The sequence below is a fragment of the Phoca vitulina genome, unplaced genomic scaffold (genome assembly GCF_004348235.1).
Source record: "Phoca vitulina isolate PV1807 unplaced genomic scaffold, GSC_HSeal_1.0 scaffold93, whole genome shotgun sequence".
In the NCBI taxonomy this organism is placed as follows: Eukaryota; Metazoa; Chordata; class Mammalia; order Carnivora; family Phocidae; genus Phoca; species Phoca vitulina.
Genome location: NW_022589796.1, coordinates 1,286,051 through 1,358,139, shown reverse-complemented (window position 1 = coordinate 1,358,139; position 72,089 = coordinate 1,286,051). Strand labels below are relative to the sequence as shown.

Below are 72,089 nucleotides of genomic sequence, written 5' to 3'. Positions count from 1 at the left end.
TCCTCACTACTACAACTTATATTTTAAACATCATTATGTTAATACCATATTCTCATCTTATTTTCCCACAAAGTGGCAAGGAATAGTGGCCCTCAAAAGAAAAGCTCCAGGGGTGCCTGGCTGGCTCAGAGGAGCAGCATGCAACTCTTGATTTTGGGGTCGTGGGTTCGAGCCCCACATTGGGTGTAGAGAATACTAAAAAATAAACTTTAAAAAAAGAATAGAAAAGAAAAGCTCCAGGGCAGGTTGGGTCATGTAGTGAAAATACACTGGAGGAAACCAGTAGGTCCCAGTCTCATCCTGCTCATTCCACCAGCTTCTGATATGGGCAGGTGGCTTAATCAGACCAACTCACCTAAGAATATGAATTATCAATCTAGACAACATACAAATAAAACAGCCATTTAAAGACAATGGAGAGTGAATAAATGTAGGCAGAAACTCGAAGGGATTAAATTCATGAAATAAGGGAACTATACTAGATATAACCCATATTTATTCAGCTTTTCCCTGAGAGCTTCCTTCAGGCTGTGAGGCATGAATGGACACAGCTCAATCAAGAAGTAGCCATGTTATTAGCCTAAGAAGTCAGAGATGGAATTAGGAGCTACTAGAGTGCTTGGAAATTGAGGAGGCAAATTCCAGGAAAAAGGGGAACCTGTGATAGAGATAAGCACTCAAATCTGAGCATAAACTACCTTTAAGTACTTGGTTGACCTGGAATGAAGCATGTACAAGACATGACTCAGGGGATGCCTGAGGAAAAAGAGCAGCTGGACACTGCAAAGAGCAGAGATTTTAGCAGTTGTCTACTGCAGAGAAGACAAAGGGAATTAAAGACCAGAAAATTTAGAGGAGTTTGATCAACACTTAGAACATTTCACTGAAAACCCAGAAAGGCCACACTTTCAAAGTGAAGTTCAAATCCCAGGTCTAAAGGATTTGCCTTGGAACTCAGAGAAAAACTAAAATAGACCTACACTAATAAAACCTAAAACCAAACTTCTACAAGTTCAAAATGACTGGCGAGCAATTTACCTGCCTGTTAAAACAAAACCTGACATTCTTTAAAGGTGGATCATAGAATTCAGGATCTTTACAGTGATCTATCCACCATATCTGGTATATAATAAAAACTAGACATGAGAAGAAACAGGAAAATGTGACCCATAATTAAGAGAAATATCAGCCAATACAAACAGTTCCCACAGATGACTCAAATGTTGAAATTAGCAAAGACTTAAAAATTACTCTGATAAATATGTCTTAAAATTTATTGGAAAATATAACTATAATGCATAAGAAGATGGGGACTTTTAGGAGAAATATGGGAAGTATAAGAAAGGATCAAATGGAAATTCTAGAACCAAAAATTATAACATCTAAAATTAAAAATGTGGGGTGCCTGGGTGGCTCAGTCAGTTAAATGTCTGCCTTCAGCTCAGGTCAGGATTCCAGGGTCCTGGGATCCAGCCTCGAGTTGGGCTCCCTGCTCAGGGGGAGCCTGCTTCTCCCTCTCCCTCTGGCCTTCCCCACTGCCCCTGCTCCCCCAACTCATGCTCTTCTCTCTCATGAATAAATAAAATCTGAGAGAAAGAAGGAAAGAAAGAAAGAAAGAAAGAAAGAAAGAAAGAAAGAAGAAAGAAAAAGAAAGAAAGAAAGAAAGAAGAAAGAAAGAAAGAAAGAAAGAAAGAAGAAGAAGAAAGAAAGAAAGAAAGAAAGAAAGAAAGAAAGAAAGAAAGAAAGAAAGAAAGAAAGAAAGAAAGAAAGAAAGAAAGAAAAGGGTGGGGTTATGAGTGATTATTTTTCTCTTCTCAAATTTCTAAATTTTATATTGATAGCCTATTACTCCTTAATATTTCAGTATATATTTCTGAAAAACAATGACACTCTCTCATACTTAATAATAACACAACCCTCAAAACCAGGAACTTAATACTGATATACCACTGCCATGTAATCCAGATATTTCTCTCAAATTTTGCTGAGTGTCCTAATAATGTCATTTATAGATCTATGATTAAGTCCAGATCATGCATTGCATTTTTATTTCTTTTGTACTCTTCAATCTTGAACAGATCATTCCTTAATTTTCACGACCTCTATGTTTTTTATACTTTGTATTCCGAACTAATTTTAGACTAACAAAATGTTCAGAGTACATGAATTTCTATATGCTTTTCATTCAGACTCTCCAAATCTTAACCATTTTAACACATTTTTCTTCTTTCTTTTTTCGAAAGCATTTCAGAAAAAAATGCAGCCGTGATGCCTCCTTACTTCTAAAACTTCAGTGTGAATTTTCTATTAACAAGGACTTTTTCTTATATTACCACAGCACAATTATCAAACTCAGAAAATTAATGTTAATATACTCTTATCTAACCTACAGACATTTTTTCCACTAATGTTCTTTTTATTAAAAGAAAAAAATAATGTCTGCTCCAGGATCCAATCTAGGATCACAGGTTGCACTTTGTTGTCACATCTGTTTAGTGTCCTTTAATCTGGGACAGTTCTACAGTCTTGTATATCTTTCACGATCTCAGAATTTTTGAACAATACAGGACAATTATCTTGTAGACTTTCTTCAAAAAATGGGCAATATCAGCAAAGAAATGAAAACAGTAAAAAGAACAAATTGGAAGACTTAGAACACTATAACTGATATAAGAAAATGATTGGATGAGCTCATAAAAATAATGGAGGTGCAGAGGGAAATGTCAATAAACTTGAAGATAGATCAATCAAAATGATCAAATGTGAAGAACAGAGAGAAAAATACTGCAGAAAAGAACAGAAAAAGTAGTAATAGAGCTTCAGGAACCTGTCTGACATCATGAAAATGTGTGGAGCCCTAGAGAAAAGGGAGATCAGGACAGAAAAAAATTTGAAGAAATAATGGCCAAATGCTTCCCTTATTTGGTGAAAGACATAAGTTTACAGATTCAAGAAACTCGACAAACTCTAAACAGGATAAATCCAAAGAAAGCAGTGGGTAGACACACCATAATCTGCTAGAAATAAAAGATACAGAGAAAAGCCCTGAAAAGAGCTAGAGGAAAAAGATAGATTACATTGAGAGAAACAATGATCCAAATTACTACAGTTTCTCATCAAAACCATGGAAGTCATAAGACAGTGGAATAACTTCTTTTCTGAAGAATAGCATCAAATTTTTAAACATTTATACTCCTTAACTCAAGATTACACTTCTAGGAATTTGGTATAAATAAATGATCAAAAAGCACCTAAAATGCTCATTTTAGTTTTGCTTTAAACAGCAAAAACTATAAATATTTATCAGCTGAGAAGAGATTAAATGTATTATTGTACATCTGTATAAATTTCTTTTTTTAAAAAAATATTTATTTGAGAGAGATAGAGAGGAGAGACAGAGCATGGCAGCAGGTGGAGGGGCAGAGGGAGAGAGAGAATCTCAAGCAGACTCCCCACTGAGCATGGAGCCTGATGCAGGGCTTGATCTCAAGACCCTGAGACCATGACTTGAGCAGAAATCAAGAATTGGATGCTTAACCGACTGAGCCACCCAGGTGCCCCTATATTAATTTCTATTCAGCCATTTAGAGGCTATTCATATACTTATTGCCATGAGACGATATCCACAGTCTTATCAAATTTGGAAAGCAAGCTATTTAAAAGGTATGCATGGCATATTTTCTGAACTTATGCACACAAATTCTCACCAAAGCAAGGAAGACAATATCACAGCTTTGTCTAAGGAAGAAAGACCAAATGTTTAAAATACCATTAGTTTCAAATATTATTATTATTTTCAACATTATTTTATCTTAGTGTTAAAATTCCCAAATCATGACCAAGAAGCTATGTCTTCTTGATTGAAGTGAGCTCCTCTTAAAAAGAGGAACTTCAATTTAATTTTAAGAGGAACGTTTAATATTACCATGGTAAACTGTTTAAAATGGTCCCCAATGAACTGTGCCTCTCTGAGTCTATACCCCTGTGCCATGTCACTTTGCTACTCTTCCTGTGGAAAGGTGGGGTTGTATTTCTCCTGAATCTAACTGGCCTTGTGACTTGCTTCGACCAATAGAATGTAGTGGAAGTGGTATTCTGGGATTATTGAGCCCATATCTTAAGTAGCCTGCTAGCTTCTGCTTCTGCTTTTGGAATGCAGCAACTATGTAAAGGCTATTCAACTAAGAAGAGAAGTCACATGAGGAGCAAGCCCCAGAAGGATGGGAGACTGTGGGAAGAGAGAGGACACACAGAGGAGAATGGAGACACCACAGCTAACAGCCAGCACCAAGGCCCAGACTTGGGAGTGAAGCTTTTTGGGATCCTCCAAGTCTAGCAATGTTGTCCCAGTTAATACCACATGAAATAAGGATGAGCCATTTCCACCGCTGCCTGAGGTCCTAGTCCACAGGGTCGGCAGTAAATGGTGGTTGTTGTAAGCTATTTAGCATTTGCCGTAGTTTGTCATGCATAGGTAACTGAAACATTACCATTCAGTTAAAAATCTTGACACTGACTTAAATACTGCTTATAGCTAGAGAATAAGAAAATGTCCAGAACATAACATGGTGACCATTTTGAGTGAGCATGCAAGAGCAAAACAGTCCCTATTAAAAAGATCAAATTTGGGTATTCAAGCAAAACTTGATGAATTTGCTTTCCAAGAAGGCATCACAGTTTTTTAAGCTTTATGATTCTGGCATTTAGAATTGTTATGTAACATTAAATTCATTTCACCAAGGTATATTTGAAAATTCACAGTAACAGAGTAAACAATTTAAAGCAATGTTCTGCTAAAATGACTATCAAAATTCATGGCAGTGAAAATTTTGAATTCATTGTAGAGACATCTGCTATGCAAACAAATTGCCAAAGTGATCTCAGTGACTCTCAGTACACACATCCTTATTTAAATAAGTTATACTACCTTTGACAACTATTGAATCTTTCTCATTCCAAGTCCTAAGCAAGCAATGTAGGTCCAGGTCATTCCACATAGTTGACATTTGAGAAATAGATACTATTCAAAAGCTATAAAAAAACCCCACAATTTACAAAACAAAAAGTGTGCATTTGAAATCATGGTCATCCATTCTATTCCAGTATCAATAACTGACACTCATTTCAGAAATCAACCTAATGTAGTATTATAAGGATTCCTCTTGAATATGTTAAAATCATTCCAGAAATGAAGTTGCTACTAAAGAAATCACTCTTTTTCTAAGATAAGTTCTTTCAAAATTTAAGACAGTAAATAGTAACAGCACCTGTAAGAATAATGTCATGTATTCTTTCAAAAATCTCCTCACAGGCATTATTTTATTAGATACCCATAACAGGTATGTATCAATTTTATAGATTAAGAAACAGGGCCCTGTATAGATGAGAAAGGTGCTTTTTGTCACTGTCATAAGAGTATCTTTTAAATCATAAACCTAGGTTCCCTAAGAGTTAAATGTCTAATGCCTGATTCATGTATTATTGTCAGGGGAGATCACGACATTTGGTGCAGTCAGCACTGTAAGGCAGATAGGGAAATGGGGACACAACCCTGCTCCATGTCTATTTAAAGCATAAATTTCATGGGAATCTCTCAGCCAGCTAGCAAACTTCTGTCATGTTTCCTGACAACCAAAAAAGTAAAACAACAGCTCCTTTTAAAGGGAAACTATCACTTCCTGTGATACTATATATATATATATATATATATATATATATATATATATTTATAATAAGAGTAGATATTGAACAAAATGGCACCCAGAGAGAATCTGAAATATCCTATAATATTCTGTACCTTGGAAAATGCCTGCAAGTTAAAATGTTCCATTACATAAAAAGGCCACCAACAAGCTTAAAATGTAATAATTCAGTGTGGGGTATATTTTATTGTCAGTTATCAGAATGAAATATACCAAGAAGTCAATTAACTAAGAATTTATCCTTTAGACAATAATAGACTGTTACCCTTGGCAGGTACCAAGGAATTTAGACTTCTAAAGAGAGTTATAATTAAATTGTGAAAATGATTTTTATCAGAAAGAAATCTAGGATTTTAACAAGTTAACTCTAGAAATTATTATAAACAGCATATAAATACTAACGCTAAAAAGAGCAAGTATGGTGGTGCTCAGGGAACAATGAAACAAAGTAAATCCTGAATTGCAGCATGAAAATGTTGACAAATGGATGGGTAGGATTTATGAAGTCATTTTTAGTAAACAAGATAAGGAGGAAAGAAGCGCAAGAAAGGTTTGGAAGTTAGGGGGAAAGTAGAAATTCATTTATTTGGAGGTAAAACTTGGAAAATTCCCAGATGCTCTCATTAGTGATTGAGGTATTTTCCCTTCTCTTCTTTGAAGAGGATTTGGAGACTATTTATTATAACTTGTGGTGGAAGATAAAAGTGCAAATTAAGTGTTCAGTGAGTTGGGTGTGCGAAATAATCAACATCTCCTCCCCACTCATTCATCGCCAAATCTGCACACCCTGCTGTATTCTTGATCTTTGTGAATGGTAAAACCATCCATCTAGTTTATGAACCAGAATCTCTTTCCATGCCCTTCTCATTGAATCTATCACCAAATCCTATAAAGCAACTTCCCAGTTCTTGAAACTGCTCACTCCTACCTCCTTAGTCCATGCTTTGGATTCCTAACTGGTCTCAGGCTCATGAGGCCATTCCCTTCCCCCTCCCTTGTATCCCCACCCCCCCCATTCCCAGCGTTGCCAGCATGATCTTTTTAAAACAAAATGTTGATTATGGTATTCTACTTAAAATCCCTGTGACACCTCACAGCTTTCAAAAATTATAAACGCATAGATCCTGCCTGATTTTCTAGCTTCATCTTTATAACCCCACATTGACACATTTTGTTCCAGGCAAACTGAACTATACATACTGTACTTCATGCCATGTCGTTTCCCTCGGCCCACAATTTATCCATGTAACTGTCACTTGACTTTTAAAGTTTGACACATACACGTGATCATCTCCTCCAGAAAACCTTCTTTAATCCCTCACTCTGATGTGTGTTTCTCTTCCTGGCTCTCTTCCAATAGCCTTAGGTCTAGAATATGATCATGGCCTGCAGCGGATTAAGGAAGAGTCAGCCAGGCAATTGTCCAGGGCACCAACCTTCAGGAAGACTTACCTTCATTAGGAACATTGCAGAGAGAAAATTGTGTTTATCAATTCTGTATGTGGTTAAAAGAACTACTTTGAAATGCTTCTAGGAATCGGAAGCCTGAGAAGACTCAAGAATATGCCTGAATAGCAATAAATGGTTCCTAAACTACCTTTCAAAGAGGGTGCATTTGGTTAGTTCCCATGTTTTTGTTTTGCTGGTTAGGGATTGCAGGCTTGGAGTCAGAGCTGAACTGTTTGGAACAATATAGGAGAGGGTATCCTCAGCCAATAGAGGTCCCTCTGCATCTTTCCCTGCACTGTGTTTGCAGCGTGGGGGTCTGTGCAAAACTGGTCTCTCTCCAAAAGAAAAATGGATTGGATACTTAACGAACATCAGTCTGGGGGCACCTGGGTGGCTCAGATAGTTAAGCATCTGCCTTCGGCTCAGGTCATGATCCCAGGGTCCTGGGATGGAGCCCCGCATTGGGCTCCTGGCTCAGCAGGGAGCTTGCTTCTCCCTCTCCCTCTGCCTCTCCCCCTGCTCATGCTCTCTCTCTATCTCTATGTCTTAAATTAATAAATAAAATCTCAAAAAAAAAAAAGAACATTAGTCTGAAGGGAAAACAAAGATCTAATTGGCTTTCTCAGGAAACGCCATGTTTCTGTCTGGTCCTGATCATAATATTTAGGACATGATCTTGTAATAAGTCAAATGACTTACTGAAGTTCTCCATAAGTTTCCCAAGTGCTGAGAGTATGACTTTTTTTGTTTTGTAACAAGCCCAAAAAAGGAACATGTTCACCCAAATGTGTGATCTGGAAATATAATGAACTGACACCCAAAGATCAAAATTTAGCAGTGTGCTCAGATGGCAGTATTGTCCAGAGAAGAATGACCTTGAGTCAAACAGATAAGAATACTGTGCTCACTAAACGACCTTCTTTATCATGGGATAAGCACAGAAAATTGTGAGTGAAATATACCTTAAAACTGTCCTTTCTTTGATTTGGCCTCATGTTTACCAAGTATACTACTGACTGCTCATGGAGAAGTCCAAATCTATGGTCCCTAGAAAAATATATCTACCATTATAAATCAATAAATTTGCATTCTAGTTTATATATTACTCTCCTAAAAGTGGAGTAGAAGATATCTTTAAATGATCAATGGTAATCATGTAATGTGGTACATTATGTGTACCAGGTGTAATGTGGACAAATCGTAATTTCTGGACCTCTCATTCTGGTGACCAGATCAACCTATCTGAGGTTTTGGGAAAATCAAATCAAATAATATATGTGTAAGCATTTTCAAAATTATACAGTTCCTACATGTATTTTTTCCTCTTTGACAAGAATGACCTGCATATTTCAAAGGATATTTTAGCTTTGATTACTTTTGTTCTAAAATGTTATTTCATTTTGGTACTACTTTTGACCAGTAGAAATTTTATGCTCTTGACCGGATTTATTTTTTTTTTTTAAGATTTTATTTATTTATTTGAGAGAGAGAGAATGAGAGAGAACACATGAGAGGGGATAGGGTCAGAGGGCAAAGCAGACTCCCTGCCGAGCAGGGAGCCCGATGCGGGACTCGATCCAGGGACTCCAGGATCATGACCTGAGCCGAAGGCAGTCGCTTAACCAACTGAGCCACCCAGGCGCCCTATATGGCAATTATTTATATAGCAATTTAATTCCAAAGAGGACTTAGTTATTTACTAATCCCAATGATCATTGTTCTCCAAAAAGTGGGGCAAATTATAAGTATTATCCATCTACAACTCATAGAGAAACTGAGGCAAAAGGAGATCAATTGTCCAGAAAAGACCAAATTTGAGGAAGATGTAATATCTTTTGATAAACATTTCCTAATCACTACGTTGTGTTTACTACAAAAGAAATTCAAAGATGAATTCCCCTCTCCCAAAGAGTTCATAGATCAGTACTGACACCCCCATAACCTATGGAGATCAGAAAACTTCCTCTTGCCAGCTAATCTCACCCCCCCACACCCCCCCCCACTTATGAGTCCAAGGCCAGCTTATTTAGCCCTCTCTTCCCTCAGTTCGTAATTCTATGAACCCTATTTTTAAATATTATGCAGTTTAACAATGTTTATAGTCAGTATTTTAACAGAGACTGGCAGTAACTAAATTAGGTAAAAGAAATGTGAATCCAATTTTGAGACAGATGAAGGAAAAACAGATGTACTTGACAATTTTTTTTGGAACCCAAATCAAAATCAAACCTTACATTAACTTCAGGTCCTATCAGACGAGTCTCTATTTTATTTGACATAAGAGCAGACAGATATCTTAGGTAACAGATGAATATTCACATCTAAAAGAACTAAAATAAAAACTTTAAATCTTACGCAAGAAAAATTGTTTTCAAAATTCTATTTATTCAATAAGAACATGAGATGATGAGTGCTGTACACAAAATATTCTGAAACATAGAAGTCCTCGAATTTTGAGGAAAATGACATAAGATCACATGAATTACCAATCTGGGGTATATGCTATCAAGAATACCCAAAACAGTATTTTTTACATGGCTTCAAAGAAAACCTATTGTTGCACATATAATTAAATTTTAGTGTTACCACGAATACAAAAAGCCTAGTTTACTCTGAAATAAAATTAAACATGTCTTAATATTTGTGCCATAAAGAGTGCCAAGAACATACCTTTTTGTCAAAAAAAATTAACTTCTAACTGTTCAAAATGGCTCCTGGAGGATTTTCTCTTTTTTTCAGCATGTCTCATGAACTCTAGAATATCGATCTCAAAGTTTCCATTTTGAAAAACTGTAGTAACAAAGCATTTGTTTAAAAAGTCTCGCAAGGATACCATCAAACTTATTATGAGATGATATTAAATTGACTAATTTCAGGATCATTCATCAAAAATGAGAATTTACTTAAAACAATTCATTGAGGATTTAAGTAATTTCAGTTATAAACTCTCCTAATATTCATGAATGAAATTCAACCTGCCATTAGCAAGTCTGTGTTTCATAGGCCACTAAACTCTCAATAAAGTCTATGATGATAACCTAATTAGTGTCACATCTGCACATGTAACTTCAGTGCAGTGACTCCAGACAATTGTTATCACCACTTAGATGAAGAAAGTCGGTAAGAACTCAGAAAGAGATAAAAGGGTTTGAAAACAAAAATAGCTAAATTGACTAATGCACCCTTCTATAGGAAGCAAACTCAACTTTTTGATGTAGAGCTCTCGTGAAAATATTGCCAATTGATCAGCGTATTGCTAGACATTATGCTGACTTGGTTTCTTGTCTCTGACGGGTCTCTTTTACTTGACACTGGCAACTTTCTTGGCTCTACTTTTTTGAATCAGAGGAGCTTACGCTAACTTTGATTTTAAAAGAGCCGATTTATTTTTAAAGTCTGAAGAGATAAAACTAATGATTCTAATGGTTGGAGTGCACACACAGGGCCCACACAAATACCTGTTTCATATGCAGATTTTATTCAAGTTCCTGGATTGTGACAAAAACTGTACTATTTATGTTTTTATGGGTTTGAGGTTCACATGAACATAGCCTTTTAAAGAAAATTAACATTAAGTAGTTTGAATTATGTAAGGTTTATAAGTTATTTAATGGATTGAAACAGTATTTGCCATAAGTGATCAGTTTTCAGAGTGAATTATTACAATCCAACAAAAAACTCATACAAAACAATTTATTGCCTTCTACCATCTATTTTGATGGAAACCTATTTTATGATTTCCATTAATATGTAATTTTAAAATCTCATTTTTTTCCTCAAAAATCTTCAACTTGCTGTATTTATGACATTATAAAACAATTTCTCAAAGATAGTTAAAGCTAGAAATTATGACAGCCTGAAATTTAATAACAATTTTTCATTTCATAGACAAAGCACAAGTTTTTATTTTAATAATGCCAAGATATGAAACCTATTTTTACATATTATTGGAAAGAAGCACAAATGTTTCAAAGTCCATATTCACTAGTTTTCAACACAAATTTTACAAAACAGTACACCTACTGCATACAAGAACAGATAAACATGAGACAATCTAGACGTCTACTAACTGGTAAAAGGATAGACTGTGGTATTCATACAACGGAATATTATATATATAGTAATAAAAAAATTAATGAACTGTGGCTCCACTCATCTGCTTGGATGGATTTTAAAGTTCTTGAGCAAAATATAAAGTCATGGAAAAATATACAGTGTGACTCCACTTACCTAAGATTCAAAAAGAGGCAAAACTAAGCAATGAAAAATTATAAAAACAAACGAGAATGATGAAAATTTAGGATAGTGGTTGCCTCAGGGAGAGAAGTGCACATTATCAAAGAGGAGAGGTGGCTATCAGAGGTGTAACGTTCTACTCTTAGAGCAAGGTGGTGAGTACATGGGTATTTGTTCTATTACTCCTCCTTAAACTGTACATATACTTTATGTATACAGAGAAAATGAGGCAAGAAAACAGTGACTGTATAGACAACTCTTTTTGAAGAGCACCGATCTTGTGTGTAAAGGAATAAAAGATGGGAAGAAATATGAGTGTTTTCAGAGATTTTGTTTTGCTCTTGTTAAGATATGAAGAGAGCATCTGAATGACAGAAAGGTTCCATCAGAGGGGAGAGGCTGAAGAAACAGCAGGGATGACTGGTGAGGCGAGGCACACGTGAAGGTCTGCCTCTGACAGGAGGAGGAGCATGTCTCAGTCAGGCAGAGGGCAGTGGGGAAAGCTAAGAATAACAGGCACAGATTTATACAGTTGATGATGGGAAACGGAAGTACATCAGATATGGTGGCTCGCTCCTCTTGAATGAGGCTCCAAGGGGAAGGGCAGAGCTGGCTTTGAGAAGAAATGAAGGCATCAAGTGACAGCTTGGGGCAGTGAGAGAAACAACTGACCACAGACAAATGCAGGTGCTGTCCTCGGCATTTCACCTTATGTGTTTCCCTGGCCTCTGTCTAGAATATACTTCCCCTTCCTTTTCACCTAGAAAATCTTCCCATCCTTCAAGACTCACCTCAGGTTCTACGTCTTCTGTGAAAACTGTTCTGACTATTCCACGGCAATCCTTTCCTTTTCCTTTTAATCCTTACAGCGCTTAACTCTTATCACTCATTTTTTACTTACTCATAAACCATCTTGCAGTCACTCTTTTGTGTTGTACATGGCTTCATTTTTCTGTGTGGTCTCCCTAGCTATAGTTCTAGAGGACAGAAATCATGTCTTTTTTTTTTTTTTTTAGCACTGTTGCTCCCCCTTTCAGAAGAATAGTGCATTCTCATACAGTGAACACTTAGCTCTTCGTTGTTCTATTTTTTAAATATGTCATCTACTTAAACAGATATTCTTAAAAGCAAAAGAAAAAAATAAAAATATGTGAATAACTGAACTTTGAATCATCCATTATTTTCTTGTCCCTGCTTCTGGTTTTCAATTTTTGGTTTTAGAGCTTACTTGGTAGAAGCCAAGCCAGACATCCAATGTTAACACAAAATTGGTTTGATTTTTAGTATTTTTTAAACAAATTGTTTCTACTAATTAAACTATTAAATTTTTTTTTTTACAACTTTTAATATGTTTCTTCATGGAGGTAGTTCTCTTAGAAAATGAGGCAGAATATTATCAGCAAAGACAAATTATGTCAGGAATGCCATCTTGTGGTTGAGAGTAGTCCATTACACTACAGATCCTTTCAGTAACAATCTTTAATTCAGAAATAAAATATCCAGTAAATTCACAAATGTAAGTCATGGTTAAAATTATTGTTACTACAAAGAAAGAAAAGCTAGATAGGTGTGTTTTCAATTGTGTGTGACTTCAGTTGCCAAAAAAGACTATGTTCATCAAAGAGACAGACAACAGATGAATTATATAAGAATGGACTCTAAATAATACAGAAAAACTGCTACCTATAACTAGAAATATACTTCTATCAAGACTATTAAAATACTCTGAATTTTGGAAAACTTTTCTCATGAAATAGATAATTTTACTTCTATATTCACTACTAACTAGTTATGTTATTACATCCTAGATTTAAATCATGTGTCTTGATTTTCAAAATACATCATCCTAACTATAACCATCCAAAGGGGAGTGAAGGACAGAGCACTTATCTAATTTGGATGGTGTAGGATACATAGAATTAGTTGTAGTCCAAAATGGGACTTGGAAGAGACGTAAAAACCCTGGCCCTATCTTAACAGATGAACTTACTACTTCTTCCATACAAGTTAGACATGTCAATGATAAATAATCTTTCTAGTTAATAGAAAACTAGTAATGGTTACAGATGTATTACTTGACAACTACGCTTAAATATTCTAATTGCCAAATTGAATACCAGACATTCTGATCCACTTAAAAGTGGGGATGAGGGCGTGGAAACTGATATATCCCTCAAGAGTGCAAAGCACAGCACAACACAAAGGTCCATGCACTATGCTACCCTTGGTCCCTTCCAGATTATAAGGTTCTAAGGAGCATGTGCAGGTACAATGTTCAGTTATAGAGATCAGGTTATTTGAAATTCCAAAAGATAATAGATCTACATGTAGCTATATTTACCAAAAAAAGGAAAATGCTATTGTACTCCAAATCAATGTCTGGGATTTATTATTGCATGCTTATCACCAGAAAAAAAAAAGTTTTACTCAAAAATTTTTTATACGAATTGATTTTGTATTAGTTTTTCCACATGATTCTTCATGACATTCACATCAGCTGCACAAACCTGGTACTCCATCTTCTCTTGCTGTTTCGTTCTCTCTAATAAGGCTTCGTGCGGTGGAGGCAATGCATTGTAGGAACTCAGCAAGTAAAGCTGACTTGACGAGGTATGGTTGATTTCTTTAATCTTTAAAGCCTGCATGATAGCAGGTGCAAACTTCGAGTAATGAGCCGTAGATGAGACAATCACTGGGCAAGTTTTGTCTTGCATTCTGTCTGCAACCACTTTTGCAACAGCAGTGTGTGGATCCAGAATATACCCTGAAGTATTGTAGGTGGAACGAATAGCTGCCAGACACTCTCCCTCGGAGCACCAGTCGGCTACAAAATCCTGCTGGAGTTTCTCAACTAGCATCTTCTCTATTTGGAAGTGATGCTGCTCTTCTAGTTGATTAAACAATTTTGTCATTAATTTTCCGTTTTTATCAGCCATCAAGTGTAAATGTCGTTCCAGGTTTGAAGCTTTAAGAATATCGATTGCTGGTGAAAAGGTTTGTGCTAATTTTCTTTCCCTTAGGTCATAGTGTCCCGTTTTTATAAAATCAGTCAAAACATGGTTCTGATTAGAGGCACAAATAAATTTGCGAATAGGGATTCCCATCATTTTGGCATACACTGCTGCTAAAATGTTACCAAAGTTTCCTGTGGGAATACAGACATCCACCGGGCTTCCAAAAGAAATAAATCCTTGGCTAACAAGATCAAGATATGCAGAAGCATGATAAACTACTTGGGGAAGCAGTCGGCCCCAGTTTATGGAATTAGCTGAACTTAAGACTGTTCCATATTCCATAATAAGAAAACCAGCAAAATCAGAATCTCTAAAAATGCCTTTTACAGCTGTCTGGCAAAAATCAAAATCTGACTTGACACCCACTGCCCATCCATTTTCTTTCTGACTGCCAATTATTTGTGCTTTTTGAAAATCACTTACTCCGTTCTCAGGAAAAAACGTGGCCACAGCTATTCTTTGCTTATCGTTCTTATTAATACGGCTAAAACCATTTAAGACAGCACTCCCTGTGTCTCCTGAAGTAGCTACAAGTATCATATAATTGCAACTTGGTGGAATACAGTGTGCAAAAAGATGAGGCATAAGCTGTAAAGACAAATCTTTAAATGATCCTGTGGGTCCGTGAAACAACTCCAGGATGAACTGGTTGCCTGAGAGGTGCCGAACTGGGGCAACTTTGGAGCAGGCAAAGTTTTCCCCGTAAGCAGTCTCAATCATTTCTCCCAATCTGGCAGCAGGTACATCAGCGGGATGTATACACTTTTCCAGCAGGATTTGTGCCCTTTCTATGTAGGTTGCTCCTACGAGGCTTTTCCACTCCCTACAGTTTAATTTTGGAAACTCTTTCTCAGGAACGAAGAGTCCACCATCAGAAGCTAACCCCTCAATCACTGCTTCGCTAAAGAATTTTGTAGAAACCTTCCGTTCATCGTCTTTAGGCCAAATGTGTCTTGTTGAAACGAATGTTTCTGAGTCCACATCTTGGTACCGTTTGACTGCACTGAGCACCTTGTCAGCGACCTCCTCTGGGGAAGCCCCACTTTCACAGAAAACACGGGTATCATACCACTTCTTATAATACTGTCTTCTAAACTTAAGTAAGTCTTTCATAGATGTTCCAGCATCCTGACCTATGATCCTATCAATTTTCATTAATTTTAAGCGGCTGACTATATCTATTAGAGGTACATCCAGGTATACAATTATCCCATTTTTCTTCAGATGCCACATGCTAGCATCATGCATTGGATTGGACCCCGTAAGGGAAATCACACTTCCAGATGTAGAGAAGTTTAACACGGCTTTTCCTTCCTCTTCTAAAAATTGCTCATTACCAACATCCTGTAATTTTTCAGACACACTCATATTCCAGGTTTTTTCAAGGATATCATCGTCCACATCTATGACACAACAACCTAGTTTCTGACCTATTATTCTGCCTACTGTTGTTTTCCCAGCACCAGGCGGTCCCATCAGGATAATATTTTTGTCTCCAACAAGAGAGTGGGTTGAGTGCCATGACTTCCTGAATTCTGCAAGTGCACGGGTTCTTGAAAGAAACAGCTGCACATGTTTATCCGTTCTAACATGTATACTGGGAAAACATTTCTGGGCTATTTGTTTCAGATGCGGACATCGGTTAAAGTGGAGCATTCTCTTTTCACTTTTCTGCCCAAGTCAACCTAAAAACTGGCTTTAGCCCTTTTCAAAACATAAAAACAAAAAAGACATTTGGTTACTAATTTCAACAAACTTAAAATCCCAAAGAGGACTGAAAATAACCATGTCCATGGTACCTAAACTGTTTAGAAATCTTTCAAATGTATGGGACATTTTTTAAAGTACTCAAACCCAAATTCTCATATATTACATATTATCCTTTAAATAATCTTTTCAATCTCAAGCCCGAGTGATCAAAACTTTAAAAATTTGTAACTATAGGCAATGCTTTATTCAGAAAATGCCATATCATAGACGCTTAAAAAAAAAAAACATACTAAATCAGATTAGTATTTCTTTTCCTATAATGAAAAGTGTTTCTTGGTTTATAACCCATATAAACAAGGATTATTTGCAATGCTATTTACTTGCAATTCATAAAAGCTGAATATTCTTTATATTTAATTTCTAACTTTAGTTACACTAACATGCTGACAGACTATCATGCTCCTCATAAATTTCTCATAAAATTCACAACAGGGAAGTAGAATATTTGCTTACAAAATGCTTAAATAACTTTCCAAACTGTAGGACAAAGGTATGGCATTTTCTTTCTTATGTGCCTTTTATATGCATATTGTAAAGAATCATCCTTAGATATTTTTCACATTGAAGTCCTTTTTAAAAAAGCTAAAATGAAAGGTATAATATTATGCAAATAGTTAAGAAAAATTGATAATTAACAGCAAAGTCAAAGGCTACATATTTATAACCTTATCTGCATGAAACCGTCACTTTTGTTTCTGTCCTCTAAACATTATCAGTGGAGACACTTAACTCAAATTCCAAACTCTACAGTGATAGCAATAAAAACAAACAAACAAAAAACTCAGGAATGTTTCCAATGATGAGAGGAAATCATTATTCTGGCATCCAAAGAACCTCTGCAATTCCCCATATTGCTCAAATCCCTGTCTTTGGAAATGTACTCAACATTAAAACACAAACATATGCCAGACAAGTCAAATTCTTAGTCATATGTAAAATGCAATTTAGTAACTGTTGCAATGTTCATTCAAATTGACTAAAGGAACTCCACAGACATCTAGTGGGGCTTTTCACATTTTCTGCAACTAAGCCATATTAAATATCAGATGGTATGTTCAAATACATTCTGAAAACTTTTAATCATTTACTACTCTGATTATCTGTGCTACTGTGTTCTGTAATTAAACATTTAAACCATTTTAAAACTAACACTGAATTTAACTTACAAGTTAAATTAGAACCATCAAGAGAAGGAATACATTTCCTTATTTGGCTTTTCAGCTTGTATGTGCTGTCCTTAATTCCCACTGACTTGTAAACCAAATGACACACAGGAACCAATCTCAGATGAAGAGCTTGTTGATGCTGAGGCAAAGTCAATCTTTGCAAAAAAATGGAGTCTATAACAGAAAAATTTTCAAGTTAATCATCACTGCGTACAATGTTACAAAATTCCACACAGAGACTGGTCTATTATTAAAATATCCACCTGAAAAAGTTAAAGTCCAGAAAAAGAATGAATTGACCCTTTTCATGTTTCCCCAAATCTATTATTAAAAGATTAAGATACTGTTTTTTTTTTAACATCTGTGTCTTATAATGGAAAAGAAATTTCATTAAACAGTACTGAAGGAATTTCTTCCACCAAGCAATATGAAAGACAGTAATATAACCAAATAAGAACAAATATAAAATCTCTCACAATGACACCTGAAATTTTAATTACTTAACTGGATGTTTAGTGATGAGAGAAAAATTTAAATCAGTGGACTAAAGCTATGAAATGAGTGTTTGAATTACTCTTGTGGGTTGTTTTATCCATCTGAATCACTACCCGATTTGTATGTAGTAATACCTACTGTAAAAAGCGCAAATATAGTGTCTGCTACACACCAGTACCCCTTGTCTATTTAATTGAGTTTATAATAAATTCAAAACACATATCATGCTGACACATAAGAATATTCTCATATATAGTAATATTATTATCACTCAATGGCAATGGACCAAAAACATATAAATTGAATCAGAATATCTAGACTCAAGGCTAGGTGTATTTTTTCATGGTTTGGTTAGTTTATAAGCCTTCAGAGAAAATATGGGTACTTAGCCATGAATCAAGAACTGTTTTGCTGGGGTGCCTGGGTGGCTCAGTTGGTTAAGCGACTGCCTTCGGCTCAGGTCATGATCCTGGAGTCCCTGGATCGAGTCCCGCATCGGGCTCCCTGCTCGGCAGGGAGTCTGCTTCTCCCTCTGACCCTCCTCCCTCTCATATGCTCTCTCTCTCTTTCATTCTCACTCTCTCAAATAAATAAATAAAATCTTTAAAAAAAAAAAAAAAAGAACTGTTTTGCTATGCACAGTCTAATTCTTTCCCTGCCATAAACCAAGGATCAGAGAAGGATACACTCGAACCATACTGGTAAAGTCTTTTATTAAACTGTATTCTAGTATAGTACTTTAAGACCAGCTAGTTTTCTTGGAGGAAGGGGAACACTTTCTAAAACCATCTGCTTCACCTGCTATTCAGGAGTGTGTGTTCTTTTTCAGTTCCCAATGCGTAACTTTCTGATGTCTGTATTAGCAGTAATTGTAGTATTACCTGAGTAGCTGGTTGGTTTTCTGGACATTAAATCTTTTAACTGATCTTTTTCACTTTGTGTTGGTTGCTACAATGCTTACCATCAATTCCACTAAAAGTAGAAGACTGTAACACAAACGTTACGAATTCTTTGCCTTATCTTTTATAACCTTAGTTTTCCTTTATTTTATATGAATTAAAAATAGAAAATTATGACAGCTTAATTTAATTTAGTATATTATTTGACAATAAAAGTCTTCCTGAAAATAGCAGAAGGCAGTTTTAAAGGCACTTTATTATCATTTTAAAAGAAAAATAAAGAAGATGAATTCTATTTTAAGTAACATACTAAATTTTGTTTTGTAACATTTTAGCCACAAATTAATTTTAGGGCTTCAACATCCATTGTAAGCAAACCAAAAGACAAGATGGAATAATATCTACAGTATGTAACTTTCATCTGGAAACTAAGTCTTTACTTAAGAGGTAATAAACTCAATTCTCATTATTCATGGTATTATGTTCTATAAAGTCATCATTCTTGAGTATTGAATTAGTGAACAGTGAATAGTCCCGTTGCTCCTAGGGGAAATACAGGGTTAGGTTTCTGCAAGCCTCAAGTCACATTTTTGCCAATTGATCAATACATAGGCTTGTTTTGTGTTTCTGCTTAAAGTCATTTTATATATTTTTTATATTTTTAATATATAATTTATACATATATATATGTAGTTGACTCATTACCGCTGTACAGCCAACAGCACTCTGACTTAAGCCTGAATGAAGCTTATCTAACACACATTTTATCTGTAAGGCACATTATAGCCTAATTACCTTAGGAACACTAGGCAGCACGTCAGCAACCTCGGGGCCATTTTAAACAGCAAAACCACCAACTAGAGGTACAAAAATGTGAAAAATGTGGCACTAACTAGAATGGGAGAAGGACATTTTTGTTTACAGTATTTGAGCTCAAACAGCAAGGCAGGGCATCATCTTGCTTGACCACAGCTTGGAGCACGTACATCAGGAGACTCCAATTTTTCACCACTGTGCGTGTGTCCATGAATGAATGCACAAGTTTGGCAAGTATTATTTTGGGCTTATAAATAAGTTTTAGTGAGTAGAATTCACAAATATGGAACCTGTGAAAAGTGAGGATCAACTGCATATCATTTTCCTTTACGATTCAAAGCCATGTTATTATGCTTTTTCAATTATTTATATTTTAGTATGTATTTCAGTCTAGTGGTCATGAATAGGCAATTGTTCTTCAGCCAAAGGACAAAACTTTTTCAAATTAAATGGAAGTCGAGGAGTCAGAAAACAAAAGCTGTACTTAAAGACCAAATCTCTTGGCCATAAAGTACTCAGGTTTTACTGTATCAGTGTTCTAAAGTGTTTTTTGTAGAGCCAGGTTCTTCATGAAAACACTTTAGTCATACTCTCTAATTCCTCAGACGATGGAAGATCTACACAACTCCATTATACATTAATACTTTTTAAATAGGTTTTCCTACTCCTCACTTATAATGGGGTTTTTTGATCCACGAATTCCACTGGATACTTTTTAGAAGTAATAGACACTTGTCCTTCAAACAGACAAATGAAAAGCCTGTTGGTTTCACAGCAAGAACTTTAAAAAACAAAAACAGAATGTCTACATGTACAAAATAATTCAAGTACTCTTTGATTTCAAAGCACAAAATTTAACAATTTTACTTTGGCGAGCTGATCAAAACTGAATAATGAATTCAAGAAAAAAAAAGTAAAGAAATCACTTTTTAAATCACTTTTAAATTATTTCCTATGAATGCTAATAAACTTACATTTTTAAACCAGAAATTCATACTAATTTTCAGCAACCTATTTACAGTGATGTTTTCCTAAGGACACCACTAGATGATTGCTAATCAACTAAAGTCATACCTGTTATCAATTTTTACTTCCAAAATGGTCTAGAAGAATTTTTTCAATTCCATTATAAAATTACCTAGTTTCCAATTCCTATTTAGTCAGGATGATTTAGCACTTGTCACCCATTTAAAGTATTTGTTTCATACTATTCCAAAATAAAACATAAGTCATAGCACTTTAAAAATTATTTCATGATGAGAACTGGCTGTGGTCCAGTGAACTTCTGAAAACATTTATGCCATGATTATGCTTGTCACCCTATATTAATGCAATCTAAATTTCTCAGAAGAATGACTAAATCTAGTCCATTATCTTATGAAGGCATCCTGATATATTTTTTTTAATTCTTAAAAATGACTGTATTTTTACAGAAATAAATTGTTTTCCAATATATAATAAAAATGCAAATTTCCTAGGACATAAACTAGCCAGGGGGAGGTAAAGTTTTGCTGCTCTGGACTGTTAAGCAAAAATCCTCCCAACACGCCTTTAGGTCAGTCAGCAATTACCTCCCTGGAAATAGCAAGATGGAAAGACCACACACTCCAGTGTCATGTTGTAATCAGAGGGATCTTAAATCAAAAGTAGAATTTACAAGTTCATCACTCATCTTTGCCCCTATCTTAGTACCAAAGCTGATTAAGCCTTTCCTGTTGCTAGCCCTTTGCTGTTAGATACCCTAATGGTCTTGAATATTTAATTCAAAAGACTTTTTAAGTACCCTTTTTAATTCTATAACTTAAAAATATATTATTATAAAGAATATCTCTTATACCGGGTTATTTTTCTTCCTAGAAAATTGTCTTTTTTATATTCCCACCTAACCTCATTTTATTCATCTAAGTAAATTAGAATTAATCTTTAGCAAAAAAACTCTAACTTGTATGTACAAACCATTTATAGCAGGGGTCTGTGCAAACTATAACCCACAGGCCAAATCTGTGCAAAATTATAACCACCTTTTTTGTAAATTAAGTTTCATGGGAACACAACTTTGCTTATTTATTTGTTCATCTGTTTTGTATTGTCTTTGGCTGCTCTTGAGCCACAACAGTAGAGTTGAGCAGTTTTGACCAAAACCATTTGGCCTGCAAAGGCCTAAAATATTTATCATCCAGCCCTTTACAGAAAAAGTTCGTGACCTCTGTCAGCATACTAATACTAATTCCCTGTGGGCATAGTGGACATAGACATTTCCTTGAACAGTACTGCCATTTTGAGGGAATTATAAAAATTAGAAATATATTCTTTGTAAACATGCTTTCAAAAGGCAAGCAGAATTATAGACCAAGTATCTAAGGAAAAAAGTTCCTTTCTAAATGATTGAACAACTTCATCACGACTGTAAACTAAATATACTATGGTGAGGAGATCATAAATTGGTATTTTTAAAGCCACAATAAACATACTGATAGCAGTGAAATTACTGTATTCAGTAACAGAAAGTCAAGACTAGCTAAGGTTGGTTGGGACTTACTAATTGGAGAAATCATGCTTTGCCCTTTGGCTCTTTTAGGAACTGTTTAATATGAAGCGTCCCAAAGTGTTTCTTCTTCATTAGAAAATGTATAAGCTTTGAACAATGGCCATCCACTTGGTTAATGGCATTATCATTATGAGTCCTTAGTTCAAATCGTGGCAAGTATAAAGAGAATTTTTCTCTATACATGCTAAGCAAAAACAAACAAAATATCCCCCCAAACCCAAAACATAAAATAGTCAAAGGAGAAAGTAAAACGACAAAGTGGTATATACATAAAAAATGTTTTGAAATAGAAGATCTGATGTGAAGAACAGGAGCATCATCTCCAACATGCCACTCATCTGAAATAAAATGCTCAACTCCTGGGATAAAAATAAAAAAATCTTATCAACTGGATAAGAAAAAACTAAATTTATTCTTATCTAATGAAATTCGCTAAGAGCCCCAAATGAGAAGGACCCACACATTCTGCAGAGCCTTTTAAGTCGGAACTAAAAGGTTAATGAAGCCATCATGCTGTTTTTCTCTCTCCACCGAGCACCCTGGCAGTGAGATGACCAAAACTGGTGTTGGTTCTTATCTTTGACCATCTTTATTCCTTGTGGGCAATGGCCTCCGTAAGGTTCGTTCAGACCAACTATCCTCTTTCCCAAATATTGACAAAATGTCTTTTAGAGACTCGGGATCGCAAAGCCTTCTGTATGAATTTCTTTCAGCAGTCATACGTGCATAAACAGGTTTAGGGAAGACCAGACGGTTCAAAACGGAACAAAACCGCTCCCGAGAAGGCAATTTTCAAAAAGGGACACCATAAAAATGGGCAAAAATTCAAGGGCCCATTTAAAGAGGCTTCTCCTGGTTTAGCCTGCTTATTTAAAAAACATCAAGTCCACATGTCTGTGGATAAAGACCTAAGAGGAGGGGCGCGACCAGGGGGTACACCGGGCTGAGAGCAGAGAACGGAAGAGGTCGGTCGAGGGGAGGACCGCGGCGCGACAGGTGGATGGGGCGGACGGCGGGGCGTGCGTGGGCGCGCACTCCCACAGGTGGCGAGCAGGGCCGCGCAGCGAGCTCCGGGCAGCCTGGGGCAGAAGCAGCGGGGAGAATGAGCGCAGACATAGTTGAGATTACAACGGAGTAGCGGACAGGGGCAGGAACGAAGTGCGGAAAGGCATGCAATGGGAACGCACCGGCTTCTACAGTTTCCCTTTCTTTCTCCTCAAATCACTCACCAAGAAAATCACACTGGGAAGACGGGGGAAAGGAAAGAAAATGGGGAGGAGCGTCCAGGAGCCGCCAGTGCCGCCTCAGGACGGAGTGCCACACCTCAGGGGCTTTACCCTGCTCGCCCACGGCCCGGGCCCAAGGCCTTCGCTAGGCCTGACCCGCCCCCAGCCCCGCGCAGCGCTCTCTGCGCCTGCGTCGGTGGAGGCCTGCGCGTCCGCCGCCACACCCACGCCCGAGCAACCGCACACCGGGCACGTGACTCTCGGTCCCCGCTCCACCTACCTGAATCCTCCTTGTTCTTCAGGCTCCTCCCCACCCCGCCTGCTCTCCACCGAGGCCCTGCTCCGCGTGGCCCCAGCGGCTCGCCCCGCCCTCGCCGGAATTGGCGCCTGCGCACAAGAGCCTTATTGTGTGACGCCTACAGACCGGCGGCACTTCCGTACTGTCTCTGGTGGAGTGTATGTTTCTCTCCAAATATGCAGAGACAGAAACGTGCAGTATTTTTAAGGGGATGCCGTTCAACTCACTATTCCCAAAGGCACATATAAACAGTGGTTTCCATATTGAACTCCAGCAGAAAAACTGCAGGGGGAAGAGAGGAAACCTAGTTTACCGTGCTGCCGTCCACTTCCCCGTAGCCTAGCAACTGTTTCCAAGGCAACCACGCCGTCAACAACGCTAAGCAACCCTGAGATAATTAGAAGGCCTGTTTTATTTTCTTCCCAAGAGAGGACTGCTAAGAAGAGGTCAAAGGGAAATTAGGTAAAAGAGAGAAACCTTAGTTCTGTGAGAAGACAAGAGTAGGAAAGGAAAAGGGAAACCCCGTGAAGATAGATACAGATATTGGTATAGTGAGAAAAAAGTTGATTATTTTTAAGGAGTCATTTTGGTGGCCATGGATACAACTTGCTTTTCTGAGAGCATTTATAACCTCATACCCATTGACTCGAAGGAGCCTCCCCAGCCTCCTAGGTATGTGGGTAAGCAAAGATTATCACTTGAAACAAGAATAAGGAATAATTATGCTATTTCAGGATTAACTGACCATCATATGACGTTGAAAAAGAAATAACATACATTTTTGTCTCAGTGAAGTAGTCTTGAATGTCAGCTTCTTAAGGAAGTGGCTGCAAAATCTAGGTATTTCGCATCTCACAATTCACAGAGAGGGCCATCCGTGATGAGAGAGGACCATTTTATTATGTTAGCCGCCTGTTAATACAGTATGTAATTGTTTTGTGATTAGATAAATTGTTCATACATGATGGGGTATACAAAATGGCCTGAAATTTCTTGTTGCTGTTGAAAAGAGAAAATCATTTATATTATCCTGTGTTAGGATACTTGTTATTTGGTTTCAGGAGTTCATTGTTTTACTTCTGACTACACTACCACTCCCTCTCTAAAGGGATGGTAGTTATTTATTTCTGAGATTATTGTCAAATATAAATTCTTGTTTGTTCTGAAGCTCAGTCTTTTTATTGGTAAAACAAAATAGATTAAGTTCTAAGGTCTTTTCTGGATCTGATAATTGGATAGAAGGAAGAGTAGATGGATGGAGGCCCAAAAATATGTAATTGAGTTAAAATTCTTACATAGGTGTTAGGACCCCTTAAATTCCCCACATTTCAAAACGTTACCCCAAAGTAAATATCTCAGTTAATCTCCTGTGTAGTGGTTTAGAACTTATGTAAATCTATGGGGAGAAAAGAAGGTAACTCGTGCAGAAAATCTCATTCCTCCTAGTACTCGAAATATTTGCTGGGTTTTTTTTTTTTTACCCTTCTTCTTTTGCTGATGCAAGTCAAAAGCACATTGAAAGAGCACTAGGCTAAACAGCAGGCTCTGAAAAGAATTGGTTTGGGAATCATGAATAAATTTTCAAATTAAATGATTCAGATAATCTTTACTTTTCCTTTCAGATCTAATGGCCAGTTATTTTTACTAGTAATTACTTGGGGTGCACGACATAAACAAGTGGGCACATCCTTCCATTTTAAGCCTGAGTATCTGGTTTTAACAAGAGTAGTACCTGTATTATTTTCTATTAGCTTCTCAAAATCTAGTTGAGAATGGAAAGAGGAATGTAAAGTAAAATGTGATGGAGTTGCAGGGTTTATGAGGAGGATTCAAATTAACTATTGCTGAATGAATTTTTGGTCAAAAATTCCTGTACATTGTACTAGATAAAGCTCCTCCTTTCTGTAACCACTGGTAGATTGTATTTTCTATAGAGTAGTGAATTTGAATGTTAAGACATTTTATGAGATAGGTGTTTTGTTCACCGGTAAATTAAAAAGATGCCCCTTTACTGCATCTAAGTAATTTTTTCAAGAAATTTCATAGGAACAATCTTTATTCATTTGGCAAGCAATAACTGAGCCGCTATTATGTGTATAACATTGCCCTTGGAGAATGTTTTTGGGAAATGTTGCAAGTGACAGCAAAAACTCCTTGGTTGACTCTGAAGGTGTAAGTAGGAAAAAGGAACTCATGGTAAAGGGAATAGAAGGCATCCAAATGCAGTGCCAAAGAACTCTCTCTGTTAGAGTGAGACTATCCAAAACAACCTCCACTGTCTGCAACAACCCTGAGAAGGTTTTAATTTGATAATTAAACCACCAGTAAATAAAACCACCAATATATAAACCACCAATATATAAAAACAGAACATGATAACACATTTAACACATTCCTCTCACCACACTAACATTTACTTGCCCTGACCCAATCCCCTTACTAATAATAAGAATTAATCATAAGAAAGAAATGTATTAACCTACAAGACTTATTTGCATTACTGAGTTACAAACCCAGCTTCAAGGAAACTCACTGCAGCTCTTTGCAAAATTAGCAAGATGACTGTCCAGCTTTCACAAAGAGGTGGATTCCTCAGCCACTGACTGCATTGTGATCGCCCACACCTCAGAGGTTACAGTCTCCTTGGGACACTGAAGTATAAACATTAATATGTTTATATATAGTATATATATACTATATATATATAGTATGCAGTTTATAGTGCAGACTAACAATAAAATCATATATTATTGGAAACCCTAATGAGAGATGCAGGTAACAAAATGAGAACTTAGAAAATGGATATATGTAATGAAAGTGGGGTGAAGGGCATCCTCTTGCAGTTGAACTTAATGAGCTGGGACTCAAGATATAACAGTGTTAAAGTCAATGAGAAGCCATGAATCCATTTTCAAAATTTTAGTGGCTCACGATGCATGAGATGGTTTCCAAGATGCTCACCAAATTTGTCACCCTTCTATTGATGGTTCCAGTTACTTAATGTCTCTGATCATTCTGTCTTTCCCTTTTGTTTAAAGTAATATTCCAGGTATGTACCGAACAGCCCATGGTACCATTATCTCTTTCCTTGCAATGCAGTACTTTTATTAATACACTCATTAGCATTTTGACATTCATTTCCCCACCGTTGCCTCACATTGAAATTTCTACATGAATTATGACCAAGGTTGGTCTCTACCATCCTATAATTAATGTAACTGTTTTTGATCTAAACTCGTTATCTATGAAGATAGTTTTGAACTTTGAATCTTTCATATACTCTCTCAACGATCCCTCCCAACTTTGTGTCATTTGCAAATCTAATAAGTATGTCTTTTCTATCTCCATCTGTCATTGAACAGGGCAGGTACTTTGGTTACTAAACACCTCTTTCTAGGCTGAGAGCAATACTGGTTTTGAGGGTTCAGTCAGTCATCCATATGCATCCATTAATCAATTCATATTTCTCTACCTTATCAGTAAGGATAAGAGGCTTTGCTAACATAAAGATGTATATTATGTCTAAGGTATTTTCCTGATTTATGAGTCAAATAATCTTAAAAAAAATTATGTTCATTTCAGTGACCTGAAACTCCAAATGGCTCATTTAATCATTGCTTCTCTACAAGTTTTTAGATGCTCTCCAAAATTGACATCAGGCTCACCGTTGTGGAGTTTCTGGATGCATGCTTTTTAAAAATGGGAATATTTAATGTGTAAGCACCGACTAGTTGGCTGTTTTGGTTTTTTTTTTAAGGCTTTCTGGTTTTCATTGATGTTAATTAACTGTGACATGTAGTCAGAATTTCATTTTCAGAGCTCCTCATTCTTCTTGGACTATCTTTCATTTTATTCAATTTCCATACTGTTAAGTCTGTATCTTCGGAGGCTTTGTAACATCTCTTTGTTTAAAGTCTAGTTATATATCTAACTTTGCTAAGCAATCTTGACTATTATGAAATCTTAGATGACGGGGTCATTTTCTTCTGAGATTCTTATCTACTTTGCTGACAATTTGTAGCCAATAATTCAATTGGGTAAAACAGTAGTCCTTTAAAATGAACTTATATTCAAAGATTGTAAAAAATATTCCAAAGTCTTTGTTTTTAGTATAATGAAATTTTATGTTAAAATTCCCATTGTTACCATATATGGTCTCAGAGTTTTATGACCAGTGTTAGAAATTGTTTATTCAGATTTTTATTTGGCTGTCCAGTCTCTGCAGACTTCCATAATAATAACACTTTTCTTCATCTCTTGTAAAGAAAAGAAGTAAACTTTACATGTACTAATATGTAAAGAGATTATATTAAGTTTTAAAAAATCAAGTTATATTTCATAATAAATAGAAATATAGAAAACTGAATTTATTTGGAAAATGGATTGAGGGGATAGAGGAAAACTAGATTTTTATTCATTTTTTAAAGTTGAGATATAATTGGCATATACCATTATATTAGTTTCATCATTTTTTTCTATTTTTGTAGTTTGGAAAAGTAAAAAATTATTCAAATAGAATAAAACGTATTGTTTTGTGTAACAAATGGCTAAGCTTTCAGTTCACAAAATAATGTACTGAATCACAAGATTGAAAATTAAAAAGGTGAAAGTATACACACTTTTCTTACCATAAGGAAAGCTATTTTATTAATCAAGAGATAATATCTGCCAGTTCCAACTTGCATATGAAATTTAAGGTACAAGTTTGAATTGAACATTATTTTCTGAAGGTATCTAATAAACTCATTCAGTTTAGACCATAATTGATCCCTAGCCATTGAATTCAAGATTGAGGAAAGGCCCCTAAAAGCAAGAAGTAATTCAATGTTTCTCCAAACAAATTTATCCACATTAAGTAAGAAGATAATACGAGTTGTTAAAAGTGGTATAGCTGAACTTCTGCTTCCAATCAAGGATGGAATTTACCCTCTCACCTTAAACAACTAAAACACTAGGGGGAAAAGTGTAAAACAGTAGTTTTCAGACAATGGACAATAGGCAGCACAGAGCAATCATTTCTAAGAGAAGAGAAACAAGCCTCACAATTGCCCAACATTCTTCCTAGAGAGTTTCCAGGCCAAAGTCCAGGAAAGAGGAATTGAAACAAGACCCAGCAGTCCCTTGAGTTAAAGGAGATAGAGTTCAGAGTCTGGGGAGGTCAAGGCATGTAGAATTCACAGCACAGAGACACAGAGTACCAGAGAGGAGAGGACTGGAGAGAGAGAAAAAGAGAGAGAGAGTGTGTGCTATAGAAATATGCAAGAAGATTTTTCTGAAGTCTTTGGTTAACAGTACATGTATGTAATGAAACCACGGAGGCCAGAGAAATAACCAACAGAAGGTAGTAGAGCCAGATAAAGTTCAAATTCCCACCAGCCAGAGTGGAAACACCTAAGGCATAGGGCATTGAGTAGTGCACTCAATAGTATATTGCCTCAGTAGTGGGGCCAAATTAGAACTAGACTCAAAGCTCTTCTGGACCCAGAAATATAATGCATAGCCAAAAGAAAAATCAGTCAATACAAACAGACAAAGAAATGACATCAATGCGAGAATTGGTAGACAAGAGCATTAAAACTATTTTAAATATTTTCCATGTATTCAAGAAGGTAGAGGAAAACATGAGAAAGATACAAAGAGAAATAGAAGGATAAAAAAAAAAAGACCAAAATCTAACTTCTAGACATAAAGGGTACCACTTCTAAAATGAAAATGGTCTACTGAATGGTATTAACAGTAGCTAAAACACTGAAGAAAATACTGAATTTGAAAACATAGTAATAGAACAATACAAAATGAAAGAAAAAAACTGAAAAGGAAAACAGTGAATCAGTGAGTTGTAGACAACATCAAGGAGCCTAACATAAGTATAATTAGAATTGCAGAAGGAGAGGAGAGAGATGGGTAAACAGAAAACATATTTGAATAATGGCCAAAATTTTGACAAAGTTCATGAAATTTTCAAATCCACAAACCCAAGAACCACAATGAGCCCCAAGCAGAAAGAAGAAAAAGAAGGAAAAGAAGGAGGAGGAGAAGAAGACCATACCAAGAGATATTACAATCAAATTTCTTAAAACCAGTAATAAAGAGAAAAATCTTAAAAGCAGCCAAAGAAAAAAGAAACATCACATACAGAAGAAGAAGAAGGATAGCAAATATGTCATCAGAAACAATAGAAGCCAGAAGTTACAAAGTCCTCAATGCACAAGAAAGGGTATAAGTTGGAAATTTGGATTTACACAATGAAATAAAAAACACTGGAAATGGTAAATATACGTTAAATATTAGAAATTATTTTTTTCTCTTTAAATTTATTTAAAATATAGTTAGCTTTTTACAGGGAAATAATCACAATGAATTATGGGTTCTATAACACATTGAAATAAAATATATTACAACACTGGGACAAAGGTGGGGAAGGGGTAAATGCAAATATTCTTTTGTACGGTTCTTATACTGTATGTGACATGGTACAATGTTACTTGAAGGTAGGCTTTGGTAAGTTAAACATGTATATTGTAAACTTTAGAACATCCACAAAATAAAGTCAAACAAAAATAAAAAATAAGGCAAAATAAAAAGAGGAAGAATGAACAAAGGGGTACGTAGAAAACAAATAGCAATATAGAAAATTTAAACACAAATATATTTTTAAAATTACATCAGATATTAATTGTCTAACTACACTTTATGTCTGTCTCTGAATGAATATAGACTTATATATATTTAAAAAGTGTATCTTTTCTTAAACTTGAAATCACTTTTACTGGAAATACAAATGCTACAATTTTTTTAAAAATTTTAGGTACATATCCATTTTTAAGACATCTGTAAAAGATAACCTGCAAAAACATAAAGCTGCAATGAAGACTATGGGACCACCAAAAGTTGAAGTACCTTCTCCAAAGGATTTCCTGAAGAAACATTCAAAGGAAAAAACTCTACCACCCAGTAGGTTTTATCACTCTTTCTAATGTTAAAAGTGCTAACAGATCATTTAACTAGAATTATCTTACTGCCAATGAATATTAAATGTTCACAGGTGATAAGTTTATCTCATATTTAACAGAACCTGAAATTCTAGGAGGAAGTAGAAGTAGAGAATGTAGTGGAAAAAGAAGGTGGAGAATACTAAGTGGTCCCCAAAATAGACTTTCCCTGTGATGGTGCAGGCTTCTGAAGTACATCTTGGTCTATCCAATAAAGCCCTACCTCCCGCCCCACATGCCTCACCATCTTAGTCCCTACCCAGATGATTTCAGTATCAAATAACAATTTTCTTGAGTTTGAAACCCCAGTGAGAAGATTGCCTGGCATCTAAACTGTGTCTGGTCTTTTCTGCAAGAGATGAGACTCACAACTGTTACACCAGTTGAAGCAACTATCAGGCATGGGCTTTATCTCTCCCAGATCTCTAAGACCATTAGGACAGTAAATGAGTCAGGTGTAATGGAGGAGCCTTCACAAATGAGTGGGAGACAAAGCCAGCTTCTTGGGCATGTGTGCAGTCACACAGGGCTGTGTGCTTAGAAGCTTGGTTTAATGCTCTGCTTTTGCCCTCTTGAAATTCTTAATTTTTGGTCAAGGAGCTCCACGTTGTCATCTTGTACTAGGCCTTGCAAATTATGTAATTAATCATGGTCATAGAATATATAGATATTAGGAAGATTAGGAAGAAGGCTATCTGGAAAATGGACAGGTATGTATGCATGGAAGCAGCTTCTTCCTATCCTGGGTGTGTCTTTCCTGATGTTTTAGGACAATAGAGAGGAGAGGGAAATTAGTCTCTCTCTTTTGCAAAGTTAGTCTTTTTATGGTGCCTGCCATCAAGGAAATAATGCAACATCTCAAGCCCAGCTAGGGTGTTCCTTTTGACAAAAGTGAAACTACTTCTCCTTATGGCAATATTTTATATCCCACAATCCTTTCTCATAACCCATAATGCCATGACAAAGGATGAGGATATTATCAGGAAAGATGGAAAAAGCACATCTAAAAATACAATATTCTTGCACAAATTCAGGTCTTTCGAAAGTCTCTCTTGTATCTTTCTCAAGGGGAGTTTTGGTATTTTGTGACCCACAACCACTTGAGAACACTGGAAAATCTTAAAATGGAATTAGTTTATTTCAGTGATATTACTTAGGTTTTCACGTATCCTCTCTAGAGTTAAATACATTACATAACAACTACCAAACTATATAAATCCTAAATATCAAATAAGGAAAAAGGGAAGTCTATCTCTTCCCTTATATAACAGGACAAAACAAACACAAAATTATATTGGCCTTATGAATAATCAAGAAGGTCGGTTGTTGCAAGAGTTAACTCAATCCAACGAGTTAAAGGTAATATAGACCAAGGCTGCTTCGAGTCTCTTTTTGAATATTCTGTCATTTTGAACACAATAGTTTTGAAGACAGAAATTTGCTAGCACACTGAACAATACTTAACAGATACATGAATATTTCTCTAAATTCAATTGGTAGAACATCTGCGTGACAACAAGGCTGTGTTGACATTGCCATTTTGATATAACCTTAAGAAAACCATTTGGTTTTCAGATTTATTATCACAACTATCAAATACCTTGTGAAAAGACATCCTCATCCCATTTTCCAAGCCTCGCCCCATTGCCAACCCCTACATCTGGGATGAGAGGAAAGATGATGTTTAAATAGATGTAACATAAAGTAAAGACGGGGCTGGCTCTAGGCACCATCCAGTGAATAACCAAAACCAACCAAGGGTTGTAATTTACTCTACTTACTCACCTAAGAATGAATTATCAGTCTTTCTAAACTGTTTCCTCATTTTCTAAGAATTCAGCTTTACCTCTTATATGCATTTCTAAAGCTACAGATTTCCTTATATTACATTTGCATGCACTTTCAATTCATTATTAAATTGGGCTTCTTAATATTTTCAATGTGAACATCTAGAGGATAGATAACTCTAGTTTTTCAGGCAAACAGAGTTTGCAAACCTCATTTGGTTGAGTGTATCTGGTAGAAGGAAGCTATTTGGGTTGTAACAATGAGCCCTTATTCTCTGCTCCAGGCTTTATAGGAACTCCAAATTCAATTTCTAACAATGCTCACATCTCATTAATACATTAAATCGGAAGATACTATTTTGGTAGATCAGAAACAGTAAACAATTTCACATATAGTTCAAGCAAATATATACATTATATTCTACATATTAAATTTTATTTTTTCTTTTCCCCCTATAATGTAAACTCCATGAGAACAGGGACTTTGTCTCTTGTTCATTGATGTATCTGCAGTTCCTAGAGCATTAACTGGGGACATAGTATTTCTCAACAAAAACATATTGCATGAATTAATGAATAAGTAAATATTCAAAAACTCCTTTATAATATTTCTGGGTGTGTAGAATTAATATCAGTAGTGTTGACTTGCTAGGGCTGCCATAACAAAGTATCACAGACTGACTGAGTAGCTTAAACAGAAATGTGTTTGGTACTGGTGTTAGGGCTTCAACATATGGATATTGGGAGGGACACAATTCAGCCCATAACAAGACGTTAATCCAGTCCTCAGACATTTAATAATAAGTATCATTTTTCCTGCTAATAAAAGATAGATAGGGGCGCCTGGGTGGCTCAGTCGGTTAAGCATCTGCCTTTGGCTCAGGTCCTGATCCCAGGGTCCTGGAATCGAGCCCCATATCGGGCTCCCTGCTCGGCGGGAAGCCTGCTTCTCCCTCTCTCACTCCCCCTGCTTGTATTCCCTCTCTCGCTGTCTCTCTCTCTGTCAAATAAATAAAATAAAATCTTAAAAAAAAAAAGTTACATAAACTCATAAAAAGTTCAAACAGTGCAGAAATGAATAAAGGCAAAGTACCTAGGATTGTGTGGAGTTAAGATTGGGTAAGGTTTTGTTAAGATGGCTGTTGCCTTCAGTTCTTGGAAATAAATTGTAATTATTTTACATTTTAGCATTCTGACAAACCATTTTGATGTGGCTCTATCAAAATAGATGAGTACGGATGGTCAGCTTGAAGAGGCTGTGTAAAAATGGCCAGTCTCATCTGCTGCTAATGAAGAGAATGTGGTAGAGAGAAATAAATAAGATCAATTCTGGATAGTAGTAATTTTAGGAAGTGAGATGCAATCAGGGAGGAGTGAACTGGAAACTTCAACTGTGTTGGTAATTTGTATTCATTAAGCTGCATGTTGGGGACAAAGCTATTATATGATCTTCATACCTTATAATAAGAGTTCTAGTGAAAAAATTCCATAATTCTTGGACTTTCACCAAGTTTGACTTATTGGTGACTTTACAGTAACTTTCCTCTGAAGAAACAATTACCAGTAATATTGCTAGTACTCAGAAAAGAGTAAAGTTTCTTTGAATTTTTTTCAGTGAAAAAGCTAAACATTTATTGTTGATATCTTTATAAGAAAATACTTTCACAATAGCTAGTAAAAATATACTAGTTAGCTAACATATGATTGGGGTGCTTATCTTCTTCCCTTAGACTTGTATATTCTTCTTCAACATATTAATTGATTATTTTGTGCTTAATTTTTGGCATTTATGATTACTTTATTACCCCTAAATATTTGAATATATTATTAATAAAACTCTAATATACTACTGGTAAAATATCTAGATATTATAAGTAGTACTGAATAGCAATGTTTATAATTTAATATTAACAAGAAAATGTTATGTTTAACAGAAAAAAGGTTTGATCGGAATGAGCCCAAAAAGCCTCCTGTGCCACTGCGGACTGATCATCCAGTCATGGGACTACAGAGTGAAAAAAATTTTATAAATACAAATGCAGCCAATGTCATTATGGGAGTGGCTAGAAAGCCTAAGCCAATTTATGTTGACAAAAGAACTGGAGACCAGCATGATCTTGAAACCTCAGGACTAGTTCCAAAATACATCAATAAAAAGGTAGCCTTGTGATATATTAATGAGACCTAAAATGCAATAATTTAAGTATGGTGTTCACAGTGATTATCCATATTATTATTAATAGTGCTCTCACAGGGCAAATTATTCCTCTGCAATCTGTGTTTGGTCCAAATCTAATGTGATGAAGTTATGGAGAATTTGGAATGAATAACACCATGTAGGCCAGTAGAGGAAAGCTCTAATTGTTTCCCCTAATTTCAATTATTAATATATTTAACAATTATAGCAAACATTCTCCAAAAGATGTTAATTTTTAGTGTGGTGGACATTTCATGAACAGCATAGGCATGACTAAGAGTCATTACTAAAAAATAACCTTTCAGAAAGTCCTAAGATTTAGTCATTAGGTTGCAGTATCTTGGTAAGAGAATGAGGAAAAATGAAAAGGAAAATAATTTTAGAGCCATCCATCCTATCAATGTAGTATAAATAATTCACATTACAATTTCAACTTGAATGTGTTTGGAATAAAGCAGACCTTGAAAGTACTGTACAATAAGCTAGTCCTTTTGGGACCTTCATCTCTATCTGAAAAGGTGCTTATCAGATAGGCATACAATTTCATTGTTGAAAATTACAGGAGCTTCAGTTTGTTTAAATATAGAAGATCTTTAAAATTTAAAAAGCTTACAAAAATACCTTATATAAAACCTATTTTGCTTTGTATACTTACAGAGTATAAAACTGCTGGGAACACACATAGTAAAATATGAATGCAAAATCCTAAAGAATAATAATCCATAATAATAAACTGTGGCAAAAAAGAAAGGAAGGACAGAAGGAAGAAAGGAAGGAAGAGGAAAAACAGAAATTGCAATAGTGATGTATGAGGGGTTTGCATCAAGGTAGTCCAGTGATCTACCATGATGAATCCAGTGCCTGTTCAAAATCAAAACGGGAACCTCAAGGCTGTTGTCAGAGTACACCACTTACTCTCTGTGGAAACTCTTGTCACTCAATAAGCTAAGACACTTTTGGGAGACCTTAGCAAGTATCTAGGGGTTGGCAGCACATGGCGATAAAGTTATTTCAGGCTTCTATGAATACTTCCTCCTGTGCCCTGAGGGCTGCTCATAGCCCTTGTCCCATAGGGGATGAAAAACAGAAATTTCACTTTAAAACAACTTCCAATCCATTATTTGTCCACTATGATGTAAAAACCCTTCTCCTTTGCCCACACTGTGCCCCTCCTTCTGGCTGCCTTCTGCCTAAGCTGTCCACTTCAGTACATTTTCTGCCCTGAACAGAAAATTGAGAGTATTCATCATGGAGACAGAAAAATATTCAGTTAGTCTTCCTGTGCTTGTTTACCAAGCATGCAAACACTCTGCACCTCTTACACTCTTGGTGTTGCTGGCCAGGCATTCAGGGTTCGTGAAGGACTTTCTCAACTTACTCTCCACTGATCAGAGTTAAGTTTTTAAAACCCAGAGCACCTGAGTGGCTCAGTCAGTTGGGCAACTGCCTTCGGCTCTGGTCCTAATCTCAGGGTTCTGGGATTGAGCTCACATACCGCTCCCTGATCAGCCCGGAATCTGCTTCTTCCTCTGTCCTTCCCCTGCTCATTCTCTTTCTCTCTCTCAAATAAATAAATAAAATCTTTAAAAATGTATAAGGCCTATGTGAAGGAAATTATAAAGTTTAAAAAAAGATAAAACCTATTAATGGTAAGTGAGAGATCAAGTCTTTAAAGGGCAATGCCATTTTTATAAAAGTGAGTGAACCTCATGTTTTAGTTCACATAAAATATGGTATGCCCATTTGTGCCATGGGAAACCATCTGTGAAAACAAACTGAAGCACTGATGATTGCCTGAGGTCCACGGCAATGGGCGTGAGACATCGTTTCAAATTCTGACTCCACCACTTAACTCTGTGATCTTTCACACATTATTAGATTTATCACAGGGTTGTAGTGAGGATTAAATGATATAAAATCTATCAAGGACTTGACATGATATCTGGCACCCAATAAAAGTTCAATAGAGAGTGGGTAGTATTAATTATTAACATTAAGAGTATGCATTAGCCCTCAGTGATCCAGCATGTGGGAATATTTCAGATCACTGAAGCTTTTACCCTTGTGCGAGATAGTTCTTTTTCCTAAAATGTATTACGTTATTCCCTTTATTAAACAGAATATGCCAAATATAATTTAATCTCTTTGCAATGACTCAGAATCATCATTATGAGCATCAGTAACTACTTAGCTGTAATGAGGTTTTGCCCCCAGTGTTTCCTGAAGTCAATTGGACTGTTTACCACTGCACTAACTTACCAGAATTCTGTGCTCTTAGAATTTATTTGTAGAGTGTTTTGCAACTTGCTGGAACACATTTATAGCTAGGATTTCAAACTGTCCCTTTTTTCAGCCAGGATAGGTTAAGTGATGCTTTGGTAACAAATAACCCCTGATTTCAGTAGCTAAAAGCAACTAAGTTTTATTGTTTGCTTATTGCTCCATGTCCATTAAGTGTTGGAAGCTCTGCTTCTTGTCCTCATTCCAAGACACAGGCAACCGCAAATATTTCCCATCATTATACTAAACAGAAAAAGAACATGGCAAGTCATCCATTAATTCTTGAGGCTTCTACCCAAAAGGGACAGAGGTTACTTCCACTCTCTTTGGGCAAGTCAGGTCACATGATCACATCTTACTTCAAGGGGATCAGGAAAGTGTTGTCCCATCAATTGCCTACAAGGAGAAGAACCAGAATGTTTATGAATAATTGTAATAACTATCATACCTATTAACAGCTGCTTCCTCAGAGAGTTTTTCACTGACCTCCTTATTTATCTAAAATAGATCCTATTTCTTTCTTCCCCCTTACTATTCTTTGTTTCAGTTTGGAGCACTGATACATATATTACTTTATACTCTATTTTTGGTGAGTTGCTCTCACTATAGAATGCACATTCCATAAGGACAGAAACTTGCCTTTCTTATTCACTAGTATACCTGGCATCAAGTAAATTCTCAAATAATTTTTTGAAAAATAAACAAGGAGTAGTTCTGTACACAGTGGTATCAAGCATAGTTACTAGTCTGAAAAAAATCACAGCGGATTGCTTCATTGTCTATCCTTGTAAGCATCCCAGGAGCCTTCAAAATGGATTTGGCATTCCAAAAACAACCTTAGGGTCCCAAGTCAGTTTTTACTTAAAGCAGTTGTGCATTGTGTATTTGTTTTTACAATACTTTAGAAGCATTTATCTTCTTTTATATAACAAGAACTTGCAAAAGGAACCTCAAGATATTCAAGATATTTAAAGGTAAAAGCTGAAGCACCTAAAAGAAATAAAGAAAAACCAACTCTTAGAGGTAAAACAAGGACTGAGTCATCAGCCAGGAACAGGTGCTGGAAACATTCAGAAGAGAAAAAACAAGCAGCCACAATAACAATTCAGATGGTTTTAAAGATGAGAATCAACTAGTTCCCAATGGGAAAAGAAAAAAAAAAAACCTTGAATTTTGTCAATTTACCATGTTTGGAGCAAAGGCTGTGCTCAAAAAAAATCTGTAACATTTCTTTGTCTCTCAGTCATTAGTTGATGTGTACACATATGTCAGATTGCATTCAGGATATTGATTTTTTTTTTTTTCTGAAAAATCCTTTTAAGGATTATGGCATCACACCAGAATATATACATAAGCGAAATGAGGAAGTAAAGAAAGCCCAAGAAGAATATGATAATTATATCCAGGAAAACCTTAGGAAAGCAGCTATGAAGAGGCTCCCCGATGAAGAAAGGGAGGCGGTTCTGCAGGTAAGCGTTCTGTAATTTATATTCATATGTAATACTTTCAAACATCTCTGAAAGAAAGGTCCATCATCAATGAATATTAAAGCCTGCACCTTGACTTTGAAATCAGAACACACTCTTTGGGTTATAGTGAGGACTACGAGCAGCACACTGACTCTTTGGGGAGAGCAAAAGTTGTAATTAGGAATTATTGAATCATATTTTGTTTCCAATTTTGTGAGATTCTGTTTTTTCCTGGGGTAGTTAGTGTTGTAAGGAGGCCCACCTTCTCCTTCAGCGAACATGCATAAGTAAAGCCAAAAGGTGTTTTTATTTTCATAAATGAAATTTATCATGTCATGTCCCTGAATTTTTCAAAAATAATATCCATAAAATAGATATTTTTCACTAGATGGAGCTCTAGAATAATTGAAACTGCTCCTAGACCAACTTTTTTTTTCTTTTCTATAAGCCAAATGTCCAAACTTTAAAATAACCAGGTGTTAGGTTTTTTATGTATTTTCCGTATTTTGAATAAACTAGGCGTAAAGATATATGACCTTATGTGTTTAATGCAAGACTTTTATCTGAAGCATTTAAAATATCTTTAGAGAGTATTTATTAAGCACCTAATTGTACTCTTCTATAGTCATGATATTCTTATAGGTAAAAATAGTACTTTATTCTTGTTATTTTGAAAGATTTCTACAAAGTCATTTCTAGCAACCTTTTAAAAACAGGAAAAAAATTTTTTTCCACATTAACTTCTGTTGAAAATGGATTTGTATGCTGTTATAAATTCTTAACATTTTATTAATGTCATAATCATTAGTAAACATTTACTAAATTACTGTTTTGCATTAAGTATCATGCTAAGCCTCAAAGATATTAAAAAGGGCATAAGATAAAATTCTACCATAGATAATGTAATATAATGGAGGAGAGGTGATATGTATATATGTACATATGTAAATATATGTGTGTTGTGTGTGTGTAGAGATCATAAGTTTTATCAGGTTCTAAGACAGAGTATCCACTGAAGGATGTAGCTGGGCCTTAAACTGCACAGTAAGAGGGTCTTCTGGACAGCAGAAGTGACCTAAGGGCAAAGACTGTGTCTCTTTGTTGACAGCAGTCTCCTTTGTGCCTAACTCAGTGCCCAGTATAAACACAGAGGTTTAATATTGGTGTGCTGGGAAGAAGAAAGGAAGAAGGTAGGCAAGAAGGCTGGCAGACATGGAGGTGGGACTTTGGATGTCATTTTCAGAGTACTGGTTTGTGGTCCATTCTCTCTTTCTCTTTCTCTTTCTCTTTCTCTTTCTCTTTCTCTCTTGCTTTCTCTTTCTCCTTCTCCCACCCCATCTCTCTCTAGTTGGATTCTACCATGTATAGAAAGTACAAGCTTTTGTGAAAGCCAGGTTTTTATATCTAACCAATGCTGAAAAATAGGAAAAAACACCAATGGATAGATCATCCAGACAGAAAATCAATAAGGAAACCTCAGCCTTAAACAACACATTAGACCAGATGAACTTAACAGATAGATACAGAACATTCCATCCAAACCCAGAATACACATTCTTCACAAGTGTATATGGAACATTCTCCAGGATAGATCGTATGTTAAGCCACAAAACAAGTCTCAATAAATTTAAAAAATTGAAATCATATCAAGCATCTTTTCCAACCATAATGGTATAAAACTAGAAATCAGTTACAAGAAGAAAACTGGAAAAATCACAAACATATGGAGATTAAACAATATGCTAATGAACAACTAATGGCTCAATGAAGAAATCAAAGGAGAATTCAAAAAATACTTTGGGGGTGCCTGGGTGGCTCAGTCAGTTAAGTGTCTGACTCTTGATTTTGGCTCGGGTCATGATCTCAGGGTCATGGGGTCAAGCCCTATGTCAGGCTCCCCGCTCAGTGCAGTCTGCTTGAGAATCTCTCTTTCCCTCTCCCTTGCCCCTCCCCTGCTTGTACATTCTCTCCCTAAATAAATAAATAAATAAATAAAATCTTAAAAAAAAAAAAACTTTCAAATGAAAATAGAAATACAACCAAAATCTATGGGATGACAGTTTAAGAGGGGATTTTGTAACAATAAAAATTTCAAATAAACCATCTAATTTTATACCTAAGGGAACTAGAAAAAGAAGAACAAAAGAAGACTAAAGTTCTAGAAGGAAGGAAATAATAAAGATCAGAGAGCAAATAAATGAAATGGAAACTAAAAAGACTAGAAAAGATCGATGAAAGTAAGAGCTGGTTCTCTAAAAAGATAAACTAAATTAACCTTTAGCTAGACTCACTAAGAAAAAAAGAGAGAGGATTTAAATAAAATCAGAAATGAAAGAGAAAAAGTTACAACTGAACATAGGACTACAAATGATCATAAAAGAATACTATGAACAGTTCTATGCCAACATTTTGGACAATCTAGAAGACATGGATAAATTCCTAGAAACATACAATCTTCCAAGACTGAATCATGAAGAAGTAGAAAATCGGCATAGACCAAGTACTAGTAAGTAGATGTAATCAGTAATCAGAAAGCTCCCAACAAATAAAAGTTCAGGGCCAGATGGCTTCACTGATGAATTCTACCAAATATTCAAAGATTTAACATCTATCCTTCTCAAACCCTTCCAAAAAATTGAACATGAAGGAATGCTTCCAAACTCATTTTACAAGGCCAGCATTACCCTGATACAAAAACCAGTCAAGGACACCATATACACTCACAAATCATAGGCCATAAATATCCCTGTTGAACATACATACAAAGATCCTCAACAAAATATTAGCAGATCAATTTCAACAATACATTAAATGTATCATTTACCATGATCAAGTGGGATTTATTCCAGGGATGAAAAAACGGTTCAACATCCATAAATCAATCAACATTGATATACCATAGTAATAAAATGAAGGATAAAAACCATATGATTATCTCAATAGATGCAGCAAAAGCATTCGACAAAATTCAAAATCAGTTTGATGATTAAATCAACATAATAAAGGCTGTCTGTGGCAAGCCCACAGCTAACATCATGCTGAACAGTGAAAAACTGAGAACTTTTCCTTTAAGATCAGGAACAAGACAAGGATGCTCACTCTCACCACTTCCATTCAACATAGTATTGGAAGTGCTAGACAGAGCTATTAGGCAGGGAAAAGAAATAAAAGCCATTCAAATTGGGAAAGAAGTAAAACTCACTATTTGTGGATGACATGATTTTATATATAAAGACTCCACCAAACATCTCTTAGAACTAGTAAACGAATTTAGTAAAGTTGCACGTCACAAAATCAATACATAAAAATCTGTTGTGTTTTTATACACTAACAACAAACTATCAGAAACAGAAATTAAGAAAATAATTCCATTTATAATTGCAACAAAAAGAATAAAATACCTAGGAATAAATTTAACCAAGGAGGTGAAAGATCTGTGCACCGAAAACTTAGAAGACATTGATGAAAGAAATTGAAGAAGGCAAACTAAATTGAAAGATATCTCATGTTCATGGATTGAAAGAATTAATATTGTTAAAATGTCCATATTACTCAAAGCAATCTACAGATTCAATGCAATCCCTATCAAAATTTCAATGGCATTTTTCACAGAAATGTAACAAACAATCCTAAAACTTGTGTAGCACCACAAAAAATCCCAAATAGCCAAATCAATCTTTTTTTTTTTTTAAATATTTTATTTATTTATTTGACAGAGAGAGAGAGAGGCAGCTAGAGAGGGAACACAAGCAGGGGGAGTGAGAGAGGGAGAAGCAGGCTCCTGGCCGAGCAGGGAACCCGATGTGGGGCTTGATCCCAGGACCCTGGGATCATGACCTGAGCCGAAGGCAGACGCTTAACGACTGAGCCACCCAGGCGCCCCTAGCCAAATCAATCTTGAGAAAGAAGAACAAAGTTGAAGGCATCACCCTCCCTGATTTCAAACTATATTACTAAGATATAGTAATTAAAAAAATAGTATGGTAATGGCATAAAAACACATAGATCAAAGGAACAGAATAGAGAGCCCCAAAATAAACCCATGCATATATGGTCAATTAATTTATGAAAAAAGAGGCAAGAATATACAATAAGAAAAGAAGAGTCTTTTCAAAAAGGGTGTTGGGAAAACTGGACAACCACATGCAAAAGAATGAAACTGGACCATTATCTTACACCATATGCAAAATTAACTCAAGATCGATTAAAAACTTGAATGTAGAATGAAGCCATAAAACTCCTAGAAGAAAACATAGGTGGCAAACTCCTTGATATCAGTCTTGGCAATGTTTTTTTTGGATCTGACTCTTAAAGGCAAGGATGACAAAAGCAAAAATGGACAGCTGGGACTACATCAAACTAGAAAGCTTCTGCAAAGGGAAGGAAACCATCAACAAAATGAAAAGGCAACCTCCTGAAGGGGAGAAGATATTTGCAAATCATATATCTGATAAGAGGTTAATATCCAAAATATATAATATATATATCCAAAATATAAAATATATAAAGAACTCATACAATTCAACACCACTACCACAACAAAACACCCCCAAACAATCCAATTAAAAAATGGGCAGAGGATCTGAATAGATATTTTCCCAAAGAAGAGATAGAGATGGCCAACTGGCACATGAAAAGATGCTCAAATTAAAACCACAATGAAATACCACCTCACACCTGTCAGAATGGCTATTATCAAAAAGATAATAAAAAACAAGTGTTGGTGATGATGTAAAGAAAAGGGAACCCTTGCAGCCACTATGGAAAACAGTATGGAGGTTCCTCAAAAATTAAAAATAGAACTACCATATGATCCAGTGATTCCACTTCTGGGTATTTATCCAAAGAGAATGAAGATATTAATTTGAAACTATATATGTCCCCCCACGTTCACTGCAGCATTATTTACAATAGCCAAGATATGGAAGCAACCTAAGTGCCCATTGATGTACGAATGGGTGAGGAAGATGTGGCATATCTGTGTGTGTGTATGTTATGCTAAGTGAAATAAGTCACACAGAAAAAGACATACTATATGATTTCACTTATACGTGGAATCTAAAAAACAAAACAAACAAAACAAAACTCATAAACACAGAGAACAGAGTGGTGGCTGCCAGAGGGGAATGAGGTTGAGGGTGGGTGAAGTGGGTGAAGGTAATCAAGAGATACAAACTTCCGTTTATAAAAAAAGTCTGAGGATATAATGTGCACCATGGTGACTATAGTTAGTAATATTGTATCACATATTTGAAAGTGGCTAAAAGAGTGAATCTTAAAAGTCTTCATCACAAGAAAAAAATATTTTGTATCTTTGTACAGTGACATGGTAACTAGACTCATGCTGATTATTTCACAATGTATACAAATATCAAATCATTATATTGTACACCTGAAACTGATATAATGTCATATTATACTTAAAAAACAAACAAAAAAAAAAAACAGGAAAAGAGAGGAAGAACTTCCCTCAGAAGGAAAAGGCTCTTCTGTCCTGTGTCTTTTTAGCTTAGTGGATAAGCAGCCTTCAGTTGCCTAATATGGTCACTGCGGATTTGACAGGACAGTAGCAGACCCTTCCTTACATGCCTTATTAGCCAGGTAATATAGCTGCCATGGTAACAGAGCCACCAGCTCTGCTCCTGAGAAGTCCTGAGTCATGTTTCCCTCCATGATTAAGAGTTGCACACAGCACTATGACAACATAGTTTATGTGCCTGAATAGGCCACATCCTGCTCATTCTTCATAAAATAACAGTCTCATTATACTTAGAGGATTATCCAGTCTAATCATTCCACACTTCTCCTTTGACATATGAGGATATAAAATGCAAATATGTTAAATTTTGTTCATTTATCTATTCATTCACTTGAACAGGCACTGTACCCAGCCCAGGGGGATACTATTGTGAGCAAGACAAATGCACTCTTTACTGTCAGTACACTTAGAGTTTGGTTTACATTTGCCCTTACCCTTGTCACAAAATTATCAAGGAGCTAAACAGGGACTAAAACCCACATCGGCCAAGTCGTAGGCCAGGGCTTCCCCTGCGACATGGTTCACACGTGCGTAGCAACTAACAAAAGGAAGCTCTGTCAGTCAGAGATCCAGCAGGAAATACAAGGCACCACCAGCCAGGATTCTGAAGCGCATTTATGAAGAACTATTTACAGAAGGAAAGCAGGGCTACAGGAGCCAACAAAAAACTCTGTAGCACCCCAGGACTAAGGACAGCGGGAATCCATCACCACCCTAGGCTCGAAGGGCAGAGGCAAGGAACAGTGTTACCAGAGCCTGGTAAGATCTGGAGCCTGGAAGAGGGCTCACTGCACAGTGTTGCCCTTACACACACGTGAGCCGGAACTAGGGTCCAGGTAACGTCAAGGGAGAGGAAGAAGAAATGCCCCAACCTCTCTCTCCTCCCACCAGTGCCGAGCTCAGAGGCTGGAAGCCTAAAGGGGGCGGGGGGGGGGGGGGGGGGGGGGAGACACGACGAGAAGGAGGAGCATGGCACTGAAGGCACTTCCTATTTATTTTATGACTGCTTCTCCCTATCTGAAGCTTTTCCCAAACTAACAATAATAAAAAAAATAAAATAGAAGAGAGAGAGGTCAATTAAGAAAAAAAGAAAATCACTATTCCTGCAATGAATAAAAGATTTTTTAGATGAAATAACAAAAATAAGTCTTAAAAACAGCAGAGAGGCTATGTCAATAGAATATATTAGTTACATTTAGTTCCCATCCCTGCCTGTTGACTTGGATCCAAAGGTTTTTGTACACACTGGAAGATAAAGCAAACTATCCTTTAAAAGATAAAGGCTACAGAGAAAAAGTGTAGCTGCTGTGACCACAAGTAATGTGGAAATATCACTCAAGTAGCTATGAAAAACCTTTGATATTTGAAAGTGTATAAATGCATAGATTTCCTCTCTGCAGTAGGCACCCCTGTGGAGCACTGTGGAAACAGAGTTCTCATTTCATAATGAAAGGCTATGAAAAAAGAATTCTTCTGAGGACATCTTTTTGGAATACATCTCATACACCATGAAGAACTGTGCTAACCCATCCCCCTCTTTTTAAAATGTAACCTGGATATTTTCCCTCTTTCTTTTCCTTTCCTTAAATCTTTCATCTAGTCTCACTCAATAAGGGCTCAAAATCTGTCGCCCTTTTCCCCAGTCAACCTGGTCTGTACAAGGTGCTCTATCCCTACCATCATTTTTACCTAAGCATGGAAATAAACCCCTGAAATGTTGTTATCCCCCAAAAGCTTCTACAAAATGAAATTTGTACTATGAAGGCTTATTACGAAGATGTTATTATGTAAGAAACTTCTAATCTTCTCTTACACCTAAATATATAGCCATGGATTTCAAGGACCATATTTTCAAGGCAATATTTTAAATTCTACTTTCAGTTTGACTTTTTGTTTTTGTGTAAATAAAGTGATTTGTGTACCCATAGTGAATAACAGAAAGTGTTAATGTTGCAAAAATTCATAGCTCAAATTCGATTAGAGGTTTCAGCCCATTTTGTCAATGAGACCCTCTAGTGCACTGTGATAAGAAATGGGGATTAGGCAGATGAAAATAACCTTTATTACTCCTTAGAGATCCCTAATTTTGAATTTGTCAGCTTCTGAGAATATAAAACATTAACTACATTACTGAATTAGCATGCATTTACATTTAATGACATCTCAGTCATTTCTGGTATACATTAATGGGACGTATAGACCACTTGACTATATGAAGAGTTCTTTCTAATATATTGAAAAAATACTTAAAGGATCATCTCTTGTTACATTGAATTTTGGCATTTTGTACAATTCCATTTAGTCAAATATAAGCAAATGTGCCATGCAAGTCCAAATTAGGTCTTTTGATGAATGGGGATAATGGTTCAAAACTAAAATCCTAAAGAAAAAAACTAAATTTTTTATAAGAAATAATTTCCTATTCAAAAATATGTCTTGCTTGCAGGGGGCGGGGGGGGGGCATCGATTCTCACTTGTTTTTACCAAAGCATTTGCTATGAGCTTAGTTTCATACTACTCGTAACTCTGCATATGCATATTTAATGGCAAAAACAAGTAACAGTAACATAACAGAGCAAATAAATACTCCCTCTGGGAACTGAGCACACAATCAAGGACAGGATTTGGCCTCTGCACAATATTTTCTGTTACTGTAGCCAAGTACTCAATAAATACATATCGTTTTGTGAAGTTATTTTCATCAGTTTCCTTTACCTATTTACATTTCTCTTCACCGTACACTATATATATTTTTTAACCATTTACGTTACTTTTGCAATTACCTTAGTATTTACAGTTCTCATTCCCATTTACAGGGGCTGAAGAAGAACTGGGAAGAGGTGCATAAGGAGTTTCAGTCCCTCTTGGTGTTCAATGACTCCATCCCAAAGAAGATCCGCAAGCAGAAGCTGGAAGAAGAGATGAAGCAACTGGAACATGACATCAGCATCATCGAAAAGCACAAAATTATTTATATTGCCAATAAGTAATAATGGATTTTTTAAAAATATGGTCATTTTAACATAGGGGAAAAAATGAAACTTTGCTTTTCAAAGAGGAAAACACTATGAAGAGAATAAATAGTTTTTACCAAAATGCTGGGGCAATGATTAAAGGGTAATCAAATTATTCTACCCATGTGAGAGAAAATTTTGTTTTTACCAGCATTAGGATTTCCACGTATAAGCAGAAGTTTGATGTGGCGTGTTCCAATTTGTAGGGTGATCCATTATTTTTACGTACTTGTTTCACAGAAATATTAATTTCCGGGCGCTGAAGAATAAAGTCAGCACTCGGAACTTCAGATTTTTTCTATACTGCATGAAACAAAGAGCACAACATTAAAAACTGTGAAGTATTTTGAATTGGACATAGTGGCGTATGCTTTCTTCCTACTCCAGTGCTTTCTAAACATTGCTTAAGATTCCCACACATTCAACAGCATGCAATCTCTGATAACCTCTGTCATTTGCAGCTCTTCCCAACTTCAAATACCGTCAGTGTCCGTAATGCTAGCTATGCCAAAGAGGAAGGAAATGAAGAGGTAACATAAAATCAAGAAGACAACTTAGAAAATGTATCACTGAGCATAATCAAAGAGAACAGCCTTCTTCTGGGCATATCAACTTTTAAAAACTTTGCTACTCAAAGTGCTTTATTCCATAATTCACTATAGGTGTTTCACTAAAATGGGATGTTCCTTTTTCTTTTTTTGTTCCTGTGTATCTATTTGGTGAATTCTAAAGTTTCCATTTGTATGATTAATTATTAAGCAATAAGTTTATGCGAGTAGAGCTGTCTTCAACTCAAAATAAGTATGTAAGGAGAGTCTAAAAGGAAAGGATTCTTGTATGAAATTTTAAATTAGAGAAATTCAGTAGAACATGAATATCAGAACAATAACAATGTCTACTGCTTACACTGATTTTTATCTTATGGATGATAGAAAAAAATGGCATGTTTTTAGCTTTTTCACAAACAGAATTTGAGAGCATTGTAGAAAATCTTACTTTAATTAAATAAAAATGGTTATATACAAATATTTTTGAAAACTCACTTTAAACTTTTTTCACATCTTTTTATGAACATCATTTCTGTATTTATTACCTTAGAGCAGATATAAAACTAAAGCTAGTGATTATCCAGAATGGTTGCTTGCTATTTAGGATAGGCGAATAGTTGTAACAATAAACCCAAAATGTATAATAATAACATAATAGAAACTCATATCTTGCTCACGTAACAGTACTGTGCTGCAAAGACATGAGCAGGAACTCTTTTGCACACAGTTGCTCAAGGACCCAGACTTATGGAGCGGTAGGCTCTGTTCTCTCCAGAGTTCAAGACTAGAAAAGGTGCACATCATTTCTCTTTGCATTTTCTAAGTCAGGAATACTAGTTTCACATACTACCTCTAAACACAAACCACCACCAAATCTTATTTGTCTGGTAAACATAAATTTCTCATTTACGTTACTGTCCTATGTGAATGAGGGTGGGGGGTGGTACTCTGTTCCATGCAGTCACTCAGAGACTGCTGGTACAGCGGCCCTTCTCTGCCACGCTGAAGGATAAGATGTTTAGGTTAGTATTTTATTTGTGAGATGATTCCTATACATAACCAATTTAAAAAAAATTCAAAATCAGTAGTGATGCAAAAATATTCTAATTATTTCGGCCTCATGGTTGTTAGGTTTAGGGACCATGAATGAGAGTTGCCTTACATATCTTTGTGGTTTTAATGGATGGTTTTTCTCTTCCTGTGTGTCTACTGAAGAATAGACTTTTCTCCATGGCCCACGATGTTATTCTAGATTGACTTTATTGCCTTTCTCATTCACAGGCCTCTTAGGGAAACCTTCCCATCCGTTATTCCTGAGACATTATCCTACACTCCTACCGTGGGATCGGAACCTTGAAAATCTCCAGTGCTAGCTTCCCACATTCACATTCAAACACACACACACACACACACACACACACACACACACCTGGGTCATTCTACCAGGCAGAGGAGGGACAGACACCTGACTCAATGATTGATCAGTGACTGATCAGATTCTCTTTCTCGAGAATGTGCATTAAGAGACACAGAGACCACAGTCATTTGGGAGCAGGCACTTGAGCCTAAAAGGTCAAACTTCATTCCTACACCTAGTTTGACTTGGTTTTTATTCCTATTCAAAAGAGCTCTGAGTAGAATAAAAATCCGATGTGGTCTGGCCCTTTGCCTGTGACCTCTTTGGCTTGGTTCCTTGAAATGCTGCCCCCTCCCCACGGTGATGGGTGTTCCTATAATCCTGAGATATAGATGCCCCTCCCCCCAGTCTTTGCACATTGTTTCCTCTGCCCTTTTCTTTCTCCTCCTGCATATCTGCCTGGAGAAAATCTGCTCATCAAGAGTTGGATCACATTACATTTCCGTGACACCCCTTTTTGGTTTCTCAGACTCAGTCCTCCTCTTCCAGCATTGCTCATGTTGTATTGTGTATATGTGATTATCTGCTGTTTCCCACAAAACTGCTCGCTTCTGGGGGAGAAGGGGCTGTATTTTTTCGTCTGCATTCCTTAGAATCTACATCATAGAAGGTGCTCAGAAAACCTTTGTTGAATAAATTAATGAATAATGTCCAAACATATATTTTGATGACCCATTGGCATTATTATCACGACATAAATCAGACTTAGAGGATAGGGATTTGGGCCACTAAACAAGGCAGTTGACACCGCAGCAACTAGCTGCATGAGCAAGTCAGGAGAAGGCAACCTCTTGTAGTGCTTATGAGCTCAAGCTCTGGAGTCAGGTGGACGCAGGTTCACATCCCAGCCCAGCACTTATTAACTGTGCTTCAGAATCTTTTTAAGATATGTTTTCCCAGTCTATAAAATGGGGTTGATAACCTATAGCCATGCTTTATAGAGTTGTGATGGGAATGGAATGAAACAACATGTGTACAACAGCATAGTCCCTGGCATGTAGAAAGACAATACATTCCTTACTAAGGTTTATTATTAAGAATCCAATTCTGGGGCACCTGGGTGGCTTGGTCGGCTAAGTGTCCAACTCTTGGTTTCAGCTCAAGTCATGATCTCAGGGTAATGGGATTGAGCCCTGTGTGAGGCTCCATGCTGGGAATGGAGCCTGCTCAAGATTCTCTCTCTTCCTCTGCAACCACCTGCCACCCCTGGTCAAGCTCGCACTCTCTCTCTCTCTCTCTCTCAAAAAAAAAAAAAAAAAGAACCCTTCAGTTCTGTAGTACTTTTGTCCATTTGGTTCTGGGCCCATTAGCATACTATCAATAGAACTTCCCAAGCTTATAAAATCCAGTTGCAGGAAAGGACCTGATTGAACAGTTTTGAAGTCCTAGCCTGAAATTACCCTAGTCTGGCTAATCTCCTTAGTGGCACATGCAGATGATAACTGTATTTGGAAACAGCTATCTTTAATAACTGGCAAAAATTTGGCAATACTTCCTGAATTACTCAGCACAGATATCCCCCCACACACACACAAAAGATAAGCTTAAGTCAGTAATGCTGCCAAGCGTCACTAAGGAAAAAGGTTTGCAAGGTTGTCTCCAACAAAGCGTCCTGGGTAATATTTATTAGTGAATGAATGTGGTCCAGGGCCTGAGCTCAAGTCTGAGGGCCCATAGGTTCATTGTTCTCAGGACCTCAGAGACTGGTGCACATGAATTAAAAGGCACATGAATCTGAGTTGCCTCCTGAACATCGATTTTTTTATTATGATAAAATACATAACAAAACTTACTATCTTAACCGTTTTGAAATGTACAGTTCAATGGGATTAAATACATTCAGTGTGTTGTGCACCCATCACCACCATCTTTCTCTGTAAGCCTTTTCATCTTATAAAATAAACTCTGTACCTTCTAAATAGTAACTCCCCATTCTCCCCCATCCCCCAGCCCCTGGCAACTGCCATTCTAATTTCTGTCTCTATGACACTTAAAAATAGACTAAAGAATTAATAGAAGTTGGGAGAGAAGGGGAAAAGAAGGATTATGGAAGTAAAAAATTCCAAGCAGAATGTAACGTATAAAGGATATGGGGCAGGGAACTCTCAACCCATAGGAGGGAGGCAGCCATTGGGGCTGGGGTATACAGCGAAGGGAGAAGGATTCAAGCTGAAGATGAAGAGGGAAGCAACAGGCATTAACCTGTTTAAGCAGAGACGGGGCATAATACAATATATTTTTAAATGATCACTCACTACACAGATTAAAGTAGAAGAACGAATGAATGTGGAGAGACTAGGAGACTATCACAGTCCTCCAGGTAAAGAATATAGTGGCGTATACCAGTGCCATGGTAGTGTGAAGACGAAGCATAGCTGCTGGCTTCAAGAAATATATAAAAATAAAAATGTAACTTGGTGATGGATTGAAAGGGGAGGAGGTGGGAGATTTCAAGGATGACCACCAAATTTATGATTTTAGCAGCCAAGCAATGGAGGTGCCATTTTCTGAGTTGGGGAAATCTAAAGGTGGACCAGACTGGGGAGGATAGGTAAAGAGATCAAGAATATAATTTTAGATCTTTGTATTTATGACCATCTTGTGACATTTAGTTGGAGATAGATGATGATAAATGATGGTGACAGATAAAATTTTACACATGTATTTATGACAATTCTGTGACATCTAGTTGGAGATAGATGATACAGATAGGTAGGTAGATCGATCAATAGATAGATAGATAATTTGAGTCAGAGGGGTGCCTGGGTGGCTCAGTCGGTTAAGTGTCTGACTCTTGATTTCAGCCTGTTCTTGATCTCAGGGTTGTGAGATCCAACCCAGGGTTGGGCTCTGCGCTGTGCATGAAGCCTGCTTGGGATTCTCTCTCTCCTTCTCCCTTTGCCCCTCCATGCACATGCTCTCTCTCTCTCTCTCTCTTTCTCTGTCTCTAAAAAAAAAAAAAAAGAAAGATCTGGGATAGAGCTATGAATCTGAGAATTCATCAGCATGAATGAGATCACTTTGGGACAAAGTATCCAGTGAGAAGACCATAAGTGAGATCTCAATGACTCTACCATGTAGAAGTGAGATGGGAGAGCAGGAAGGAGCAAGTAGATGAGAGAATGAGTGGCCTGAGAGGTCATAAGAAAACCAGGAAGCCAAGGAAATTCAAAAAAGAAGGACCCTTTTCCTAAGGGAGATGCTGGACAATGGGAATGAAATTCTCAACACCCCAGCTGGGCTTTCCTCTACCCTGCTCTGACCAGGATACGGGTCAACTCCTACCTTGGTTCCCCTGCTCCTGTTCTATATTTGCTGTTCAAACTCCTATGCTGAAATCCTCTTATCTCTCTAGATATGTTAATGTCATTGGCCAATGTCACAAGATTAGCATGTGACTTAACTTGTCTATTAATACAGCCCACATTAACAGTTGGACCACCAAAGCCAAGGATACTTTTCAACAGCTCGAGGAAATTTTTCAGTAGGTAAGAAGGCCAATACTGGTTAATAGCATAATTAACTCTGAAGAGGGCAATCTAACTTCTCTCATTTCCAAGTTCTTAGTAACCCACAGAAGGTGATTTGTTCATAAACACTGGTTCTTCCAAATAAAAGACAAGCATAGATAAGGGACAAAAAAGCAAGATAATTTTTCTGGAGGGTTTGTTCCTTCCTGGCTGAGACCTGCTATGGTGAAAAAAATTTGGTTCTGACGGTTAAGTTATGTGACCTTTGGGAAATCACTCAGTGTCCCTCAACCTTAGTCTCCTCATCTGTAAAGCGAAAAAACTGAAGTAGGTTTTGTTCAACCCTCCCTCCAGTTCTAATGGCCCGTCGCTCTCAAAGTATATGACTATTTTCAACTTAGCTTATGCAGAAGTTTGGTCTTGAAACTCATCAGGACACAGAAAAGCACTAGAAGATCCAGAGCCAATAATAGGCACCAACACTCACCAGCTCAATCTGCCATTTGACATATTGAAAAGAATGTTAAGTAGAGCACAACTCTTTGCTAGTTTTTAGGTCTTTTTAGAAGGAAACTTTATAATAATAGTCATTTGAGGTTTTCAACTACTCTAAAGGTGTTCTTTACTCAAGGATTTTAAATAAATGGTCTCTCTAGGAAACCAGTGCTGGAAGAAAGGACAGAAGTGGAGAACAAAAAGAAGGAGGGAAGGGAACAGGGACAGGAAGGGCACATTTTAAAAAGAAAGGGAATATGTCCTTTTAGCTAGAAAGAGTGGTTCTCATTATAGAAGAACATTCTCTCTGACCATGCCACAGACTCTATGCTCTTAGAACAAGGCCTGTGAAAAAAAAATAAATAAGGAAAAAGGAACCTATGATAAACCATTGATTCATTCGTTCATTGGTGAAAGACATCAAAGGTGACAGCAGCATTTTTTCGTTGTAATGTACTTGGTGAGAAATAACTAAAATTAGCAACAGACGAAGTTAATGCTAATTATCCCTGGAAACTGAACATACCGTTTCACAAGATCGGTGTAAAAAATCCATGCACATATTAATTTTTTAAATGGTACATGCAGATATGGCCTTTAGAATCAGACTTTTTATTCTACAGGATGTTGCCTATATAAGGAAATGAGATTGGATGAGTGATATAAATTATATATATATATAATTTTTTAATTATACAGGTTGAGGGACACTGAGTGATTTCCCAAAGGTCACATAACTTAACCGTCAGAACAAAATTTTTTTCACCATAGCAGGTCTCAGCCAGGAAGGAACAAACCCTCCAGAAAAATTATCTCGCTTTTTTGTCCCTTATCTATGCTTGTCTTTTATTTGGAAGAACCAGTGTTTATGAACAAATCACCTTCTGTGGGTTACTAAGAACTTGGAAATGAGAGAAGTTAGATTGCCCTCTTCAGAGTTAATTATGCTATTAACCAGTATTGGCCTTCTTACCTACTGAAAAATTTCCTTGAGCTGTTGAAAAGTATCCTTGGCTTTGGTGGTCCAACTGTTAATGTGGGCTGTATTAATAGACAAGTTAAGTCACTTAGGCACTCAAATGAATGTTGTCTATGAAGCAAGGGTATACACTTACCTAATGTTGTTACTGATATGGAATATGGATATGGAATTCTTTTGGAATAAAAGTTATCTATCCCACTGCTGAACCTCCGCTACCAAGTTCTCCTTTTCTGAGACAGCCAATGTTATCAACTTTTATGTACCTTTCAGAAATATTTTATCAAAACAAATGAATATGTATGTGTATATACAAAAACATACATAACTATATATACACATATATATTCCTCTCATTTTGTTAACTCAAATGAGAGTATACAATGCTTGCTTCTTTCAGTTAGTAATATTGTAGAGCTCATTTTTATCAATATATACTGTTCTTTATTTCTTTTTGTGGATGTATGGTATTAAATCATATGTCTGTATATAATACACTTCACCAGTGCCCTATCGATGGACATTTAAGATTTCACTTAAGTTGTTTTCAATATTTACTATTAAAAGCAAGGCTACAATTTAATGACTTTCAACATACATCATTTCACACATTAGGTTCTATTTGTAGGAAATCATTCCCAGGAGAGAAATAACTAGGTTAAAAGGTATGCAAATTATAATTTTATTAGAAACTTTTTTTTTTTTTTACTTTGTGGTGTGTGTGTGTTTGTGAATAGGAGATGTATATACATGGACCAGTGATTTGCCCAAATGGAAGAAGAGAGAAGTAAGTCTCCCTCATGCTGTTTCCTCCAGCCACTGCATCCCCCTTCCCAGAAGCAATCACTGTGACCAGCTTCCTGTGTAAGTTTCCAAAGACTGTTCTATGCATTTATGTATCTATAATATAAACACAATCATCTATGAATGTATAGGAGAAGTACTCCAGTTTGACAGATACGCAGTTTTCTTCTGTCACAGTCTGGGGATCAGAAGACTCATGCCAAGAGAGGCATCACAGATCAGTGTAAGTGTTCAAGTAAGGAAAAGAACTTTTTATTGTCCTGTCATTCTTTATCAGCCAGACACCAGCAACGTTGTGGATTCCATCAGGAATTCTGACCTTCACTATGCCTATGTGTACATTCTGGATGGAAGAGAAGCGATGGGTACCGGTTGAATTTTCCAATCTGGATTCGCTGCAACCATCTGAGATCTGCTTTCATCTTCCTAGTGGTAGAGTCTGTGTTGGGTCTCCTGCCCCCTTTGTTTTGTGTTTCTCTCTTTCTTGACTGCATTTTCCAACACTGGAGGGCTACACATTTGGACTTTAGGTGGCAAGCTGCATTCCAAGAAGCCCTCCTTAACACAAGTCTGTTCGCTTCCATCTCTCCATGCAAACTGCATGGCCCTCGCCTGACTACTTTTCTCTCATCATATCTTGATAAAAGCAACAAGGAGCCGTCAACCTACTGCAATATTCTGAGTTCTTCCAAAGAGTACCCCTCGAGGGGATAGACAAGCCAGTGGTTTCGCTTCTATGACAGTTCAAGTGACAACTTTACCAAATATTTTGCCATGGGATAACAAGGGTCAACAGCTTTCCAGCCTGCCCGAGAATCTCTCCTATCATCTATATGTCATGCAGTTCAATCACTACTAAGAGGAATCAGACCTTTCTAAGGCACAGAAAGCCTGTCAGGTCTTACCTTTCACAGGATTCTGTTCCAATGATGTGGCTATATCACCTAAGGGGACACAATAGCCAGAGTTTGCTATCAAGGCCCCCTACCCACCAATAGAGTTAATCAAGGCAAAGTTAACTGTCCAAAAGTTTCTCGTAAGCAAGGAAAACAACAAAACAGAAGGACTCAGCGGCTGTCTACTTTCCTTTCTATTCCCTGGCCTTTCTAAGGCCAACAAAGGACAAACCCTAATCTTGTGCAATTCCCACACATGAGCTGTGCTCTTTTGGACTAATGCAGGTTTCTTTTATCTTTACTGGCTTTGAGGAGACATCAGATTTTCTTGTGGATGAGCTCTGTGGCTCTCCATAGCCAGCAGGCTTAGGCTTCAGGCCCAGAGCACCCTGGAGGCCACATGTGGTTTCATCTGGACAAATACTTTCAAATTCCCTGGCTTTTCTGCAGAATTATTGAGATGACAGACACCTGCCACCCACGTAGTAAGATGATGTTCAGCACTAACCCGAGGGCCTTACAAGGTACAGGTGGTATAAGCAAGTGAGACTGGTGAGTTCAGCCTGAAATCATAACATTATCTTAGATTTTATTTTTATTTATTTTTTTAAAGATTTTATTTATTTGACAGAGAGAGACACAGCGAGAGAGGGAACACAAGCAGGGGGAGGGACAGAGGGAGAAGCAGGCTTCCCAAGGAGCAGGGAGCCCGATGCGGGGCTCGATCCCAGAACCCTCAGATCATGACCTGAGCCGAAGGCAGACACTTAACCACTGAGCCATCCAGGGGCCCCTATCATAGATTTTAGATCACCAACTTGCTACAGCATTAACTGCAGGAGTTCTTTTGTAATGCACCCAAAGCTTTTTTTTTTTAATCTCTTTGACACACCCTTTGGAGAATTAAAATATAGTAGTAAAGCCTAAAAGACTCTGGTAAGAAGCCTTCTAAGTATATTTTATAGCATAAAAAGTGAAATAAAGAACATGCCAAGATTCTAAGGGTTCAAAATTTCTAGTTACTCCAGTATAAGCCAAGAAATTCATGACAATTGACCCTTATGCTTTCAAAAATTAAATGAAATGGAGAATTCTAAAAAAGTAAAATGTAAGCCAAGGGCCTTCAGTAGAATATGCTCTCTGTAAAAGATACATTATTCTATCATCATTTAGTCTTAGGTTTCTAGTATTCTCTCAGAATTTTAAGTATATTTTAAGTAATTACCTGGCATTGATTCAGCATCTGGTATTTGGGGATTTTTTTAGACTGAGGTATTTTTCACATAAATTCAATTCAATTCAATTATAATGAGTGTTTAGATTGATACATGTTTTTAAAGATTTATTTATTAATTTGAATGAGAGAGAGAGAAAGAGAAAAGAAAAAAGCATGTCAGCAGAGGGTAGGGGCAGAAGGAGAGGGAGAGAGAGAATCTCAAGCAGACTCCCAGCTGAGTGCGGAGCCTGATGCAAGGCTCCATCTCACAACTCATGACCTGAGCCAGAATCAAGAGTCGGACGCTCAACTGACTGAGCCACCCAGGTACCCCTAGATTGATATTTTCTTATTACAATCCTTTTAATACACACATTGAGACTAATTTTCTTAAAATAGTTAGATTTTAAAACTATTTTAAATTGTTAGTTTCTTTTAAAAGTCATCAGAATTCAGATGTGCTAGATGGTTTATTCAAATATTTAAGAGAAAACTAAATCTAAAATTATTATATTTGCTAACCAATATTTTTCTGGGGGTCTTATGTGGTATGATCTTTCACCCCCACTCCACCTCACATATTGAACTTCTGCTTTCCTCTTACGTATCCTCAAGATCATATTTTCCTTATTCATCCTTTTCCTATGCCCATATCTCATTAAATCTAAGATGTCATTGTAGATGTATCATTTTTGGTACCATTAAGAAAAAAAAATCTTAACAGTCACAGTGCTTTCTTATCACTTAGAATTTTTATTTTATAGGAAAAGAGCCTTTTTCAACTTAATATGCAGATTTCTTCATGTATTCTTATGTGAAATAAAGAGATTAAGGTTAAGGTAGTCCTAAAATGTCTTTACATTTAGAGCTAGACTCAAATCCAGCTCATTGTGGAAGGATCCATAACTCTAACCCCACTCGACACTTCCCATTGCTCCCAGAACCCTATGTATCCTCTTATGTAGTGCTCTGCCACATTTTCTCTCTTTTTCAGAATAAATTCTTATGAACCATGCTGTAAGACTCCTCTTTGATATTGCTTGGCACAGCTTTTAGCTGAGAGGGTGATGCCCTTCTGGGAAATTAGAGCAGAATAAGAAATGCAGTGGGCACCAAAGTGCCTATTTTGATGGTTTGTTTAGCAAACCTAGTTTGATCATTGGATGTGCAAAAATTTTCCTTATATTAGAGTCCTTATCCTCCCCCTCTAACATCAGCCTATTAAATCCACAGTCTGTTGGATTTGATTCCCAACTGATGCTCAATTGGTGTAGCTTAGATATTTGTGTGGAAATTTACTACAGTGACTACCCTTCCTTCTAATGGGGAAAAAGTTTTGTTCCTATGGTAACTGTTTCAGACCAGTGTATACTTACTATACTTCTAAAATATGCAACCCATCCTTATGGGAGTACACATCATCTTGAAAGATTTTTTTATTCCTTCAATAAGCATTGATTTTTTTTTCCTTTTCACCTAATTTCCGAGTAAAATAAAGCTTTGTTTGTAAGAATTGCTAAGGCAGAGCTTCAGGGAAAAAAAAAAAAAGAACCATGGATGAACCTGGCCCTTGGCAGTTGTCATGAGAGAGCAGAAACAGTCCTCAAGTGATTTCTGGGAACACATGACCAGTCCCTCCATAGCTGTATTTCTCCCAGACTTTATATTTTCCATGCATCATCATGTTTTCTGTGTTTGGGATGTTGCTATGCAAAATGATATAAAAGAGTGTTTTTTTTTTTCCTAAGGCAATTAAGTTTAGCAAATGCTACTCTAGAATGATGCAGAAGTTCCTTAGAAAAATTTTAGAACTCCCTGGGGAATGATCTAAGAATGCTCATGATAAGAAAGGATGAATGTCAATAATGGCTTAAAATGTCATTCATCAGTTCCAGGGACTTTGCAACTACTGACATCACTTAAGCCACAGTTTTGAAAAGGGTTCTTCTTTGTATTTTGCAAACAAAAGGCCCTCCTGATCTTTTTCTTCAAATTCATTGGTCTCTATGAATTTTTCCCTTTAAAAATTATATACTACAATAGAAAAGAAAGAAAGGAAGGAAGGAAGGAAGGAAGGAAGGAAGGAAGGAAGGAAGGAAGAAAGAAAGAAAGAAAGAAAGAAAGAAGAAGAAAGAAAGAAAGAAGAAAGAAAGAAAGAAAGAAAGAAAGAAAGAAAGAAAGAAAGAAAGAAAGAAAGAAAGAAAAGGAAAAGAAAACACCAAAACTACAACTTCAGCATTTGTTAGAAAAATTAGCATTATGGTCTCCTTTTCATTTTATCTTTCTTTTGTGGGTATGTGTGTGAATTTTTCTTCAGAGCTCACTCCGAGAAAGAGAGATCTATGGATTCTATAGTTCTGTGATAGACTTTTAGAAGAGGAGTTATAAAACATGTTCATAGGATCTTAAGCACATAACTCCCATCCTCAGCATACATGACCCATATAGACTCTAAAACGGTGAGTCTTCATAACTAAAGGGGCAGCATGGGTTTACTTAAGGATTGGCAGCATCCATCTTGCTACTTATAAAGAAGCCAAAATAGGGGCCCCTGGGTGGCTCAGTCAGTTAAGTATCTGCCTTCAGCTCAGGTCGTGATCCCAGGGGATGGAGCCCCACATTGGGCTCTCTGCTTCTTGGGGAGTCTGCTTCTCCCTCTCCCTCTGCTGCCTCCCCGTGTTTGTACTCTCTCTCTCTGTCAAATAAATAAAATCTTAAAAAAAAAAAAAAAGAAAAGAAAAAAAAAAAGAAGCCAAAATACAAGGGTTGGGAGAGAAGAGAGTGAGCGATTATACATGACTCAACTTTTGGGGCCTCCAAAGGTAGCAGTGCCTGTGTGGTTGTCAACCCAGAGTAAGATACAGCGTTCCTAGGCGATTCTATGGGATTCCAAACATCCTGCCTGCCCTTATCAACATGCTGCAGTGTCTGAAATTCCACCATCAAGTCTCATTGGGTCCTCCAGAATTAGATTATCCAAATAGGTAGAAGGGCCCCAACTGAAGGAGTCAGAAGGCACATAAGGGAGTAGGGGCAGCCTAGGGGGCTGAAAAGAAGCCATGGGCATGGAGCATACTATGCAAGGCAGGTCTAGGGGGCAGGACCTTGGGGGGAGCTTGGACAACAAAGGATATCGTGAAGGACATTAGCTGCTTGATGAGTGAGGGAGTGTTGGCATCTCTAAGAGGAGATTGCTGAAGGACCTACAAGGCTTTCCTGCTTGCTAGGTTTGCCTTGCAAGACACCAAATTTGTGCGGTCTTGTACCTCATGGGAAGGAGCTTCAACAAGGCTAGGCTTACACTTTGCCTTGTTCATCTGTCCTGCAACAAGATTATTGTCAGAGAGAAAGGAAACAGGATTCTTTTTCCTCTTGGGCATGGGAAAACCCCACTCCCTATATTGGAATCAGAAGGAAGAAGGAATGGTATAGTGCAAGATCTTACTTGACGATAGGCTTAAAAAAAAAACTACCAGGTGACGACATTTTCCACCAATATTTTCCACTCTTTTGGTGTCCCAATGTTGATTTTGCTGTTAACCAGAAATACCGGAAGCCTTGTCTATGGAAATATATTAAGATCTTTTTTAAAACATTATGTATTGCTTTACTACTTCCTTTTATCTTTAGGATGACTAATATCTTTCAGTCTTGGGTGTGTTGAGCCAAAATTATTTGGTCAAAATTATATATATATATGTACATATGTAAATATATTAAATATCTATACTTTTTACACACCTATATACATATAGGTGTTACTACTATCCAAGTAAGGACATAAAGAAAGGTCAGGATCACAGTAAGACTGCTAGAAAGTCTCTTGTAGAATTTTTATTCAAGGATCTAAATATTGAATTAAGCAAAGAATAATGCAGTGAGAAATACTAGGGCTTCACTGGGTGAGGGGAAAAAATATACAATTCATGATATTTCCTGCCCTACCTCCATGGTGAGTATTCAGCTTGATTGGAGGGATAGTCTCATTTGTAAGAGCCAAAGCCTTTCATCATTTCTGGGCATGGCATCCATTAAAGGCAGGCCAGGTGGTGCAAGGGGCACTTGCTGAAAGAAATCACATGGTTTCATTATGAAGAGGAATGACAGAAGAATGGGTAGTCCAGAACAGCTGGATGCATCTCTGCCAGTTTCTCGGTGTGTGTGGGCATACACACATACTCACACATACACATACTCCAGAAAAAGAAGACTTCAGAAGCTCTGAATTTGTAGAGGCAGGAATTGAACCTGGTACCCATGGAATCTAGAACCTTCTGTTCTATTAGGATGAGCAAAGCAGTGGGTCTTGCTCATCGTGGAGACAAAATCTGCTCATTAAATTAAGCAAAAAATAACTCAATTATTATATGACTTTCCAAAGCCATGAATAGCCAATTAAATGAGAAACAGAGACATTGCCACATTTTCTTCTCTGTAACAATAAGAACTTCAAACATATACAGTAGTTATAGGGTCTGTATTGTTCTACGTGCTTAACTTAAACTCACTTAGTCCTCATAATAACCTTATGATGTAAGTATGATTACCACTTTCTTTTACTAATCGGGAAACCGAAGCACAGATAGGTTAGGTAATTGTTCAAGATCCCACCATTAGTGGTTGGTACTGGAAGTGTTGATAGGAGAGTGTGGATGTCCATAAGTAAAGCTATATATTCGGGCACCTGGAGTACATCTCACAAAGATTTCACTTAATCTCTAACATCCTTCCTGTACCACATTCCATTCCCTTCAAGGTCTACGTTATGTGGAGTGGCGCATTCTAACAGAAGGAGATTGCGTAATGGAAAAGGCGTCCGGGAACCCGGCTGGCAACACGGGCTGCTCAGTTGACGCTGGAAAGTGCCTCAGAGGAAGGTGTTTCTGGTGTCCAGAAAAAGCCCTACGGCACTGGCAGGAAGGATGAAAGGAAACCGGTGGGTGTTACGGTCCCCGAGAGTGTTGGCCCTGCTTTCAAATTTAGTGAGAAAGTTGCCCATACCTCACGTAATGGGCTCCCCCTTATTAGCCGTGTTAGTAGTAAAGCCTTTTCATACACTTCATTTAAAATTTTTTTTAATCTGAATACAGTTGGCACACAACGTTACATTAGTTTCAGGTATAGGACGCAGTGATTCAACAACTCTATGCGTGATGAACCGCAAGCATGTAACTACGGTCTGTCACCACAGAGCACTATTACAACACCACTGACTATATTCCCTGTGTTTGTACATACCTCGTATTTCTTTTTTTTATTAAAGATTTTTATTTATTTATTTGAGAGAGAGAGAGAGCACAAGCAGGGGGAGCTGCAGGCAGAGGGAGAGGGAGAAGCAGACTCCCCGCTGAGCAGAGAGCCCGATGCGGGGCTCGATCCCAGGACCCTGAGATCATGACCTGAGCTGAAGGCAGAGGCTTTAACCAACTGAGCCACCCAGGCGCCCCCATACTTCATTTTTCTTCTGCAATTACAAGTGTGACATAAATGCCAATACAGAAATGGCATAAAAGTCATGTTCAAGTTTCTTTTTCTATTCTCTAGACATACCTGGAGGTTTTAATTCATACTCCCTTTGGAGTGTGTTTGAAACTTATTCTTCTGGAGGAAGACTGTGAATCTGAATGTATTCTGTAAACCTTTTGTCTGAAGGTTCAGATCACTGGGAGATCAGTCATCTTCCAAGTTATACAATCCCCACTAAATGCAAGAAATGAGACTAGGTTTCAGGTGGTTGTGTGGCTGCAGAATTAGTTTCATTGTTTTGTGTTTGATGTATTCACATATAAAGCCATTAAATGCAGCAAACTTAGAGGCCCATGACTTGCCGATGGACATGTAGCTCATTAGTGAATGAGGAAGAAGATGCAACCAGTATTGTTCCAGAAGAAAACACAAAATATACAAAGTAGGGCAGTAGCAAGAATTAGAACTTACGGAGATGGGTCTGAGTTACCTCTCAGTGAAAGTATCCTGACCACACGCCAGGAGCTCTATACAAGGAATCCTTGCTAGACTAGATGACTGCCAATACTCCTCCTGCCCCAGCTCTAGGACTTTGTTGATTCATTTAACAGAGAACTTAATTTTTTACATGCATGGACATCTAAGCATTGGACATTCAATGAAACCATTTCAAATAGTAAGAAATTGAGAGACAGCTCTGTTAATTTTTTTGAAGCATGTGAACTTGGTTTTCTAAAAGCCAGAGAGGTGGTGGTGAGCTTTCTGTAATGCTGGGACTCAGAATTGGGGCCGAGCAAGGATGGAAGGGCTGTGATCCTGAGGCCTGGGCATGTGCAAGGAATAGACATAGTAGAGAGAAAAGAAAGGGAGGGAGGAAAATTAGAGTAACACGAGTGACCATGATCATGATGCTAATGTAATCATCACAGCAATCACATCAGTTCATCATGGGAGTTCTCAATTTGCAGAGGAGGAACTGAATCTCAGGCTCATGAGTCCCAAGGTCACATTAATTGGCAGAGGCAGGACACAGACTTCAGAGCTTGACTCCTGATTTGGGGTTTGCCCGTGAGATCAGGTGGGCTCACCTGTGCAGTGGCTTGCTCAGCCCAGCATGCACAGCTCTATATTAAAGACAGGTCTAAGAAGGGAAGGTCACTTCCAACTTCTGCGGTAAGCCTCAGGAATCCAAAATATCAGTACTTCGGGCAGTCTTAAGTATATTGCTCATCAGCCTTCCCTGAGACTTACCTTTCTTTATATTAAATGGAAAGAATATGAATGAACCTTAGAGGTCTCTTAAATAGTGTAAACTCAAATCCCTATTTTGAAGGACTAGGAGAAAATGAAAAATGATTGCATCATTAAGAAAAAGACAGTGTAGAAACCAAGTTTGGGTTTTGCTTTTTGACCTGAACTTTGATTTGTTTTTCTGTGTTTGAAACATAGTCAATGTTTTCTTTATGTTTGATTATGTTTCTCTATTCCAGGATGCATGAAAGAAAGAAAACCCTCTCTCAAACTCTTCTAGCATTATTCCATAGCCAAGAGGGCTATTACTGTGGCCATTACTAATGTCCTATGGGTCTATTGGCTACGGGCTAAACAGTTTCCTTTACGTCTTTGGAATAGAGTAGGAAACAGTTGAGGCCAGTATAACAGCTGTCACTCTAAGACAGTGATTCTTAACTGGGAACAATTTTGCCCCCACCCCCTGGGAGGGATATTTGTTACTTTCTGAAGTTTTTGGGTTTTTTTTTGAGAGATAGAGAGTGCATGCATGCACGGGGGTAGGGAAGAAGGGCAGAGGGAGAGAGAGAGAGAGAGAATACCATGCAGCCACACCCAGAGTGGAGCCCCACACAGGGCTCCATCTCACAACCTTGACATCACGACCCGAGCTGAAATCAAGAGTCAGATGCTTAACCAACTGAGCCACCCAGGTGCCCCTGGAGATATTTTGAATGACCACAACTGGGACTGCTACTGGCTTCTAGTGGGTACAAGTCAGGATGTTGCTAAACATCCTGTGATGAACAAAACAGCCCCCACAACAAAGACTGATTCAGCCCCAAATGTCAATATTGCTCATGTTGAGAACCTCTGGTCTAAGACCAGATGAAATGCATGGGAGTTTACCCACTGGGTGCCACCTTTTAGGCTTTCAAACCTAAAGAACCTCAGCCTGGTGGAGTTGCCTAGAGTGTTCTGACAGGTGGCGAGGGAACATCTTTCCCATATTCTCTATTAATTTTCAAAGTTTATTGAATGAGCTTAGGTAATTACTTCTACCATCTCCTTTCTCTGTTTTTCTCATTACACAAAAGTAAACTGGCTTTTGAGAATTGTCGCTGGTCTGTTGTACATCATTTTTCACAGCTTGATTTTAAAGCCAGAGTTTCCTCCTTTTTTTTTTTTTTTAATAAGGAGCAGAAAATATGGTAGAAGATTCAGAAAAACTTTTCTAACACAAAGAGGCTTCTGATTAACTACCCAAGTGACAATCTCAGTAACCATTCTCAATATTTATCATTTTTAAAAGTCTGCTTCTTTAAAAAATACATCTAGTTGATTAGACAACTGAATCCAAGAAATGCGCCCAAAGCAAGAACTTAGAAACACAAATTAGTTTTGAGACCTAGAAAAAAATGTTGAGAAAGAAGGCAAAAAGGTCCCAGGTAACAAAAAAATCATAACATAAAAGGTAATATGACTTGACTATCAAGGTGAAAAGGTAATGAGTACAAAGTCCAAGTATGACATTCATAATTTTGAAGACTGTCTATCTCACTTAAGCTTTGGCAAAATCCCTAGACCCACAGAGAAGCCTGAGTCACCCATCTCTCATTCCTTTACTCTCTGTACAAAGTGACCTGGGTGAATGCTCTATGGTTGAATGTGTAGAACACGGTGAGAAATCTGAGCATAAAAGGCCACTGGCATCAATTGTAGGATGAGAAAGAAATTATTTCTCAGGTAAGTATTTGGCCTTTACCATACAAACTAGATTTTTCTGGTCTCCAATTCCTCTGAATGGTCTTAATTTAAAGATGTGTTAAAAATTTTCACTTTTGTCACTTTTCCGGGCTGTCATTTCTGTGTCTGGTATGAACCAAAGAGAGTCTGAAGGTTATTTCTCAAGCCAAGAACAGAGTCAAATAGTATCAATGTTGGCGCAAGCTTCGAGTTCAAGAGGTTCGTGATCATTTTGCTGAGCTAAGAAATCGTGGAGAATTTGAGGTAAAGTGAGTGCTAAAGCAGGAAAGCCACTGACCACAGTAACCAATTAGCATCTAAAATGGCAGCAGGCGGCTTTGGCAAAGCACCATTTCTGCATCAAGGGATAACTTTTTGCTATAAAATTTTCACAGTTGTTCCTTACAGAGACCCTGAGAAAAATGTTAAGTTATTATTTTCTTTAATTAAGTAGGCTCCATACCCAACATGGGGCTTGAACTCATGACCCTGAGATCAAGAGTCCCGTGCTCTACCAACTGAGCCACCAGGCGTCCCTAAATGATTTTTAAATTTGGTCCATTTATACTTATTCTTTAGATATAAACTATACATATTGAGATTACTGATGTATTTATGGTTGATATAAGCTTATCTGAAGTGTATTTAATACATTTGGAAGTTAACTTTTATTGTTGTCCTTCATATTTCAAACATTAAAAGCATTAAAATCAAGTTACTTTTTTTCTTTCTAATGTAAAATTTAAAAATATAAAAAATAGACTTCTTAATTCAGAATCCATCATTATTTGTACTAATTAAACAGACCCTTTTCCTGTAGGTTATTTTTGCTTTACACACACACATACATACACACACACTATATACATACACACACACGTATATATCATTTATATATATTTATATATATAAAACATTTTATATACATATATATAAAACAAGTTGGTAACACAATACGATTTCAAGGAAAATGTTAGCTCACTTACATCAAGAAACTTTTATAGATTGTAGGTTTACTAATTCAAAACTCAGATCCATTTATTCATGCAGAAATTCCAACTGACCAGAAATTCCATTTAAAATTATTCTATTTTAGGGGCGCCTGGGTGGCTCAATTGGTTAGGCGTCTGACCCTTGATTTCCACGCAGGTCATGATCTCAGGGTCATGAGATTGAGCCCCATGTCCAAGTCTGCTCTGTCCCTCTCCCTCCCACTCCCCTGCCCCAGGTGCTGGTTTTCTCTCTCTCTCTTTCTCCCTAAAATAAATAAATAAAATCTTTTATAAACAATAAAATTGTTCTATTTTGATAATAGATGAAATGTGCTGGACACTCCTGAGGTACTCAGCCCTCTGAGTACATTATTTTATCTATGCCTCACAACAACCTTAAGAAGCAGGAACTAACATTATCTTCATTGGACAGATGCAGACATTAAGGCAAAGAAGTTAAGAAACTTGCCCAAGGTCAGGCAGTAGGTGGTGAAGTCTGATTTTAAAGCTGAGTTTCCCTGACTTGGAGCCAAAACTCTAAAACAGAGCACCATAAACTTTTCATTAGTCTAGGTATTACTTTATGGACTACAACAATAAAAGCACATTGTTTTAAAGTAATCTTTAGTTAAGAATTAATCACAAATTCAAACTGACTTTTCTTTTAGTTCCAATTACTAAGCTTTTAACATATGTTAACTAATACCCTTTTTCTCAAACCTTAAAGTGTTTTTGCAGTAAAATTTTATTCAATTTCAGTTAAAAATTGTATAAAATTTACTATAATTTTCCATCAAAGAGAGCCATTAATATTGTAAGCTAAATTTAGCAATATATGTCAAGAACCTTAAAACATTTATACTCTCTAATTTAGAAACTCAATTTCTGAAGAATTTATCCTCCAGAAATGGTTAAAATGCATATAAACATTTTATTAAAAACATATTTATTTATATGTATTTATGAAATCAAAACTTGGAAGTAATGAAAATACGTGGAGAATGGCTAAATAAATGATGGCATTGCCATTTCAAGTGATGTTTGTACAGAGTTTATTAGACCATGGAAAAATACTTGTGTGATATGTTTATTTTGCTTAGAGTGTGAGACAGAGAAGTATAGAAATACAGAGCAAGCCTTTAGTCACAACTGTGTAAGATACTTTCCAGAGTTGCAAAATTGGAAGACCCCAGAACATGTTTAAAATGCCTTTCTATTTTACTTCTATTTTTCCAAATGTTCTGATTTAAAATTATTGGCACATACTACATTTAAAATGGAAAAATACATTTGAATTTTCTTTTTAAAAAAGTCATAGGTCAGCAAGATGGCGGACTAGGAGGTCCTTCGCTCCTGTCCCCCCACAACAACAATAATTTGGCAGATATCCTGGGATAAAAATGCCTTTGCGGAAGCTCTAGATCCAGGCTGGGGGATGTGAAACCCTGGTGGAGCCCATTTGGAGAGCCCTTTGGAAAAAGCAGGCCCATCCCCATGTGGTAGACTCAACAACAATGTTCCGGCTCCAGACCCAGAAGTAGCCCTGTGCGCCTGTGGACTTGCTACAGCCCCATTTGGCATTGGTCCTATGGGAGGAATCACACCCACCCTCTGGGAATCAGGTTTGACTTGCCACGAATCCTACAGGTACAGCTGAGGTAGTGAGTATGGTAAAGAGATTCCTAGTTAGAAAAGACAAAGAGCTCAGTTCCTTTAAGTACGAACCACAGGACTATTAATGTGGGTGCTCCAGTAGATGGCCATTGTCCTGGATATGATAGAGATCTCCTTGGAAATACCAGGAGCCCAGCATGCCCACACCCAGTATGCTTATTGGTTCACCTGGATGCTCTCTATGCTGAGACGTCTACAAACAGTTGCCTTTGAAAGCCACCGCACTGTCATTGAGAGAGACCAAAGGGAATCCATACAATGAGATGGCTTTCATCTCTCTTGCTACTCAGAAGATTGCTCTTGTTCACAAGCTGGGGGGAAAGGGGAAAGAATGAATGAGGGTGGGAATAAATTCCTTGTCTTCTAGGACATGCAAAGTTTCATGTCAACTTGAAGGACCATACAGAGATGGAGAAAGGCCTCAGTCATGTCCAGTTAAGTTCTTAGTGCATATATTTTTTAAAGATTTTACTTATTTATTTGAGAGAGAGAGCACGAGCAGGGGGAGGGGCAGAGGGAGAGGGAGAAACCGGTTCCCCGCTGAACAGAGAGCCCTGTGTGGGGCTCCATCCCAGGACCCTGAGGTAATGACTTGAGCCAAAGGCAGATCCCTGACCAACTGAGCCACCCAGCTGCCCCATTAGTGCACTTTTTTTTTTTTTTAAGATTTTATTTATTTGACAGAGAGAGACACAGTGAGAGAGGGAACACAAGCAGGGGGGAGTGGGAGAGGGAGAAGCAGGCTTCCCACTGAGCAGGAAGCCCGATGCCAGGCTCGATCCCAGGACCCTGGGATCATGACCTGAGCCAAAGGCAGACACTTAACGACTGAGCCACCCAGGCGCCCCCTTTTTAAAAAGAAGAACATAGCAATACATAGTATGAAAATAATGTTATATTTAAAGATTGAATTCTTTAGTGCATTTTTAAGACAATATGAAACCTCTTCCTGGGAGATAATATTAAAAATATAAATTAAAATATTCCACGATAGTGTAATTTTTAAAAACTTTTATAAAACACCCCCTACGAAGGTGTTCATGGTCAACAAAGTTAGGGAAACATTGCATTTTGCTACCGTCTTCTTGAATATTGACAGTGTGTATCGGCATATTACAAGCTCCTAGAAGTCCCACAAGATAGAAGTGTGTTTAACTTTGCTTATCTCATTGTTTGTCTAACCTAATGAATCACAACCCCATCTTTTTCAAATATAAAGAAAAGCGACACAAAACACACCTTGGGAAATGTTGCTCTAGGTTCCCCAGTGTCCAATCTCCTTTTCTTTCTTAGTCTCTTCCCTCATATGAGACAACTCCAGACCTCAAGCCACGTCTCCCCCACCACTTTCCCAAGCTCCGCCTACTTCCTATCTAGAATACAACCCAGACCTGGTGATACCGACTAGTTCCTGGGATGTTGTCAGTGAGAACAGTACATCTATGCTGATCTGAACAGAATCTATGTACAGCTAAGAGAATAAGCAGCTCAATCCCCACTCTAGTTAGTCTTTCGTCTCCCCAACCCAGCCAAAGTTTAAGGAGATCTCCTTGGTTTTTTTTGTTTTTGTTTTTGTTTTTTGAACTGGACATCTTTCCATTAGAAACTCGGCACTGGCTGAGGTACCAATTAATTTTGCATAAGCTGCCATAGCACCATTAGATGCTAATCCGTTCATTCATAACCACAAGGTATTGTGTTAGGGTCATGTACATGACTTGTGCCTCTAGCCCTGTGGATTTATTTAGTGCTTAGCCTCTAGTTCCTGCAGCTGTGTCCTTTCAATGACTGCTTTATGGTGGCCAAGAGAGTTGAGGTCGGCTGCCAGGACTCTGAGATCTGGAGGAACACATGGACGCATTATTCTTTTACTCTGAAGCTATCCAATTCCTGTTCCGGTCAGATGGGGAGATAGTAGGAGAATATCTCTGAAACAGCCCAGCACTTAGTGTTGATGATATTACTCATGCCTGACATTATTGCAAAAAAGCAGGCTGAAGTCTACCCATAGTGTGTTCTTCAGTGGAAGGTTAATTACTAATGAAAGTGTAATAATACAAAACATAATTCTGAATGTAGCTCCTGGCTTTATTTGTAAGAACTACTATGGGGCCACTATTTCCTTTATTCTAAGACTACACATTGGATCCAGTCTGTTTCAAACAAGAGGCCATGAAAGAGGGCTTACTATGCTAACTGAATACTAATGAGGCTTTTGCTTAAGTTGTTTTGTGTTACAATTATTTGCAACTATATTTCTTCTGTACATACGTACAGGGGACAAAATACTCAAATGTAGCAAGATTCTCACTTCGCCTGAATATTTAGAAGAAAGTATCTTGCCACTTTTTCTCCTGTACTTGTAACATTTGTAAAGGGTTTTGTTCAGCACTAAGGAAAAGCAAAATATCATCATCATTATTACTGGCCTTTGTCCACAGTGGATTTCATCCAGATTCTAACCAGTGACTCTGTGACTAACAATCTGAGTCACTAAGTTTCATATGTTTATGTATTTCAACACAGTTCCCAGGCCGAGAGTTTTTTTATTTATTTATTTATTTTCATGTTTCAGGGCTGAGGAAAAAATAAATGCCTTTCTGTATTTTTGAATCCAGTGTTACTGAGTGACAGACTGAGCAACTCAGCACATAGATTGAATTGCTCCTTCAGTAACAGATTAGTATGGTCAAAAGTTTAAAAACTACCAAAGTGTCAAAAAATCAGTATGCATTTTTAGGACAAAAGTCTTTTGGCCTGGTGGAGAATTCAGGTAAATATAAATATTTGTGATTTTACCATGGTAATGACACAAGATAATCTCAGAATTTAAAATGAAGGGAATCTCAGGGCTACTGGGTGGCTCAGTCAGTTAAGTGGTTGACTCTTGATTTCAGCTCAGGTCATGATCTTGGGGTCCTGGGATTGAGCCTTGCATTGGGGTCCTCACTCAGAGGGGAGTCAGCTTGAGGATTCTCCCTCTCCCTCTGCCCCTCCCCCTGCTTGTGTGCACTCTCTCTCTCTCTCTAAAATAAATCTAAAAAAAAAAAAAAAAGAAATAAAATGCAGGGAATCTACCACTAAAATGTGATACAGAGAATGACAGAAAAACTCCAGTATATTTATTGGTTATTAACTTAGCAAAGAGATACCTCTTTATTCTTACAGCCCCTTCAAAGAAGTATCAGAAAATGGACATTCTGAGCTCAAATATCCTTTTTTTGTGTAGAAAATTCCATTATTTTAATAATTTTCTCATTTTCCTTATCAATTCTCATACCAGCCCCAACTTGTCCCTAGACTATAACTGCTCCCGATTGGTCCATCACACCCATCTTAAAAAGGCAATTACCCTGTCATTTTCAGATCAACTAACTTTACAGTCATTTGCTCATACATTTTCGCAGTATCTCAGATTAGTAATACCTTACAGTTTCATGGGATTTTTCTGAGGATTCTCTTGCCTGTTATCTTATGTTAATCTCATTCATTATATGCAATAGAGCAGTAATGTATTGCCCCCTCTTATAGATGAGAAAATTGTGACATATTAGATTGATGTAATTGGCTTAGCCTCTTTGGCTAAGACCATAAGGATTGTTACTAAAAAAAAAAAAAAAAATCAGAATTCTAGTGCAAAGCTATTCCACTAGACACATAACTAAAATTTGAGATTTTAAAAGAATTTTTGCCTCTAAGTTCTCATAACGCAAGATTAAGAATTAAGCCTGGCCAGATGAGTTGTTATTCTTGGATACTGGTCCTTGCAATTACTATTCATGATATCAAGTGTTACATTGCGTTCCTTTACTGCTGCCCAAAGTATCGAAGTATAATTAGATCACACAAAATGTCATCCAAATATGACAAGATAATAAATTTATTTTTAAAAATGATTTGTTAAAAAAAAACAGGTATATTTAAAAACTAGAACAAAAATCCAACTAGTTGGTGTCAACTTTTGTATTGCTAGTATGATTTCTATCAAGTTCTTGGAAAATTCATTGATCAATTATACTTGAAATCTCATCCTTTTCTTCTCTAGTTCCTTTCACTCCCAAGATCTTTAAGTCAATGCAATAAATTCTAGAGTACTCTAGATTTGCAACACCCAAGTATGGGTACCACTAGCCACAGGTGGCCACTGAAAACTTTAAATGTGGCTACTTTAAACTGAGATGTGCTGTAGGCATAAAACACACTAGATTTCAAAGATCTATTATGAAAAAATGAACAAACATCTCAATAAATGTTGAAGT

General features: G+C 37.0%; 2 protein-coding genes across 3 annotated transcripts; one reads left to right on the top strand and one right to left on the bottom strand.

The window, feature by feature from the left end:
* Positions 1-12,385: 12,385 nt before the first annotated feature.
* THNSL1 (threonine synthase like 1) lies at positions 12,386-23,690 on the bottom strand. Of its 2 annotated transcripts, none has more exons than XM_032396688.1 (3): positions 23,602-23,690; positions 17,338-17,511; positions 12,386-16,105 (listed from the first exon to the last, which is right to left on the bottom strand). In XM_032396688.1, exon 3 carries the CDS (start codon positions 16,055-16,057, stop codon positions 13,826-13,828), a length of 2,232 nt encoding a protein of 743 aa, XP_032252579.1. In that variant the 5' UTR covers positions 16,058-16,105; positions 17,338-17,511; positions 23,602-23,690; the 3' UTR covers positions 12,386-13,825. The 2 variants fall into 2 exon arrangements, with proteins under 2 accessions (XP_032252579.1, XP_032252578.1); XM_032396687.1 differs by lacking the exon at positions 23,602-23,690 and adding an exon at positions 23,325-23,558.
* A 352-nt stretch (positions 23,691-24,042) lies between these two features.
* On the top strand, positions 24,043-47,867 carry ENKUR (enkurin, TRPC channel interacting protein). The gene is made up of 5 exons (XM_032396699.1): positions 24,043-24,291; positions 30,428-30,573; positions 34,333-34,556; positions 38,198-38,344; positions 46,700-47,867. Exons 1-5 carry the CDS (start codon positions 24,215-24,217, stop codon positions 46,871-46,873), a joined length of 768 nt encoding a protein of 255 aa, XP_032252590.1. The 5' UTR covers positions 24,043-24,214; the 3' UTR covers positions 46,874-47,867.
* The last annotated feature ends 24,222 nt before the right edge of the window (positions 47,868-72,089 follow it).

Coding starts and splice junctions, on each gene's coding strand:
- THNSL1 (XM_032396688.1), bottom strand. CDS start 16,057: ATGCTCCACTTTAACCGATGTCCGCATCTGAAACAAATAGCCCAGAAA.
- ENKUR (XM_032396699.1), top strand. CDS start 24,215: ATGGATACAACTTGCTTTTCTGAGAGCATTTATAACCTCATACCCATT. Junction 30,574..34,332: donor GGAAAAAACTCTACCACCCA/GTAGGTTTTATC, acceptor TATGTTTAACAG/AAAAAAGGTTTGATCGGAAT. Junction 38,345..46,699: donor AAAGGGAGGCGGTTCTGCAG/GTAAGCGTTCTG, acceptor TCCCATTTACAG/GGGCTGAAGAAGAACTGGGA.